Below are 72,089 nucleotides of genomic sequence, written 5' to 3'. Positions count from 1 at the left end.
TTTCGAAAAATGTTTTCAGCATTTGCGGGTGTTTGACAATACCTGAAATTTCGGTCAAACGGAAAATCAAAACCATTGACCGTAAAATAAACCCTCCCCACCCGTAAAATATTTTCCATGTTTATTTTACCTTCAAATAGAGTTTTTCGTTGGAAAACAGAGAAGGAGAGGGAGAGAGCAACGACCCACACCAGAAAAGAGAGAGAGAGAGCTGGAGGGAGATTGCCGAATCGATCAGATCACGCCGGTGAAGCCAAGATCACACCGTCCTCAACCCAAAGGCCCGCTGTCGAGCTCGCGCCGAGCGAGATCGAGGCGCGATCTCGCGCCGTCGAGCTCGCGCAGGGCGAGATTGAGGCGCAATCTCGCGCCGTCGAGCTCGCGCCGGGCGAGATCAACGCGCGTGATCGCGTCGGCGAGATTGGTAACCCATCGATCTCACTCTTCCTCCTCCCTGTCTCACCTCCCTCTCTCAGTTTGATTTGATTTGGCCATGGTGTTTTATTTGATTTTTGTTTGTTTAGAAGTTGATGGATTGTAATGTTCTATTATAAAATTTGTTTGGAATGTGAGAAAATGGTTGAGAAAATGTGAGAAATCAGTAAAAAATTTGCATTTTCAGAATGTTACCAAACACTTGAAAATATTTTCCAAAGTATTTTTTAAAATGCCACCAAACACCTAAAAATATTTTCCTTTTCCGAAAATATTTTCATCTGAAATTATTTTACACTCGGAAAATATTTTACACCCAACCAAACGCAACCTAAGTGTAATTTCTAGGAAATTACATTTAATGCAACAGCCTCTAGATTGAGAGTTGAAAAAAGCAACTTTCAATCTCAACATTTGAATTAAAAAAATTAAAGAGAAATTAAAAGATTAAAGTTAAAAAGTGAGAATAGCAAAAAATTATGTGAGTAGGGCCTAATCATTCTAACCTTGCCTCCGAACCGAAATAATATGATCACTTTAGATATATGACCTCCAAGTCCCCAACCCCTAATCAAAACTAATAAGGAACATATCTGATCAAATACATGAACATTTTGTATGACCTGTGTTCTAAGACTAAAAAAGAAGGTATCATTTTGTCATGACATTACTTCTTATCTGACAATAGGCGTTATTATAAATCGATTACACAACCAAATGGGAGGATAATAGATAAATTATTAATTATTTACCTGCTTACATTGATAAATATATATATATTCAGGATTATTTATAATAAAATTTTTTTTTGCAACGGTTAAATAACATAAGGCGAATGGCTGAGAAAAATAGAGAAAAATACAATTAAAAAAAATACAGTTTACATTTATATTATGTCTAATATGATAGCTAAATTTCTATAATCTATATAACTATTTATTTATTTTGTTATTAATAATTACTATAGATTAATGGGGAATTAATGTTGCTTTTAATCTTACCCTCCCAAGACGAAGACCGGCATTATTAACACAAGTGTTTAGAATGGTAGGCAAAATAGTGCATTAAGGACAACACACGTCATATATATTTGCATTAGAACATGCGTTTAGCTGCTTTGGTTCAAGATTTTAAGTTTTATCATGTGAAACCTTAGCAGTCCAAATTTCAAAGAAGCAAATTTGGAATGTTATGTGATTATATTGGTCATGCCTAACATTAATTACTCACACACTTTACCTGAAGAAAGTCTCCAGCATTTATGATCAAACCTCCAGGCACTGGCTTAACGTTCACCCACTCATCACCATGCTTGACTTGCAACCCCGGTACATGATTCTGCAACAAAACTGTAATCACACCTGGATCTGTATGCGATGTAATCCCCACTGTTAGATCTGGCTGTGGACAATACGGATAACAATGACCCACAAGAACCCTAGCATCCAAAAACGTTAATTCCTTAAACTTTCCAGCCTCCAATCCCAACCCTTCACACAACAACTCCATTACAGTCTCTGCTACCTCTGTTGCACTCTTATCCCATGCAACCACCTCGTTCCTGCAAATCTCAGGTAAATCCGCCACCTGTGAAAAATTAAAACATACTTCTTGTCATTTTTGTTTAAGTGATTGATGGAAAAAAAGTCAATTTTAATTAGTACTGTATTAGAATTCTTCTAGCCAATAAGGCTATGACTCACATGTCACAAAAGAACAAAGAATATGGGTTTTTCTTATCAAAAGTTGTACTAAACCTTTCAAAGTGTGACATCTATTCAAACATATAGACTTTTAATAAGATAAGTTTTCATCTATTACTTTCATTATAATAATAAAAGAAAATAAAAGAAAGTATATAGTAATAATTAAATAATTAAAGCCGTCCAAGATTGAATATGCTAGAAATAGAGATAATCTTGCACCACCTTTAATGGCTCTGGTCCCATCCAAGCTTGTAACGAGTCATGCCACGCAGCCGATTTGGCTCGGTACAAGTCATTGTTGCTCGTGTACATAACACCTCCAAGCTCGTTTTCTCGCTTATAGTACTTGGCTTTCACCTCGTGAGGTTGGTCATGGAAAGCTTTGATGGCGTGGATGGTTTCGTCTATTACTGATATAGGCACACCATGGTTGATCACTTGGAAAAAACCCCATGTTTTTGCAGCTTCTTTGACTTGTTCAACGATTTTGAGACGGTGATCGTTGTCCTTGGAGTTTATAATACCGGAAAGATCGATGATGGGGATGTTGGTGCATGTGGAAGAAGAATTTTTGAAGTCAGAGAGAGTTTCAGGAGGGTGAACAAAGAAGCGAGGGATGGAAGTGATGCCTGAGTCAGAGAGACCCTTCACACCCATCTTGGACTCATCGAATTCTTTCAGCTCCTTCATGCGGTCATATCCAGAGGTTGCATCCATGGCTGCCATAGATGTTTCTTGATTTAGTGATTTGGGTTTCAGAGAATATATGGGGTTGTGCTAAGGGTTTGGTCAATTTGGACAAGATGTCAAGAAAATATATACAGATTAAGGAAATGTGAAGATTGAGAATCTTGCCATCTTGGGTTTAGCTTTAAACCTCCGTTTATCATGACTAAAAAAAAAAAAAAAGTAGATATTGTGGTGGGTGAGATCAAGTCGGTTGGACTTGTACGGCGTCGGCGCCTCAGTTTTGACTAGGGTTTTTTTTTTTTTAATAGTAAAAGTGACAACATAATTTGGTGTAACAAATATAAAAAAGAAGAAAAAAAAAATAGATAGAGAGTGTTAGATTTAGTTTTTATTTAATTTTTCTTGTATAGTTTTCCTTCTTTAAATACTGATAGTTGAATTGTATCTAAAAAAAGAAAAATGCTTTAAATAGTCTCGATGCTTCAAGACTATCTAAAATTATCTTTAATAAACAATTAATCATTCAAAAAGTGCATAATGAAAAAGAGTTTGGTTGGGCTTTTTGAAAAAGTGTATAATGAAAAAGTTGAGTTTTCAAAAAGTGCATAATGAAAAAGTGTTTTTTAAAAAGCTGAGTGGTTTGTAAAAACTATTAAAAAGTGCTTTTTTAAAAAGCTGAGTGTTTGGCTAGCGACTTATATAAGTTGCCGTTTAAAGGGTAAATTACCAAAAATGACAATGTAGATATAAGGGAGTTTATTTCATACTTAAATCAACTATTTCATATACTTAAATCAAATTTTCTCTTTCTAAAATTTTTTCTTTCATCAATATTAGCTAATAATAACCTACCACTTAAGATTTATTGTGAAAATATTGTGATAAAAATTAATACTGATTTTAATTTGAACATACTATTAAAATTATTTTTTTCTCTTTCTATAAAAATTATTGTTTTCTCACCAATATTAGCTAATAATAACTTACCACGTAAGGTTTATTGTGAAAATATTGTGATAAAAATTGATACTGATTTTAATTTGAACGTACTATTAAATTATTTTTTCTCTTTTTATAAAAATTATTTTTTTCTCATCAATATTATCTAATAATACCTTACCACTTAAGATTTATTGTGAAAATATTGTGAAAAAAATTTATATTGATTTTAATTTGAACGTACTATTAAAATTATTATTTTCTCTTTCTATAAAAATTATTGTTTTCTCACCAATATTAGCTAATAATAACTTACCACTTAAGGTTTATTGTGATAAAAATTGATACTAATTTTAATTTGAACGTACTATTAAAATTAATTTTTTCTCTTTTTATAAAAATTATTTTTTTCTCATCAATATTAGCTAATAATAACTTATCACTTAAGATTTATTGTGAAAATATTGTAATAAAAATTTATACTGATTTTAATTTGAATGTACGATTAAAATTATTTTTTTCTCTTTCTATAAAAATTATTGTTTTCTCACCAATATTAGCTAATAATAACTTACCACTTAAAGTTTATTGTGAAAATATTGCAATAAAAATTGATACTAATTTTAATTTGAACGTACTATTAAAATTATTTTTTCTCTTTCTATAAAAATTATTTTTTTTCTCAAAAATATTAGCCAATAATAACTTAACACTTAAAATTTATTGTGAAAATATTGCGATAGCATTTCCTTCTTCTTCATTTTTCCCTTTTTTTTCCTCTTTTTTTCTCCTCCACACATGTACTGCATTCCTTCTTTTTTCCTTTTTTTTTTCCACTCTTTTTTTCTCCTCCACCCACGTATTACACTTCTCCTTTTTTACTTCTTTCCTCTCTTTTTCCCAGCCATATCCTCCAGACACTTCACTTCGTCCATATCCTACAAAACAGAGCTCTACTTCTTCCTCTTTCTTTTCTTTTTTTTTTCCTCTCTGCAAGAACTCATTCGTCCACAGAGGTACCGCAAGAACTCATCCGTTCTCAAGAACTCATCCGTCCATAGAGCTATTGCATCTCTTTTTTAGTCTTTTTTCTTTATTTCCATATTTCATCTTTCCTTCTTTATTCTTTTTTTTTTTCACACTCCAGAGAAGATGATGATGAAGAAGATGAAAATGATTGAAACATAAGGATTTTGGGTGGATTTTGGGATTTTGGGTTTTTTTTTTTTTTTTTCCTGTGGATTTTGGGTTTGATTTTAAGTTGATTTTGTTTTTGGTTGATTTTGAGTTGGATTTGGGATGGGTTTTTCAATGGGGTTTGAGTTGATTTTAAGTTGTTTTGTGTTGATCAGATTAGACAAAAAATTTTTTTTAAAAAAATACAGAGGAAGAGATGAGAGGCGTGAGTGAGCTGAGAGGCGTTGAAGAAGACGAAGAAAGAAGAATGGACAGATTTTTGAAGGGTAATTTGGTAATTGCCCAAGATTGCCCAACGGATAACTTCAAAACGCCCATGAACTTTTTGTTTATGGACCTCCGAAGCTCCATAATTGGATTGGGCGTTTTATGCCTTGATCCAAAACGCAACTTTTACCCAAAAGTTGCATTTTTGCTGAACCAAACGCTCATTTTTGTCCAGTTTTTAAACAAAGCTGCGTTTCAGCCCCTAAAAGCTGAAACAAACGGGCACTAAGGAAATGTGAAGATTGAGAATCTTGCCATCTTGGGTTTAGCTTTAAACCTCCGTTTATCATGACTAAAAAAAAAAAAAAAAGTAGATATTGTGGTGGGTGAGATCAAGTCGGTTGGACTTGTACGGCGTCGGCGCCTGAGTTTTGACTAGGGTTTTTTTTTTTTTTAATAGTAAAAGTGACAACATAATTTGGTGTAACAAATATAAAAAAGAAGAAAAAAAAATAGATAGAGAGGGTTAGATTTAGTTTTTATTTAATTTTTCTTGTATAGTTTTCCTTCTTCAAATACTGATAGTTGAATTGTATCTAAAAAAAGAAAAATGCTTTAAATAGTCTCGATGCTTCAAGACTATCTAAAATTATCTTTAATAAACAATTAATCATTCAACTAAACTAGAGGAAATTCTTAGATAATTTCTATTTAAAGATTTTCCCTTAAACTATAAGATAAAACTCATCTATGGCCCCAATATTATTAATTATTTGCAAGTACACCAATGACCAAACCCATTGCCCACACAAATGCACTCACTCACACATCCACAACTGGCAAGCTTGGAAATATGAAAATAAAAGTATTGTTAATGGATGTTTTTAGAGTAATTATTAATAAATTATTTAGAAAAGTTTTGACAAAATTTTCATGAAAAATATAAAAATGTGTCCAAATAATTATTAAACCAATAACTTTAAGACATTCGTTAACATTTTCTTTAAATTAAAATGAATTCAACTCACTAAAATTACTATTGTTGATTTGTAACAACTAAAAAGAAAACAACAAAGTTATCCACACAAAAAAGTAAGAAAGAGAGAACATAGAGATAAAAAAAAATGTGGGAAAAGAGATGATACCCAAAAAAATGGGGCAGCAAGGAGAGCGAATTTAACACCAATGCAGGGACATAGGTGCCGACTCGACAATCGAGAGTGGCAGCGTGGCCTCTTAGACTCCAGACCAAACAAGTGTGCTTGACCTAATGTAATGTCTTTAGATTAAGGTAAAATAATGCTTAAAAACTATGGAAAGTGAATACATTAATTAATGTCACTCTTTTCGTCTCATATTATTTGTCCAACTTAGAAAATTTAATTCTTCGATTGGAAATCATTACATGCATCTTCTGTTAAAAAAAAAAAAATCAATTTCCTTTGTTACTAAGCCAAAGATTAGTAGCAAACTAGGAGTGCAGTTAGTCCACAAGGAAAATATGAAGGATTTGTCTACCTATTTTGTTACTTCGCGGCAGCTGGAGGTCCTCATGTACGGCTTTGACGTTGTTTTGGATGAGTTAAATTATTTCTCTAAATTACTACTTTGAAAGTATATATATATATATATTTGAATTTTTGTATAATGATGTTGTTGATTCTTTAGCGTATTTAAAAATCTCTAAAATAATGTCGATTTTAAAATATCAATGATACATCAATCAAGTATAGAAATTTTGTTAATATATAAGCCTATTTAATTTGATGTCCAAAACGTACAGTTGGTTAATTTGACAAGACCACTAATTTCCAACATAAAAGCATCAATCAGACAATCACTGCCATGGCCTAGTTTGACAAGACCACTGATTAGCTGGTTAAAACTTAAAACTACTGTAGTTTGACAGTACGTGATAAACTAAACATAAAAAGTTAGCTTTACCCAATCAAAATTTAAGAGGCACAATGTAAAATTGACGATTTAAATTTTTTAAAATGTCATTTTAATTCTTTAATTTTATTTTTATTTATTTTAATTTTTTAACTTTCAAGTTTTTTTAATTAAAGTTTTATTTTTTATTTTTGTTATATGTTGTAGTTAATTTTTCAATTTTATAAAATTTTCTTCAAAAGTTTTAAATTAAAAAAAAATTTTAATTAATGATCAAAAAATATTTTCCAGATTTTTATTTTCAAAAAGTTTTAACAAAAGTTAACAGAAATGCCTTAATTGAATAAATCTGAAACTTAGAGAACTGAAATGAAGAAAAGCAAAGTTCAAAAATTAAAATGAAATCTAAAGAAAGTTAAAACGTCAATTTTACATTTTAGCCTAAAAAAAATGACATAAAACAATTCGACACCTTACGTTCCCAGGAAGGAATAAATAAATAAAAATAAAAACTTTGCATACATGAATCAGGATAACATCAATCAAAGATTAAGTTTAGTGCCATTAATTTTTTCACAACTTTGTCATAACTAACAACTCATGAGTGGTGAAAATAAAATAATGGGTTTATGATTTTACCATCCACGAGTTACCACGTAGCAAAATTGTGATAAAGTTATAGAAAAGTTTATGACAGTAAACTTACTCCCAATCAAAATTCATACACCTACACTCAAAATCTCATGAGCTTCAAATTAACAAAGCTAAAACAAAACCTTGTCTTTTAACTCTAATGCTACACAAAATTTTTTCTTCTAAACTTCACATCAATATATATATATACAAGCAAAAATCTCATACGAGAATATATGAGATCCTGTCAAATGATGCTATAATTTTGCATTTAACATTTTTTAACCTTTTTCATTATGTTTTTTTTTTAATTGTTATCCAAAATTTCACATTAACTTATTTTATGGTTATCTCATTAATATCTCATTAATTGACTATGCTTACAACACATCTCTCTCTATTCTTCATGTCTTTTAGCATACCCACCGTTTTAGTATTTAAAAAGAAAAAAAGCAAATAATAATAATAATTAAAAGACTGAGACCAACAAAACATTTATAAGAGAGAGAAAAAAGAATCTAAGGGGTCACCACCTCAGTTATACAAGTCTCCCACTATCATCAGGATACTGAAACCCTTACGAGTATTTTTTTTTAAATTAAGGGCTTAAATATGATTTAGGTTTAGGTAATTTGGTTGGATAGTGTTTGTTTTGAGTATAAAAGTAGAGAAAATATTTGGTGCGCAATGTAAAACCATATTCTACAATGGTTTTATTTTAAATCATCTATAAGATACATGCATACACACTTGCCCACATTATATTTTAATGTCACACTATCGATGAGTAGAAGACAATAAGAGAGTTGGACATACTTTCATTTCATTGTATGAAATATGTGAACACAATACAAATTAGCTAATTTTCATGGTCCTGTTACTCTTTCGCATTTATCTTTGGTTTCATGATTTAAAAAAAAAAAAAATCTTACCTTGAGAATGCTACAAATATGTAGTGAAACTACTAAACTAATTTTTAATATCTTAAAATGTATGTGTTTCTTTACTCTATTTTAGTTTACTTTTTTTTTTTATAATATATGTACAACATTATCCAAAATCGTCTTACATAAAATATTAAAAAATTATTCGTGCATTGTACGGACAACTTACTAGCATATAATAAAAGCTACTCTAACACTCTTCTTATAATGATTATTACACCCCCCCTTATTATTATTATTTTAAATCAATGTGGATCTAATACTACTAATTAGAATTATATTATTGTAATCAATATATTGTTCCAAAAGCAACTAGACAATCTCTAAACAAACTCCTAAGCTAAATGTTATTAATATTTTTCCTTGATCGAGAATTCGATCATGACTTCTTCCTATCAAAATTTTTCTCACACAGCACACACTAACAGAAATTGATTTGGATTTCACTACAAATGACCTATCTTCAAAATAACTAATTAGCTCCTTTGACATTTTTGTCTCCAAGAGATTTGTTACCACCTGTTCTAATTTGTTATCATATAATACATCATATGAGAGTTTTTTTTTTTTTGATAAGAATCATATGAGAGTTGGGATGAAGTTAAAATCAATAAAGCTTGACCATCCTCGATTTTGGCCTCTACACTTAACAATTGAGTAGTCAAAATATTAAAATCTTTTAAATGATCAATAATATCAGTTCTTTCCTCCATGTACAGTCAACTGATACGACTTTTTTCTAGTACAAACAATGTAAGCAACTTCAACATATATCTCTTTCCTAACTATCTCCATAATTTTTGGAAAGAAATCTCATTTAACACACTATAATTTACATATTGGACGAGAGTCAAACAAATACTTCTAAATTCTAACAACCTTCATATCAAGCTATTCCCATTCATCATCAAACATAGTGGCCGATTTCTTCGACTTCCCATACAACATCTAAATCAAATCTTTTTAACTTTGACAATGCTGTAACAAAGACTTAACTTATTTTTTTCCCCTCAAATGGTTCAACCTTTGACATTGTGCTCAAAATCAATCTCAAGAAGCCACAGTCCCTAACCAATAGGTTTGATACTAATTTTTTGTGAAAAACATACAAAATAATAATAAATAAATAAAAAGCATGTACAAGAAAAAAAAAATTAAATGTGGTTTGTGAATTCTATGTTTACATCCAATATGGCAAAGCTAACTAAAATCCATAATATGACTTACAAGCATACTCAAACCTGATCTCTTAATTGTCACTAAGCAAAACTTGTCTTCTAAATCTCACAAACATAACACAAGCTACACTATCAGTCTATCAAACTATTTATATTCAATCCATATTAATGCAAAAGATATTATTCGATTTTTTATTATAAAGTGTTTATAAACATTGATTGTATTAGTGTCACACTAAAATCATAATAAATTATGAAAAAGTATGTTAATTACTAAATTTATACACAATATTATAATAATTTCGCTGCAATTTACACGCCAAAGATTTTGGCATATTACACACATAAACATCTTTCATATTACAACATTAATTGGAATGCCCAACCATCAACAACGTGATAGTGCTTATTTCAATGGTTTCTACCACGATAATTGAAATACTACTGGTTGATTAGATTTTCAGCAAATTAGACTGAAATAAGAAACTAAACTACTAGTTCATCTCTCCTTCAGTTCATTCGAGGACTATTCATGCTCCATGCATTGACATTCTCTATGGTAATACTCTCTGTCCCATTGTTAAATGCATACAAGTGAGCATCATTGAACACTGCGAGTGTAGGATAAACCCTTAATAAGATGCATGTTTTTCCTCCAGCTCCGAAACTTTCCACAACGGAATGATCAATCTGCAACAAAACATTTACAACTACTCAAACAGTCATAGAGAAAGAGAGAGAAACAAAGATTTTACTTAACCCTTATCATGTTTAAGAGAGGGCATACCAAACTCCTAAGAGAGCTTCCTGTCTATTAAATCCACTTCCACAAAGCCTGCAAATGATGGTTTATATAGTCCATCCTTCAAAGAGGAACTATACATGAAAAACAAATAGAAACCAAGTCAAAAGATGTAATAATTATTTTATGCGTCAGATATGTATAATCTCTCACGTAGTATATGAATCTCACAATTATCTTGAGCTTGTATCCTACGAGGAAATAATATATATATCTGATACATAACATACTTTTTTGTCTTAGAGGAAAACAGAAAATCTTATAGTAATCTAAAATGCAGCTAAACAATTAATCACACAAACCTTCTAGCATCAGAGCACATGAGAACTACAAGCTTCTTTGGAGCTTTGAAAACTCTAAAGAAGACAGGAGTGTATTCCTCTAGATGACTTGAAGCTAGTGTCAACAACCCAAATGGCCCAACCCCACCTTGAACTTTTGAACCCTTTAGACCAAAGAGATCTTGTGCGTTTACCCAACTAGCATCAAAGTCCTCGGCGTTGTCCAAACTCTTCGGCAACAAGAAGGTAACCTCAACATCGGCCTGTGGAAAAATCAATAACAATAATCACTATAAATGAACTGTGTTTGATGCTAAATAAAGTAATTAATTTGTACCGTAATAATGTAATGATTTTGTCATCATAGTTCATCAAAAAAAAAAAAAAATTTGTCATCATATAATCAAGAATGCCAAAGTGACAATTTTTTTCAAAATCTTCTCCACAACTAGTTAAACAACTTGTTGAGGTAATAAATTATGAAATAATATCACTTTTATATAATTTCATCATTTTTATGACTCAAAAAAAAATAACAAAAACCAAGTTAAATCAACAGTTATAAAAAAAAAAAATTGTCAAAATAAATTGACACCTTTTCATATACGAAGCATATGGAGTCTATAGAAAGGATCAAGTTATTGAATAAAAATACACTATAAGTAGCAAACTTGGGCAGCAGTTATTCCTTTAATTTCAACATGCTCTCACTTTTTGACCTGTTGATTGCTTATCTGAACTTTATTCCCTCTAAGAGTTTCTAGTTCTTCGACAGGCCATTGTAACACTTGTTTCCCACTATTGTCAAGCCACACCATTCTTGGAATAGCCTACAAAACATCATTTTTGTAAGTAACTTGCCCGCAATTGGACCTATATAAATGATGATTACTAAAAAACGACAAAACCATAATCCCAAAATATATAATGAAGTTACTAAAATTCAACATTATTATTACCTGAATTCCGGCCCATCCTTTTTTTTAGTTGAGTCGGACCCATTAGCCCAACCCCACAAAATCCTTCGCTTCTTCCCAGCATCAAAGAATGACTTTGAGGCATAAAAATTTCCATAGTCATATCGCAGCCCATCCCAACCATCAACCGAAGTATTATCTGGTACATACCTATCTATTTGAGTGTGGTATTTTCCATCGGTGTAGTAATCATACCTAGTAACATCAAGGCTCACCTTGAAAATATGCTTTAAATTTGGCCCAACCAAAGAAGTGTCCAACCCATTTTTACCAAACATTGACACATGGTAAAATTTTGTGGGGTGTTTGGGAGAGTAGCTTGAGATATATTGTTTGAGTGTTTTTGATATACATGTAGGTGAAAAAGTGTGAAAATATATATAATATTGTTTAAAATATGTTAAAACTATGCTGTCAAACAAGCCCTAAGCATTCCTACATACCAGTCTTAGCTTTTGAATGCAGAGTATGCTCGGCCTTGACCCAATTCACAAAACCCTTACTCCTATACAAATGGGCTATGCCTCTATTTCTCCTTCTGCTACCCACTAAAATCCTCCAATGCCCATCTTTTCCAAATCAAGCTGTTGTTGGGTCACGGAAAGCACTTCCATTGACACTCTCATCAGCCACCACTATTGGGTTGTTCTTGTTGGGCTTAACCCATTCACGGAGATACGTATCAGAGTAGTTTTTAGGGATGGCATAGTTTTGGACTTGTTGATTTTGGGTGTCAACGCCAGTGTAAAATATAATGGGCTTGTTGCCTGGGAGAATAGTGGCTGAACCAGACCAACAGCCATTGATATCAAAGGGCTTAGTGGGATAAATGATAGGTTCAAGTGCTTCCCAGTTGATCAATTCCTTTGATAATGAATGGGCCCAAACAATATTGCCCCACACTGCTCCTTTTGGGTTGTATTGGTAGAAGAAATAGTAAGAGTCCATTGAAATATATAGGTCCTGTTTGCATTTATACGAGAACAACACACGAAGCTATAAAAAAGTTAAGGAGAATACAAATTATTTAAAATGTGAGAAAAGAAAGTTCATTTGCAAAAATTCACCATTTGGATCTGTTGTTGGTTCATTGTTATGCGAATTTGAACACCCAAGAAAGAGAAAAGATAGGAAGTCAGTGAGTGTGATTAATTATAGTACTTAAAAAATAATTAACAACAGACTTAAGGATAAAACACTTGTGTTAATAACCAGGAAAATTGTTGTTAACTAGCTGATTAACAAAACATCAATGTCATGTGTAGAGTATGTATTGTAATCTGAGTTGGGATTGTGTTTAGTGCCCCAATGCACTAGAAACAAGTCGTGTCCTTGCAATCTATGCACAAAATATATAATAAATAAGTATCCATTTAAGAGAAAAGCATATGCTATGTAATACTCAATCCAACCTTTAAAAACTGAAAATATATATATATATATATTTCATTTGATGCACTATATTTTAAATCAAAAAATTATCGGATTCCAAAACTATCCTCTTAGTATAAACTCAAATAAAACAAATATAAAGTGAGTATTAACATCTCAAATAAAATAAATAGTAAGGTATGAAGTTAAAATTTCTATGTTATTGAATTTTGTAAGTAAAATATATTTTGGAATATATATCAAAATATAATGTAGGACAAACAAAAATTTTAAGTCTTTTCGTAACGAAATAAATGGTTCAGATTTTATCGTATCATAAACATTTATACAAACAATTAATGACACTACTTTATAAGATACGAAAAGGCAAAATTTGAAAGCTTTGTTTAATCATGATTTGAAACCATTTATAACAACAACAAAAATTATAAATAATTTTGAAAATAATTTTTAACATTTTTAAAATACTGACAAGTCATTTTTTAATGTCAAGTAAATTTTTTAATATTATTATAATGGCCACAGCTGCTTCATGTCTAGTAATGGTGCAATTTGTCTGTCACGTTGGTTATTTCCATTAGTGAGGTAGGGACTAAAATAAAACAATTTTTTAGTTTTGTGAACCAAAATAGGAAGAGAAAAGTACAGACCAAAATGAAAATAAGCCGAAAATGTATAAATCAATATGATATTTCAGCTTTTATTGTGAACAATTTTTTATTAACAATCTTGAAAATAATTTTTAGCATTTTTTGAACATTTTTTTAAAGTTTTTACCAAAAAGTTCCTGATATTTATTTTTTTGATCATTGGTAGCATGGTTAGGTTCAAATCTTGTGCTCAGACCAAAGAACCAGCTACCGATGATTTTTCTTTTGTTAGTTAGTGAATGATAATGGTGATTAGTGATATAGAAGTACATAATAATTTTCTATAGGCAGGATAAAGGTGTGTATTGTCTTGAGAGGTTGAGACCTCTTACATTCAACAAGTAGAACCACATACATATAGGTTTACACATGATTTTAAAGTGATATGTCATGAGACAATCTTATAAGATAATTTTTTTTTCACCTACCTACACAGGAAACATACAAGAAAACAATAAAAAAGAAAATAATAATCTAGTAACACAAAAAACTTCATAACCTTTTTTTGTATGTGCTAGGGGTGGCAAAATGTGATTGATGTCCAATAACAATGGTGTCAATAGTAGTAATTAAAATTACACAATAATCACAAGTTGTACTGTCTAAAAGCTCTAAATTTCTTATCATAAGCATTAGGGTGTAAAACCACCCAAATTGCTATTTTAGATCCTCACCCCCCGTAAAACCACAATTACCTTTGCTAATAAAATTTAGCAACTATGAACCATAAGTTCGTAAAAATGCAGGAATTATTGTATGTAACTTGATAGTAAAACTAAAATATCATATTTTATTGTTGGCTAGAAGAGAGAGAAATAGATTTTTTATACTATTTGATTGTGTAGTTTATATTATTTTATTGGATTGTATGTAAAAGTAAGAAATGAGATGCTGGGTCATGGATGTATTATAAATTGAGTTGATAATAAAATAGATAAAGTAGCTTTTTAGAATGTAAAATAAATATTGATGATGCACAGAAAATTAGTAGATTGAATAGTTAGAGTTTCAATGGGCTTGAGGTTGTCTAGAAGGCCTGAAAAGAAAGAAAGACAATATCAAAGGTGACCAGGGTGAATCGGCCAAGAACCCTTCAGTGCTAAGTTAGTTTTCTTTCTAGAACTCAAGAATTCCAACTTTAGGAGTGTGGAAAACTTGCCTTGAATTGATATGGTTGAGTCCTTTTATAGTAAGTTTTGGAGTAATTACTTGTTTGGTAACTTCCCCAACGTGGGTGGAAGCTAGAAGATTCAGACTTAACTTCTATAACTGCTCTAAGAAATGAAGAACTTAGTAAGGAATAAGGAATTCACCCCCACTTCAGAATAGTAGAATGTGGTCTGAATTATAAGTTTTGGGTAGAAATTCACTTTGAAAATCTATAAGTGTTGGGTGGTCGTCCAAGTCACGTTGTGAGCTGGACAACCCTTCTAGTCTTGGACGACCTCTTCAAAGGCACTTATAAACGAAACCTTCATTATGACCCTGGATGTACAATATTATGGGTGGATGATCCTTCTTTAGACGACTTGACTGATGTATGTTGGAGTAAGTGTGTTTCAAATTCTTAAACTATGCTTGTGTTCCACATTGGTTAGAGATGAGTTCTTATATAGGTTTATAAACCATTGCACCACTTAAGTGGTAGATTGAAAGATAATGGGCTAAGGGCTTGGGTTGGACTTAAACTTGTCTCTATCTCTCTTGGGCCTCATTCTTTTTCCTTCCTTTTGCCTTAGCCCAATTTGGTTATGCCTGTTGGGCATTAAACTTGCAGCCCGTTGGGGCATTTAATGTGCTGCCCGTTGGCATGCACAGTAACCATTGGTGCAGCCCATCAGCCTTCACATCAATTAGCTTATAAACCCTACAAATCACACTATTCAATACTCATACTTTCTCTCTTCTTCTCCAGCCGTATCTCTCTGTCTAGCTCTGTTTTTTTTTTTTTTTTTTGCTACACAGAAATTTCAGCTTTATTTTTTTTAAAGAAAGGAAAGGCAAGTAAGGTTGTTCCTAGTTCTTCTTACTTGAGTGTGTGATCAACTTGAAGAAATTACTATAGTTTAATCTTGGAGAGTTGTTCGGCCAAGAGAGTCATTCACACCGAGTTCTACTCCGGGTGGCACGAATCAACCTTTAAAGACAACGCATTTTGTGTGATTCTATAGTTTGTGAGATCTTTCTAACTCTATCTATTTATTTTTGTCAATGCTAAATTTTTAGGGTTTGTTTTGTTGAATCAAAACTTGTTTATTTAGCCATATTTTCCAACAATGAATTGGAGATAGGCTAGTTTTTTGTTCACTATCAAATATTTTTTTCTTAGAAAGAAAAATAACTAGAGACAAAAACCTCAATTTCTTCTTGTGTACATGTTATTTTGAAAAGGACAGGGCACACCTAAAATTTTAATAGGGTTCTCATTTCGATCATCAATAACCACTCAAAAGAGCCTGCATGGCGGTCCACGAATCCAAAAGATGTTCATTACATATACCATTGGAAAATTAGGGACCAGTGTACACATGCATCCAAGATGGGTACTGGTCCATCCAAATGAACCCAGCACTTGTTTACATGCTAGCTGATCAGGTATGGAATCATGCTCGAGGATCTCCAGTGGTGCTCCTCGATGATCAACATCAACATGTGATGAAAGACTCAGAAGGAGCTGAAGAAAACCTAAGTGCCCTACCCTACCACCCATAAAAAGACCTGCAGGACAGTGTCAGTAGAACTACTAAATTTCGATGTGGAACAGAGCAGGCATTAAAAACATGGGAGATGAAAAAGAATTGGGTCATATTGTTTTGAAAGAGAATGTAATATGCTGCGCATTTAAACAATGAAAAAGCTAAAATGGTGGTGACCCATCAATACAAAAGATAAAATAAAACAAAAAACAAAAGTGACATTTGTGGACGCCTATAGAATTAGAATTTAGTTGTAGTAACACATAAAATGTCTAAATTTTTGCTATTACTATTTTACGTATTAGGTTGTGACCATTACTTGTCACTTTTACATAAATCTACTATTTTTTTTCACCATTTACAGTCAACCACATATATAGTCTGCCACCATTTCACCATTTATGCAATCTTAAAATTTTTGTTTATGTTATTCGTTTGGACTTAATTAGGAGTTGTGTGGTAAACTCTCTCACAGACATATCTTACACTTATGTTTTACTCTAATTCCAGGAAATAACCTAACAGCAGAACGATAAAAGTGTTTTTAAAATCTCTTTTTTTTTTTCATACTTTTTAAAGCACAAGTATATTTTAGCAAACTTTCAATAAAAAAACCTAAAACTATTCCCAATTAGATACGAGTAGCTATTATAGAAGCCTCTAACAAAAACTGGTTAGACTATTACTATATTTGGATATTTCCCCTTGCATTTTGCTACATCAATACAATAATAATAATAATCATCATCTCTGCACCACCTTATGGCCAGGGTGGTCCATAAGGTGGTCTCAGGACCACCCTGACCTTAAAAAAAAAAATATATATATATATATATATATATATATATACATAATAATTTAAAATTTTATATTTATCTACCTTTAAAAAAAAATTGGGAACACCCTTAATTTTTTATATGCCAATAAAATTAAATTTTGGTCCATAATTATAGCAACTTAATAATATATTAGGGTCTTTCAAGCAAAAAGAACCACATGCTTTTATATTCTTTTAAGCCTATATTACGGCTTTACTTTTATTTTTTGTTTTACTTGACACACTGTCATTGTACGACTACTTTTTCTTAAAAACATTATAATATATATTATACAACTAATTGGCCAAAATCATGTAAATTTAGCTTTTTTTATTGTACAATTACTTTTCTTTTTTCATTTTCCAATAATTTTGATTAAAAGAAATAGTAGTTTTAGTTAATTAAGTGAATAAACTTAAAAAGTTACTCAATTTTTATATAACATCAATTAATTCAATATATATATAATAAACTTTTTAAAATTCTGATTATAATTAAACATGTGATTGTCCATTGTAAGGAAATTTGATTAAATTTACACGAAAAGTGTCACTAAATATTATGTATTTACATTTTGCTATCATATTATTAGTAATAAACTTTTTTTTATATAATTTAAAATTTTATTAATTATATTATTTATGACGTCACCGGTTCGACCATCGGTCGGGTCTCACTTACTCTCCCCAACTACCGCCGTCCATCCCTATTCAGCAACACTAACAATAACTAAAACTGAACTCCACAAGCTTTATTGTAAAACTTTATGTATTTGCAAGTTTTTTTATTGTTGTTGTTGTTGTTGTCAATATATAAAATTTTCTTTTTATTAAATTGTGTAATTTATGCTTGTTAAGGAACACTCTGGAAAAAATTTATGGGGTCACCATTGATAGTACCACATCATAGCAGGTGGGGCTACCTTTTTAACTTATATCTACCAGGTACATATTACATAGTGCCACATCATATTTTGTTTTATAAAAGATAAGAGCAATTGCATCAGTTGTACAAAATTTGTTGTCTATTTTAACATAAGAACCCACTTTTTTTATTTTACACAGTCACTTATCCAAAACTCTCACATCAATTTATCTATTATATACACTTTTTTTTAAATAATCATTTTATATTCCTTTTTTATTATTTCAACAACCTAGTCAAACCCACTTTCTCTCTTTTCTTTTCTCAACATTATTCTCTCTCTCTCTCTCTCTCTCTCACACACGATAAATTATAAGGTCCTCATGGTGGATAAGTGACATGGTCCACCATTCCACTAAAAAACTTCCACCTGTTTAAAATTGCTGAGATAGAAAAAAATTTTAAACAAAAACTGATTGCTGACTCAGCAATTTTAAACAAGTGGAAGTCTTTTAGTGGAATGGTGGAAAGTGACGTGGTCCACCAGAGGACTATATAATTTCTCCTCTCACCTGGTGAATTTTCTTTCTTTTTCTTCTTTCTCTCATCTTTCTTCACCGGTCAAGTTTTCTTCTTTCACCCATTTCTTCACCGGAAAACTCCATTAATAAACTAGAAAACTCCAAAAACAAACCAAAAAACTTCACTTCGACACAAACCCATGTCAATCTAAGTCCATTTGGGTTGGATCTGGTGATGGCAACAAGGCAACACGGTGGTAGCAGCAAGGTAGATCCAGCAGCAGCAACAATGGCAGATCTAACTGATTTTCGTTGGGTTTTTCATGTGGGTTTCTATTAGATTTTTCATATGGGTTTTTCGTTGGATTTAGTTTTTATTGATTTTGGTTTAGATTTGGAATGGGTTTTTCGGCGATTTTGGGTTGCAGAGATGATGGTTGGGTTGTGCTGAGTTGGTGGTTGGATATTTGTCTTTTTCTTCTTTGCTGAGTTGCTGTGACCGTTGGGAAAGAGAGGGAACCCGAATGGTGAGTGAGAAAAAAAAAAGAATAAATTATTGTGATGCACATCTACAGTAACCATGCAAATATGCACGGTTACTATAACAAGTGTGTAAATATGCATATCTTTACACTCACTGGTAGTTTTGGAGGAAAATTGTGGAGAACACTTTTTTGTATTTTAGATGCACTAATGTAGATGCTCTAAGATTCAAAAAACCACACAGTGTAAGATAAACATTACCCTTTAAAATTTAAATAACTGTAATGCGTGTTAAGGAAATTAAATAAACAAACAAACAAACAATAAAAGCACGCATTAGTCATCAAAAAAAGAAACAAACAATATTGTATGTCCATATTCTTGTGCATATATTTAAGTTTTTCTATTAAGAAACTTTTTTTTTTTAAAATGCTACATTCCAAAGAGTAATGATAGAGATAATAAATTTCACAATTTTTTGAGTTTTAAAATAATGATTGATAATGATATTGGCATTACTTATATTATATGCCAATCGAAACCTATCAATTCAAAAGTTGTTGGGGGGGGGGGGGGGGAGTTTATTGTGTAATTAAGTAGACTTAAAGCATATTTGGTATATTATACTGGTGATTATATGGTAATAGCTAGGAATGAGAAATGCTACATCCACGATATTTTCACAACAAATCCTAAGTGACAAATTGTTATTAATGAATACAAAATTAATGTCAATGGTGGGCCTAGTTTAAAACTAGCAACAACATGCTACTTAGGAATTAGTATTACAATAAATACAATAAGTTGGAATGAAATAAATATTTTTTTTTCTGTTGAGAAATCCGAGGAATAAATATTACTCTACAGTTTAGTATAGTAGCATAAGGTGGTGGGAACTACCACGCACCCTTGGCGCGATGATTACTCTATAATATAAGTGCTTATGGAGTGTGGAGGCAAGGGTCGGGATTCAAGTCTCTAACAAGGAGTTTCAGACATATATACACTTAGATTATGCTAGATTAGAATTTCTATTTTTATAAAAATAAATTTTAAAAAAAGACATAAGGTGGTGGGATGAAATTATATTTAGATCAAATTTTCTAAAACACCCTTATTAATGATTTTTTTTTTTATATACAAGATAGAATTTCTACTCTAGCCTAATCTAAGCGTACATGTATGTGAAGCTTCCTCCTGAAAACTTGAACCCCGGCTCTTGCCCCTCACACTCTACAAACACTTATACTTGTGGAGTGACCATCGCACCAAGAGTATACGGTGGTATTAATGAAATTATATTTAAACTTTTTGTTAATTAACATCTTTTTTTTCCCATTTTACAGGAGGTGGGAGAGTATCTTCTTTTTTTAGAAAAACGTGGGACAGTATCTAGCTTAACATTTTATTATTTTAAATTTTAAAATTTCAATAATTAATATATTCTTCAAAATTAATAACTTCATAAACGTTAAAAAAGAAAAAATTAAAAATGATGAAATCTTCTGTGAAAGAAAAGAAAGAAGAAAATTAAATAAAAAGAGAAAAGGCAAAACTTAACATGAAAAAGAACTCAACAACTCAATGGAATTTCAAATTCATCGATTAGTATAGAATATAGATGATGATATCGATCACAACAGCTATGGATTGAAATTGATAAATCGGTACTTGGTCTATTTAACGTGCAAAATAGAGCTCGGCAGGTCACGATCTCCAATTATAAATACGAGGTACAGTACTCACATTCTTTTTTTCTTTTTTCTTTTTAATAAAAGGGTAAAATTTTATTGAGAAAAATTACAAGTGTAATAGGACGGGCCTCGCAACAAAAGAACAATTAAATGATTCGGATAAAATCTAGCTGATCGCATTAAGTCTCCTAATGTAGAAAATTGTACAATGAAGAGATGGAACCCATAGTACCATGAAAAAAAAATTACATCATGTGAATCATGTGCATTAATTAAACACCAAAGGTTCTGCCATATTACATAAATAAACACCAGCATGCATCTACAATGTTAATTGGAATTTCCAACTATCATCAACGAGATAATTCTTATTCAATTGGCTTGTACAGATTTTTTTTTTGAGGTTCAAAATGATTATTTAAATACTACTAACAAACACTAAATTTTCAGCATTATTAAGAAACTACTAGTTCTTCTCTCTTTCAGCTAATTTGAGGTGTCTTCATGCTCCATGCATTGAGACTCTCTATGGTAATACTCTCTTTCCCGTAATTAAATGCGAACAAGCGAGCATCATTGAGGCTTGTGAATGTAGGATAAACCCTTGATGTGATGATTGTTTTTCCTCCAGCTCCGAAACTTTCCACAACAGAATGATCAATCTGCAGTAGAACATTTACAACTCAAACATTTAGAGAGAAAAACAAAGATTTAATCCTTACCATGTACTAAATAACACACCCTTAAAGTTCTAGATTGTTTTCATTTTAGTTCATAAAGTTTGATTGTGTATTCGAAATGTTCATTTTAACAAAATTAAAGGATCAAAAATGAAAACAACTTAAGGTTGAATTTAATCTTATGTTTTTGAGAGGGCTTACCAAACTCCTAAGAGAGAGCTTCCTATCTGTTAAATCCACATCTACAAAGCCTGCAAATGATGGTTTATATAGTCCACTCCTCACAGAGGAACTATATACAAGCAAACATATAGAAACCAAGTCAAAAGGGCGACAAGAGGAGATACAAAAAATTACTATACTACTCTAAAAGGCAGCTAAATTAACCAATAATCACACAATTACCTTCTTGCATCAGAGCACATGAGAACTACATGTTTCTGTGGAGCTTTGAAAATTCTAAAAAAGACAGGAGTGTATTCCTTTAGATTTTCTGAAGCTAATGTGAACAACCCAAATGGCCCAACCCCGCCTTCAACTTTTATGCCCTTTAGAGCACAGACATCTTGTGCATTTACCCAGCTAGGATCAAATTGCTCGGCGCTGTCCAAGCTCGACGGCAACAAGAAGGTAACATCAACATCAGCCTGTAAAAACATCAATTACAATGATCACTAAAATGAATCGTGTTCAGTGTTGATTGAAAGGAATTGATTTGTACCATAATAATGTAATGATTTGCTTGTAAAACAAAAATGCCGACTGTTTTTTTTACGATCTTCTCCGAAACTTGTTAAGGTAATAAATTATGAAACAACATCACTACTGTATGGCCCAATCAATAACATCACTTTTATAATATATCGATCACAATAAATTCAATCATCAGATGTAAAAATAAAAGTAAAAATAAAAGAAAGAAAAAAAGAAGACAAGAGAAAAATAGTGTCACGAGACTTATCGAACAAAAATACAATGTAAGTAGCAAACCTGGATAGCAGTTATTCCTTTAATTTTAATTTGCTCTCTCATTTTGAGCTTGTGATTTTTTATTTGAACTTTGTCCCCTCTAAGAGTTTCTACTTCTTCGATAGGCCATTGTATCAATTGTTTCCCACTACTGTCAAGCCACAACTCCCTCGGAATAAGCTGAAACAGTTCCAATAAAACATTACTTTTGTAAGCAACTTGTTAGCAACTGTGCCTATATATAAGTACTTGTCACATAACAACAACAAAGTATTAATCCCAAAATAATATTCAACATTAGTATTACCTGAATTCCGGCCCATCCTTTTGCAACATCATGTTTAGCTGTGTCGGACTCATTGGCCCAACCCCACAAAATCCTTCTGTTCTTGTCAACATCAAAGAATGTCTTTGAGGCATAAAAGTTTCCATAGTCATATCTCAGCCCACTCCAACCATCTACTGAAGTATTATCAGGTACATACCTATCTATACCTTGGTGATATTGTCCAACAGTGTAGTACTCATACCTTGTAAGGTCAAGGCTCACCTTCAAAACATACTTTATATCTGGCCCATCAAAGGAAGTGTCCACTCCATTTTTACCATTCAATGAAACTGGGAAAAAATCTGGGCATTCCCACATACCTGTTTTATCTTTTGAATGTAGAGGATGTTTGGCTTTAACCCAATGCACAAAATCCCTACTCCTGTACAAGTATGCTATTCCTCTATGTTTCCTTTTGCTACCCACTACAATTCTCCAAAGCCCATCTTTTCCATACCAAGCTGTTGTTGGGTCACGGAAAGCACTTGCATTGACACTTCTATCAGGATCAACTATGGGGTTGTCTTTGGGTTTAACCCATTCACGGAGATAAGGATCAGAGTAGTTTTTTGGGATAGCATAGTTTTGGACCTGGCGATTTTTGGGGTCAATTCCAGTGTAAAGAATAACAGGTTTGTTGCCTGGGAGAATTGTGGCTGACCCAGACCAACACCCATTTATATCAAAGTGATCAGTGGGATAGATGGCAGGCTCAAGTGGCTCCCAGTTGATCAAGTCCTTTGATACTGAATGGGCCCAAACAATGTTGCCCCACACTGCACCTTTTGGGTTGTATTGATAGAATAGATGGTAGAGTCCATTGTAATACATAGGCCCTGTTTGCATTCAAATGAAAAACATATAAAGCCAAGAAGAAGAAAAAAAAAAGTTAAAAAAGGGGGTGAATAAGAATACAAAATGATGTAAAGGAAAAAAGAAAGTTCATTACCAAAGACTCACCATTTGGATCTGTTATTGGTTCATTGTTATGTGAATTTGAATACCCAAGAAAAAGAAAAGAAGTCAGTGACTGTGAGTAATTATAATACTTAATAAACAATTAGAGACAGATTGATTTAAGGGTAAAACACTAGTTAATGGCCAGAAAAAAGCTATTAGTAACTAGCAGATTAACAGGACATCAATGTCATGGAGAATATGAATTGCAATCTATCACAAAATAACGATTAAGTTTCCACAATTATTGAAATCTACATAATATGATTAGATAAAGATCTTCATGATCAAGACCTAACACAAACTAAAGTAAAAATTATTGGTATGACCATTGTATCTTAAAAATTATTGTATCTTAATCATAGTTAATGCATTCTTTTTGGCCACCATAGCAGCAAAGTGATTAGAATATTCATGTAAAGAGCACGTACCAATATTACCTGTAAACAATTATATTAACATGCATTCAGACAAAGGAAGAATATTGCCTTTCGGATTCGAGCTAAGGCCACAAATTGTGTCAAAACTTTTAAAGGCTTCCACTACCTTATAGATGGGTTAAATTATACCCAAGCGTGCCCCAACCAAACCAAACCAAACCAAAGAGAATACTGTAGTACCAACTACTGTTGAATAGGTACAACACAGCAACAAAACAACAAAGTGACCCAGACCTTTAAATGTTATGGAAAGGTCCAAAATGAAAAGGAATCAAAAAAATAACATTGGTCGGTCCAATGAAGCCACTTTATTAAAGGGTTGTATTAAAGGGTACTGTAAAGTGCCCGTTAACAACTTTTTATACATTTTTTTTTTACTTTTTGTAGTTTTTTGTTCTTTTTTATAATTTTTTATCTTTTTTGGAAATTTTTTTAACAACTTTTTATCCTTTTTATTAACACAACCCATTAAGAGAAATCTTAACCGTGCTTGTTAATATTTTCCTTATTAAAAATATAGAATGACATTGGACCGTGCTTCACCCTTCAAGAACGTACATGTGGAAGGGCAAGTTTGAACTTAGATTCTCTTGAGGAAGGGAGCTACTTTGAACCATTAGGTTATTCACAAATGCAATGCATGTTAAGTTTTTCCATCAAAATATGCTCTAAAATTTTAAAAAGCTGTATATAAAAAGTAAAAACTAAAAACTTAACAAGAAAATTGGTCTCAATCACACTCTAAATTAGAGAAATATATAAATCTCTTCATTCCATATTCGTATATAAATTCAAATGTTTCAATCAAAAACTTTTAACCATATTCATATATAAATTCAAATGTTTTTATCAATTTAGAAAAAAAAGATTGTAAAATTTATTGTATAATTAAGTAAGAGACTTGCGTTGTATTCCAAACGTTGCATGATAAAAATATAAAACCAATTCAAAAAAATTCTAGACTAATAATTGAAATTATGCTTAGTTGAGCTGGGCTAATCTAATGTAATATAAGCATAAAAACATAGGCATTAGCCCGACCGATATAATATAAGCATAAACACATAAGCATTAAGACCGAATACAAGTTAATTAAAATTCACTATTAACATTATTTTTATTGTATACCTATCAAAACCTCTCAACTCAATTAAAAAAAATTGTAAAATTTATTGTATAATTAAGTAGAGACTTGTGTTGTATTCCAAATGTTGCATGATAAAAATATAAAACACCAATTCAAAAAATTCTAGACTAAACACATAGGCATTAGCCCAATGTAATATAAGCATAAACACGTACATGCATGATGAAACGACATATAAAATGACTTCTCAAAAATACTTCCCCTCTTATATTTTGGGTAATAAAAAATATGAATTTAAATGATCTAATTATTTTTATACCACAATAGCATGCATATTCTAGAAATATATAAGTAAATCTTGTTAATAAAATTCTTCTTTATTTTTTAGAAAATTAGAGAAACTGTTAGGGAAAAAAAAAAAGGTTAAATGTGGTTTGTTATAGGTAAGAAAATAGCATTGTTTAAATTATGTAACAAATATGTGTATAAAGGTTATTCTTTGGATTTAATTTTTTTTGTATATATATTTATTTTGACCCTTAAAGAAATTTTCTGGCTCTTGCCATTCCAGCACAATTATACAAACGTAAGACAAACAAAGTGGTAAAACAAAACAAAACCATTCTTCGGGAATTCAGAAACTGAAACACTTGGCATGCAAACAAAGAAACCGAGACAGAAAAAAAAAGGAATCGAAAGTTGAAACCATAAACAAAAAACCATACCAAAAGGTTTGTACTTTCTTTCTAGAATATGAAAAGAGAGTACATACCGTTAATCCAGTTCTTAGGAGGCTGAAAGTGGTACCCAGTTCTCTGAATTAGATTCAGAGTCTCAATACTTTGACTCGTTTTCTCAGAATGCAGAGACTGAAACTCTGGATAAACCTTGTGCGATGCTTGAACAGCAACACAAAGAGAGAAAAGGAATAGCAAAACTGGTAGGAACTTCGCCATGTTCATTATCAAAGGAAACAGAGAGAATAGAGACGCTTGAAAGGTGACTAATACTATATATATACATAGATAGAAGAGAGAGAAAGAGAGAGATAAGGTGGTGGTAGATTTTGAAAATAACAAGGATTGGTTTTGGTTTATTGTTGGGATAAACACTTCTAATTAGCCTAGCGGTTATTTTAGTCCTAGTACTACTAGGAAAAAACTTCTTCTCCTGTTTATATGGGATTTTTATCTTGTTGGTTTTCCACGTACCTAAAACAAAAAAATCTACAATAATAGTTGTAATAGGAAACTAGACTTTCTAATCTTTTCACAATAAGATTCTAGGTAACAACTTGTTATAGGTTTTTAATTTGAATCTACAACTGAAATTGCTTTCTTATCCACTAATAATAATAAATAACAACTCGTTGTCTAAGATTTAAGAAGAATGTGTTGTAAAAATATTATGGACATAGTATTTTTCCAACAATGATAACATTAACAATATATCAAAAAAATAAGATAATATCTACAACATTTTCACAATACTTTCGCAACAAACCCTAAATAGTAAATTGTTACCGATTCTAATATAAACTTACTACTAAAATTACTTCTTCTTTTTTCACCCGTAACAATCAATAATAATTTGCTATTTATGATGGTTGTGTACGTCATGTTTCTCACAATAAAATAATAACAGTGAAAACTTTTCTAAAAGAAATTAGTGACAACTAGTGCATCGCTATTAAAAAAAGTCACGAAATAATGAGGATTTTTTAAGGTAAAATATAAAATGAAGAGAAAATTATTTTGATTTGTGGGATTTACTATCTTTGGGATTATCGGGGAGATATTATTGACGGAATCTATCTGTAGTATTATAAGATTTAAGGTTGACGTATTCAAGGTCGGAGTCAAATGACAAATATCATAATTCAGATACACGTAGAATTGGGAACAATTAAATTATCTTGTGTTTATAATTTAGGGAGTGTTTATTACTGTTGTTTAAAGAATAGTTTTCAATATTTAAAGAACAGTTTTCAGTGTTTAAATAAGATTTTTTCACCTACACGTATTTTCACAAAACAATAACAACATTATTAAAAATCTCTTATCAAACGGGCCCTAAATCTATTGGGACTTTTTTACGATAAGCATATTGGATTATCTTTTTATAATTTTGATAATTACAATACAGATAGGAAATTTGGGATTGAGATTAAGTTCAAACGTAATAGCCCTGCATGACTGAGACTAAAAGTTATAAAAAAAAAAAAAACTTTCATTCTCAAATTATAAAAAAAAAAAAAGAGTAAGAAAAAGTTAAAATTAAAAAGTAAAAGTAGCAAAAATATTTTTTGAGTGGAGATAGGTAATTACACTAAGTGCAATATCTTAAACACTAAAATGTCTAGAAAATATCAAGATATATGTGCTAATCAAAGTACAAGGTTCTTAACGGTATATACTTGCTTTCTCAAAAAAAAAAAAAAATTCTTAGAAGTATATAAGATTTTTATTTGGGCCCAATATTGATATTTTCTTTTTGTTCACTGATAACAATTTGCCACCTAAAATTTATTATAAAAATAATAGAGTAATGCTACAGTCACAAACTATTTATAAATGTTGATGTGACAAACCTCTTATTGGTTTTCATTTAGACCCACTATTAATATCACTTTTTCATTTACCAATAATCATTCACTACATCAGTAGTTTGTAAAAAAATTTGTAAAATAGTTTGTATCTCTAGCATTATTCAAAATAATATAGAGATAGCATTACTAGTGAATAATAGTAGTTATTATAGTAATTATTAATATTTAATTGGTATATATTATGTTTGTACTTATATATAAAAACTATCTATTCTACCGTTTAATGAACATATAATGTGATTTAAGAAATAATAAGCTATAACAAACCAAAAAAACCACATAATTAGCTACTTTAATTAAAAAACTTAAGATACAAACCCAAATAATTGGACCAAAATTTTACCCTATACTACTCAAATGCTAGATTCCTTAAAATCTACCCTCAGGTCAAGTCAAAGCCCTATAGGATTAGAAACGCAGACCAAGACAAACAAGTTTGCTCACCCAACCAAAACCAAAACTCAAAAATGAAAACATACCTGACATATGTGAAGTCCAGAACCAACATTTGATATTATGTTAAGCATAGACTACAGTACTTGCCTGACACATATATATTCAATCGATGTAGGATTCCCAAACTGAGACTAGCATTTAATGCACCATTTTGTTTTGATCAGTAGCAAAATCTGGTACAAAGCTAGGCATGCAAGGGCAAGAATTAAAGTATGAGCCCTAATCTTTTTGTTATAATGATTAATGAGACATATATGAGACATGACTACATAGGTCGACTAGTCTAAGGCTTTTGCAAACGGTGCCACCCAACACAATTGTGGAATTGAATGACAAGTCAGATGATGTTGGGTAAGGTAGTTTCAAGTTTGTATTTTTTACCACATTTCAAGACTTACACTGAAAAAATTCATCACATGAACAAAGACAGGACTGAGGAGTAATTGTATGTAGTAATAGATTTCATTGATTTTACCATGCACTATGTCTATGGATCAGTGATACTATTTTCTATTAATGGCTATGATGGCAGTGAAGAAGATCATAAATGACACTTCTGCAAAGTTCAGTTTTAACAGATTTACCATACATTCAATACACTAAAATAAGTCTATAACATCAAATATTAATACAATAAAATTATTCAGTAGTATTAGACAGAATATCGTCTACAAGTTAAAAGTCATTGTCATAGTAACTTAAAAGTGGTAAATTATTATATTAATAATAAGTAGTTGCAAAAACTTATAATTTTATGTTGCAATAGTGGCTTTAATACAAAATTTCACTAGGAAAATTTGTTGCAATAACCTAAATTAAAGAAATTGTTGCAATAACTTGATACCAATTATTTTTGTAATCTATTACAATGAAAATTTCAAAGTGATAGCTAATTGCAATGAAAACATCTTTGCAATAGCTAAATATCAATTATTTTACAATCTATTGTAATGACAAACATGACAATGAAAATATTATTACAATAATTTGATATGAATTATTTTATAATTTATTGCAATGACAAACATGCAACAATTATCCATTACAACAAAGATATCATTGAAATAACAATTGGCTCAAATTATTTTTGTCAATTATTCGCATTTTATTACAATAAAATTCATGAATTATTAGCCTATTGTTACAAGATATTCAAAACAGTTTATTGCAAGAAAAAATATCTAAAGTTTATTGCAATGGAATTCTTTATTGCACAAACCTATTACCTCAAATTTTATTACAACACCTTGCACCAACTATTGTAATGACTTTATTGCAACAAAATTCTTTGTTGCACAAACCTATTACCTCAAATTTTATTGCAACAACTTGCATCAACTATGGTAATAACTCTGATATTATTGCAATGATTTTTTTTTTTATAATAAACATTTTTTCTTGTAGTGATGTCAACTTTGCTTTAGATGGCAAGTTGTCATTAGTGCAATATTTTTATATATATATATATATTTTTTAAATTATAATTTTTTTACCCTTAAAAAAGTTTGTGACCACCCTAAATTTTTTTTAGGCCTAGCATAACTAAAATTTGGATAAAATTTAGCACAAACTTAGTTGTAGAATAAGTCTACAACTTTACTTGATATTTTTTTTATTAGATGTGAATTTTGACAAATCCACCATTGTATTTTATTATTTTCTTATATCCGTCATGCTTGTAAAACTTCAAGAAGATCAAAAATTAATAGCTATGTCATCAATCAAATGTTTAAATTTCAAATTTTTTTTAGTCTAAAATTATACATAAAAAATAAGGTTATGGATCGAATAGTAAATAACATTTGATTAACATGAAATTAGACATGTGTTTTAAGAACATAAATAACATGCAATTCAACGGTTAGATTTTTAAAATATGTAATCATGTTAATTTATTTAGTAAGAGTTATAGTCTTAGGTCATAACTAAGTTTATAGTCAAAACTTTGTCCTTCAACATTGGTCCTCTTAACAATATATTAGGCCATTATAAACAAAAATAAAAATCCAAGAAAAATTTTATTTAACTAAAATTTTGAAAGAAATGTAGCTTGTAGTATTGATAATGAGATTATCATAAAACAATTTCAAAATAAGAAAACTCTGTAAAAGAAAATGCTGTAGTCAACACTTTTGTTTCATTCTACTATGCATGTTCTTTCACATGGCTAGCACAAGGGGGTTCACGTACATAATATGATATACCCAAAATAGAAGATGCCCATTTTTTTGTGATTGGTTGAAAATATTGTAAAACAAAAAACTTTGTTTGGTAGTTTGATTAGCTTTTTGATATGATTGATAACTAACTACCTTATTTGATCCGAAGCTGATTTCTTTCTAATTTGAGTTGAAAAACTACATAGAATATGTACTGCAAGATTTACCAATAATTGACATTATGGTTAGCAAAGCTCTTACATATGACACTTAATCCAATCAATATGTATATATGACACATAACTCTTATCTTATGGTCCTACTCCTACTCTTCCTATATTTATGTGGCTCTACCATAAAGGATCGTATCATTCCTTCTTATCTTAACGAAGGCCAAGAAACTTATTCTCTAAAAAAAAGATGTGAGAGAGAGAGATTCAACCAAAAACAAAACAGTAACACCAAACTAAAAGGGAGAGGAAAGAGGAAAGAAAATTTGGGGGGGGGGGGGGGGTGTTGGAATGGGAATTCACTAACAAAGAAGCATACCAAACAAAACCAACTTAAACATGCTCAAACAAAGGTATCTTTTTTTTTCATGTTCAGTGAATTAGAACCCAACTTCCCCTACTCATCAGCAAAATGTATGGAAGAGACATTGAACCAGTTTGGCTCCTCAATAATTGCTTGTATTACAATTCCCAAAAGGACAAAAAGGGTATACCAAGCCCATACTACATTCAGCAAAATAATCTTCCTTTAACAAAATATGAGAACTGTAGCTCAAAAGTTGGACCTGAATAGAGTTTTTTTTTTTGAGAAGGAACCTGAATAGAGTTAGGTTGCTTATAGCTCCAAATACTACTCAAAAGTCATGATGAATGCATATTACATAAATGACAAAATTCATGATAAATGCATATTACTTAAATGCCCTATGTCAATTAGATGATGATAAATCAATAATCTCAAATCAGTAAATTTCACTTATTACAAATACAAATTAAAATCTGATCCAAAAACAGTGTTAAAATTGGTTGAAAAACAGCCACTCTAGCTTTGCTTCAATGGTGCAAAAGATAGCAGATCCAATGTTAAATTCTTTATGCAAGAGCAAGACCAACTGATCTTCATGACAGTGGCCACATCATTCTTGAATAATTAAGTGCCAAGAATGGCTACACCGATATCAGAGCTGAAAACCATTATGGCAGTTGACACTGTTCTGCAATTGGCACAAACAATGCAGAATTGCTGTCCCTTGCCAATATGAACCAAGATTTCCTTGGAAGTGACAAGCCCCTTGGGAATATAAACAAGTCTCCATCCTTTTGGTTTGTTACCACAACAACAACAACCAAACCTTAACCACAAATTTTTGGGTTCTACTATGGATACATCCTTTGGTTTGTTACTGTATCGTATATTATTTGTGTTCACAGTGAAGATAACCTTCAGAGGAGAGGAGAAGCTAAATGGCCAACATGGCAGCCAAATAAATGATTACTTCTAGTCTTCTTACAAACAAGAGCTGGAGGTTTCAATTTGGTCGCTGTGTTTTTTTTTTTTTTTTTATTATTATTTTTGAATTCTTTGATTTTTTTTTATACAATGAAATCCAATCAATATATATATAAAAGCAGAGACCTCATTGAGCGAGAGTCTAAGCTTTTGCCAAGTGACACTTCTTATGAAGTTTCTCTACAATCATCCAACTCTCCCATTAATTGACTGAGTTTACACAACTCTCTCTCTTCTTCATGTCTTTTAATGTACCAAATGTTTCAATCTTCTTTTTTTTTTTTTTTTTTTTTAAAGGATACTAATAACTAATGAGATTGAGATAGATAATCTTCTATAACTAAAAGATATGGTATTAGAGAACTAAATAATTTTTATGAGGATATTTTAGTATGCAAATAATGAAACCCAAATAGGGGATTCTGTTATTAATAGTGTAAGTGGACAAATCCTAGAAGCCCAAGCCCACAGAAAATAGTGAGGCCTTGGCTTTGGAGTTAAGCCCAAAACAAACTAATTTGTATAAAGAGTGGGAAAGAAATACTATTGGGGGTTTAATTAAGACTGGGTTTAGAGCCGAAGAGCCCAACAGGGATAGAGAAGAGTATTTTGAAGAGCAATTAGTATTAAACCTATTCTCGGATCAGTCCGAGAATGTGTTCTTACACAGGGATTTTATACCAGTCCTACATTGTGTTACCTACTACTGTTGCCTAAATTACACAAATCTATATCTTTTATTTACTATAATCATTATTATTTTATTTTATTCTATAGGAATCCTTTTTATTTTATGGTGATGAATTTACATACAAACATTTCATAAACAAAGTCTCCTACAGTCTTTTTTCTTTTTTGATACAGCAAATTTTTACGTTAGTTATATAAAAAGTTTCTACTTTTATGATTGTGTAGATGCATTAATCATAGCTTGCCTCCAAAATGATGTTTTGGTTTTCGCCTTTTTGTTTTCAGATTATGTACATTATCAATACTCTGCTATATGATTAATGTAGGATTTTCTAAACCTATGACTCCCCAACTTCTCTCTCACGCTATGCCTTACCCTCTTAACTTTGACTATATGCATCAATTCTCTTTCTTTCTCTCTTAAAAAAACTCTCTCCATACTTACAATTTTTTAAAACAGCAGGCCAATGGAAGAAACCTATTGCTCTTGTGATCTTTTGTTGTACCAGTGGCTATCCATTGCACATTAAGTGGCCTTGACATGTATGAGTTCAAGCTATCTTTTGTTATTTTCAAAAATTCATTTCTTCACTTACAATCGGTAGGGTTAAGATCATGAGATTCTGTATTTTGTTATTTTCTTTTATAGGTTGTGTTATTGTGTATATCGATTTCCAAAAGATGCTTGAAGTCTAGAACTGAGAAGTCAATAATTGTTTATTTAGTGTAAAAGTCTCATTGTCATTGTCATTTCAAGATTGTTTAATCTTAGCATATGGCTTGAGTAGACTGGTCTTTTCAAAATAAACAAACGCTAAACCTACTGTAAATCATAAATTGGATTATAGGGATCAAGCAGTAATCATCTAGGGTGGAGGTTTTTTTTATATTTTTTATTTATAAATATAAGATAGAAATTCTACTTTAGCCAAATCTAAGTGTATATGTGTGTGAAACTTTCTCTTGGAGACTTGAACCTCGGTCCTTGCCCCCCATACCTCATGCCCCACAAGTACCTATAATTGTAGAGTGCCATCACACCAAGGGTGTACAGTGGTAGGGTGGAAAGGATTTAGTCAATGGCAATTGAATTTGCAGAGGAAAAACAACACGACTATTTAATCCGCATTCTTTAGACTCCAAAACTTCTTTCTCGAGTAAGTCTCTTGATATTTCAATAAAGAAATACATATTGAATTTTTTCCTACAATAAATTGAGTTTTGGGTTAATGGTTTTTTTTTTTTTTGAGTTTTGGTTTAATGATGATTGTATAATGATCTATATGTTGTGTGTGCTTTCTTTTCTATGAATTTCAATAATGTATCAATCGAGGATTTTAGCATTTGGTTCATTAAGGTTTTTTTTTTAAATTTTAAATTTCATCTTTATTTCATTATTTTGTTTTGTTTTTGTCACTTTTTATAATGAACTCATAACTAACAAAGTTCTATGACAATTATGGTATAATATATATACAACATTCTCCGAATTTATCTTACATAAAACATTACAATATTATCCGTGTATCGCACGGGCAACTTACTAGTTGCTAGACAAGAGTCCAATTAAGATCGTGAGATTTCCCCACTTGGAACTTTTTTCTGATGTAGCAAACTCACCAGTAAATGTGATATTAACGGAAGGCTGACGTGGAAATGCATTTGTAGGGAAAAAAAAAAAAAAAAAAGCCATGTGCTGCGATCTAGAGTCATGTCAGCCTCTCGCTAATGGATTGACTAGTAAGTGAGCCACATCATGTAGGAAAGTTTTGTAACCTCCAATGAAGAAATTTAAAAATAGGGTCCAAAAGCATATTTGAACCACCTTTTCCCAGTAATTTATATTTTCAATAAAACAAGAATAGCATCAGAAGCCATGTCAAGAGAACAGTTCAATTGATCTAAGATAAAACTAATCAAGATAAATTTATCTTTGATCACAGGCTTATTTTGAATCATATAACTCATTTGAATTACTCTCATCAATCTCAGTAGTCAGCTAATCACTAGGTGTGTGGAGCAGCAGAGAAGACCATAAGGCTAGGTCCTCATAGGATACAAGCGAATCGTTATTATCTGCCAAAATTATGATGTGACACTACCGCAGAATCAACAGGTAATATTTTCACTACAAGTCCCTGATGGTCTCTAATGCATTAAGTAATAGTTCAAAATTAAGTGGCGGACAATCTCATTCCATAAATTTGAGATTAAATGAATTAACTAACTATACAATGCATGCTTTGGCTGTATATGGCAAGAGAGGAAAACTAAGATTACCAGTATCAACAAGCCAACTACCAATAGTCCCCACATGAGCACACCCCCCTCCTTGAAGAGGTGAAACCGATTGGAATCTCGGACAGTGATCTCCCTCTTAGTAATGGCTGACACCAACTTAATGAATGTGTGGCAGTCACCACAAACCCTAAGATTTTTTGTAATCCTAATTGGAGTTCCCTTAGGTGTTGCAATAAGGCCAAATGAAATTGCCAACTTCTCACTATGTGTGTACAAAATTCCTAGCTTAACTTCCTCATCAACATCATGCAACACAAAATTTGTACAAGGAAAATGACTAGCCAACTCCAACTTCTTCCTCAAACTTTTCAGCATGCCATAGATCTCCTTTGACCGAACATGAGTCTTATCACCAACACTAAATTGATATATTTTTTCATCCACCTCAATCCAAGTCCAACCAGGAACCTTTTTTAATCTTCTTTGCATCATCAGATCCCTGATATTTGCCACATCTTTCCCCTTACCTGCTTTTGAATAAATATTTGAAAGCAATACAAAGTGCCTTGGGTTCTGAGGCTGGAGCTCAAGAAGTAATTTTGCAGCCTTTTCGGCCAGGTCTAGACGCCCAAGAATTGTACATGCCCCTAGCAAAGCTCTCCAAAGCCCTTCATGTTTCTCAACTGTAATATTTTCAATCAGTTTCAGGGCCTCATCAAGTCTCCCAGCACGGCCTAAGAGATCAACCATACAAGTATAATGTTTCACATCCGGTCTCACAGCATAATCATCCCGCATCAACGAGACTAATTGAAGACCCTCTTCAACCAAACCTGCATGACTACAAGCACATAATAGTGAAACAAAAGTGATCCTATTTGGCAATATCCCACAGCCCAACATCATAGGAAATATAGCAAAAGCTTTCCAGCCTTGCCCATGATACCCATAAGCTGCAATCATGGCACTCCATGAAATAACATTCTTTTCTTGCATTCTATCATAGATTTCCCTTGCAGAATCAACATTCCCACACTTAACATATGTATCAATCATCGCAGTACCCAAGACAACATCCAAGGAAAACTTATCCCCCACATATATAGTCATGAATAACTCTAGCCTTATGCATAGCCCCGAATTTTGCACAGGCATAAACAACAGTCACCACAGCAACTTTATCTAGTACAACGCCTTCCTCTTCCATCCAATCAAACAAAACCAGTGACTCATTAGCATTCCCACACACAGCATACGCGCCAATCAACACCATCCACGTCACAAGGTCCCTTTGTTGCATTTTATCAAACAACTGACAAGCATCCTCAATTACCCTACATTTTGCATACATAGTGCAGCACAAACAAAATTATTCAGCTCCAACCCACATTTCAATCCAACTTCATGAACATTATATCCCTACAAACCCTTATCACAATGGGCAATGTATAATTATCCAGCCGCACCCCACATGGAATAACCTCCCTAAATGTCCCAAAACAACTCACAAAATCACCAACTTTAGCAAACCCACTAACCATTACACTATAACTAACTGGGTCTCTCTCTCTCTCTCTCTCTCTCTCTCATCCAACCAAACAAGGCATAAGCATCACCCAGAACCTTAAACTGGGCATATATGTAAAGGACTTTGTTAGCAACAACAAGGATTTGGAGCATCCCATTCATAGCAGCTTGTGCATGAACTTGTCTAATCTGAGACATGGTTTTATTTCAATTCTCATTAAGGGTAATTCCGTCAATTAACTCCTCAGCTACCACAAGTTTCATGGAGTACCTTGAGATAGTTAGTTCACCAAGTTGTGACTCGAACACTGCTCGCAACTAATTCTGTTATCTAAAATAATAAACTACCCGCCAGTCCAACAGAATCCAAGTCAATCTTTTACCGTCCAAAATTTCTGATTAACTACATCAAAAGGATCAACGGCCTAGATTAAAAAGAACCCGCGAAACGAACAGTATATAAGCAAGCAATACTAACGGCTTTTCCCTCCTAAATATTCAAGCTCTTCAAAATCTTTCTCTCTTACACAGAATCACAGAGAATCCATGGCTGGTAGAGAAACAAGTTTGTTGGTTCTGATACTGGTTGCTCTTCCAGCTCTGGTATTCGCAATTCAAATTCTGAGAACTGAGCCTTCAAGGAAGGCGATTACATTCCTATCTTCGCAAACACAGCTTATTCTGATCGAGGAGGTCCATGGTAATTTCCTCATTTCTCTTTGAAATCTCATCTTTTCAACGTTTTCTTACGATCTTCTATGTGAACTTGAGCTTGGAATTTGAATTTTTTTTTTTAATTCTTTTGATTTGGTTCTATGCAAGCTTGCACAGTTTGAAAGCATGTGGTGCATTTAGCACTATGTTTACTGCCTTCATTTCTGTCATCGCACTAACTGTGTTGATGGGAATCATCTGTACATGCTATCAGCTTTACAAGCAAGATCACCAATGGTGGAGGTAATTCTCTCACAACAATGTTATATAAATTTCACAACTTATTCACATTTGAGGTGCAAGAATGTGATTAGCGCAACATGAATTTCACATAGAACCACTATTGACATTACTTTTATTATACACCAAATCACAATCTACAACCTAGTAGTTGTGAAAAAAGAAAATACGTGAAATTTGTTGTGCATTTAGACTTATTGAATCTCTTAACCAATTATAGGAACAACCATCATGATGGAGTCCACCAATTTCAAGGGTACTTTCATTTATTAATTCTAGGGAAATAAAATTATGTTTAAATTCTTCAAGAAGAGAGATTGCAACATTTGGAAGTACAGTTTGAAGCCGAAATTATGTCTATGGCTGTGTTTGGATAGGGATTATTGTGTCTGCGTTTTCACATTTTAGCTTCTTTTTTTTTTTTCTTTGCCGCATTTCAAATTGAGGGGACAAAACACAGTGCGCGCACTGTCCATCACTGTTTCAGCTAATTTTTTGTTAAAAATGAGACCTGCAATATTATTCACACATTTAAAAATTATTTTGCTACAGTATTTTCAATTTTCAGTTATATCCAAACGGACCCTATATTCATTCTGTTTTAAGCTCGAATCATGCTTCTCAAGATTTTTTTTCTAATTTGATGAAAAAACAAATCTTTTATTTCCATGAAGCAATATACTAATGTCTTCTCATCCAATATCTATCTATCTATCTGTCTATTGATCTAAGTCTATCTACAATGCAGATCTGTCTTTCGCGGGGGATCAATAGCCATTTTCATGTATGCGTATGGCCTCTATTTCTATGCTAGAGCAGATTCCATAATTTCAATGAACCTGCTAGAGTTCCTGGTAGATAGTCAGAAATTTTACCTAGTGCTTGAATTTTTGTCAAGATCTCTAACTATTAGAGGATGTTTGGTACATTTACTTTAAAACTAAAAACATGTGTTTAAAACGTGTAGAAATATGTGAGTAAAAAAATGTGTAAAAATACATGTAATGTTATTTAAAAACTGAAAACATGTGTTTGAATAAGTGTACCAAACGGTACCTTACAAGGTTGAATTAGTGTAGGACTTGCTCCTATCAAGGTTGGCTACTAGATCAAGCTGCTTCAGCAAATAAAGAAAATCAACAAAATTACCTCATTTAAACTTGTACTTAGACAAAATTGTTTACATTCAAGAAGAGAAAGGAAAAACAAGTGGATAATAAAGATTCAATTTTCACTATCAAATAAACAAAAATGGTCTTACATTACACAGCAAATTGCTGAGCAGTACGGTACCTTGGGAATAAATTCTAATCATGTACCGAGTTTTGCATCAATATACATTCCTTTTTTTTTTGGAGCTACAAGTTGCTAAATCCCAAGATAGGACTTACTCTTACTCTTTACTGGACTTGGCCATTACACTCTCCTACCACCCTCTGCTGATTGCTTCATTCTTACAATTATCATATTCATACGAGAACGATGTGTACAAGAATAATACAAATACATATTTCATTCCATAACGCATACAAATGAGCTGAAACTGCACCATTTTTAATTCAGTTGGGTAAGGGGTGAGCGTGGTATAAGCGAAGGTTTCAATTCCTTCACGTCAATTGAGTCATATGAATGGTTTTCCCTGAATTCCTCAAGAAGGATTTCCATTGGCATGGCTCGAAGTGACTCAATGGTTACCTTACTTGGAACATCTGACTCACTTCTTATTGGTGTTGTGCCACTAGGTTCATAGTCCTGCACATTATTTAAACATCATTAGTACACTGTATCTTGTAGAGGCCAACAACTAATTTACGTCTATCACATCAGTTTTAAAATAATGATTTGTGGACATTCACGAGGCAATTTCAATACTCTCAACAGAGAGAAACAAAGCCAATAACAGCACATCAAGATTCTTTAACATAATAACTTATGAAACATGCCGAACGTATGGCAGAAATACAATTCAACATCCCCGGCAGTGAAATATTAATCAACCTACCATATATCGCTGCTGGAAAGTCTCCTGAGCCTTCTCTTCAATAGATACCGCTTGGCCAGAGTGATCCTCCCTAAAACTTTGAAGGCTATTTGTGTGGGCTTTCACAATCTCAAAGATTCCAGATATAGATCCTTGCTCCTGCTCAGAAACACCTGTAGCAACATCCATGAAGAAAACATCAATTTCTAGTCTCAAGACAAAATATAACAGCAATAATAATTACAATAGCCACCAAGAATTACCGATGCTTAATCTATAAGAAAATCTGCACACAAATAACCTAAGCCAATTCAAACATGCTGAAAATTAACTATATGTTGTGAAAAAGAACACCATAAAATACATAATATAACATTAAATCAATAACTATGAAACATTGAAGAAAGTGCAACTCATTCAATTTATCCACTTGTCTCAACCAGATTCAAACTATATTGATGGAGTGCAAAATATTTTGCTGAGTGAATTTCTCACATTTATTCATACGATTTAACAGGAAATCCTACACGAATTGCATATGTGTGTGTGTCTATATAAAGCTTCACTCAAACCAATTTAAAGCACTTCAAAATGATTCAGTGGACATGTAGGACCAGAAGTGTCATAATTAAGTTTTGAGTGCATAATACTCACTATTGAGATGCTGAAGAAGATCCTCGCTATTCTTTGACACATCTTGCTCAGCTGCAACCCGTGCAGAACTAATCTCGACATCATGCTGCTCATTGCTATCAGAAGCATTCCTGTATTGAAGCATTATAAATTAAATTCATAAAGTAGAAAATGAGATAGTTCAAAGTTATAATACCACAAAATGCAACCATTTGATTTAGTTAGAAATAGTTGTCAAAAATAAACATTAATAAAGTAATATATCAGAAGGAAATGCTTTTCTTTCCCATGATCCCATTAATATACAAGGGAGAAAAGGGTGTTCAATAAAACTTATTAACCACTGACCTGATAATTGATGCCATGGTTGAAACATGTTCATTGCCCATCTTATTCACAGACTCGTGCGTCCTTTTTAAGTGCTTGAAAGCCGATTCAGCAGTATTTACACTAAGCCAAATAGAGAATGACAAAATCAAAGAACGGATACATAAGATTAATCAAGAGTAAGAGTAACAAATTGATCCAAACTTACCATTGCTGAATGAGTTCCTCCATATGGCAATGTTTTGCAGCAGAGTAATCAGCACTATCTTTGGCATCACTTTCCGCTTGTGTAGAAAATGCCTGCCATTTCCTTTTTGCATCTGTTGTAATGCCTTCCATCGATGAAACATGTCCATCCAAGAATGCCTTGTTTGCCATAGCACTTTCTCTAAGATCAACCAGTCTTGTGTCAACCTGTCAGCTCGACTATTAATAAAATTTTGAAAACTTACATAAAAACAGATATGTCAATTAAAAATTAGAAAAAAAAAGTGTGCACATGTGCACAAAACAGACCAGCTCTTTCTGACGACGAATGTGATCGGAGACTAAATTGGTTACATCAGCTATAAGCTTCTCTGCATCAGATTTTGACTGCTCCTGCAAAATATCAGTTCAACATGTCAGATAATTGCACAAAAAAACTACATATCTGTGCAATAAAATCTTTTTCATACCTCATAAGCCTTCTGAAACTCAGCAATGGTCTTCATTTGAACTTCATCAGCTTGCAGTGCATAATTTTCAAGCCTTGTTGATTCTTCCACAAGTTTTTGCAGAACTCCTTGAGTGTAATTAGAAATTTCCGTTGTTTGCTCAATACTAACATTAAATCTCTTTTCAATTCAAAATCAACAAAAGAAAAGAATATATTAAGTAAACAAGTTGAATAATTCAATCCAAAATTAGAAGAGGAATAATAAAACAGTTCCAATTTATCCATTAATCAAAAACCTGAAACAAGATTCAAAAGCAAAACACTTAAATTAAATTACTACTTGTCACAAAGGTTAAGCTATTAGAAAATTGTGAATTTAATAATTTAACCATTATTCTAACAAAGCGCCAATGAACTCAAGTTCAAATGGCACTTCCTAACCTTGTAAGTGCAAAGCAAAGGGTGAGGTCATGGGGCTGGGTGCATGTATAACTTAAAATTTTAAAAAATTATATGTAAAAAAAAAATAAAAAAAGATACATCATAGACTGTAAATATCAAGGGACAAACCTGCCGCAGTTCCCTAGCAAAAAGTGCCAATTCTCCCTGGTTATTTGATAGAGTACTCTGAACATCATTGAATATCGAATCTGCTTTACCAGACTCTGATGCTAGAAACTGATAAAAAACAGAAAAATTCAGCAAAACCCATAATATAAAAATTAAAAAGAGTAAAAGCCACACACACACACACAAGAGACTAAACTAATATAAAAACCCACAAATGAGGTAGAATAGTGGATAATAAAACACAAGGAAACTCAATTTTTTGCTACCTACTTGTTCAATAGAATGTGCATTAGAAGCAGTCAGAGATGAAATTTCCTCTAATCCAGCATTAGAGCTTGCCTTGTGCAAACGCACAACATTTTGCAACGCCTCAATATGAGATATATACAAAGTCCTTAAACCTGTAACTTTCTTCCTGACATCCATAAAACCCTGAAGGCAAGGACAAGGTGACTAAATCAAAGATGAAAGGAACTCAATAATGTGACTAGCCAATACTACCATACTTTAAAAAAAAAACATAATTTTAAAAACAGAGAAAAAATCAGGTAAAAACAATAAAATTTAATGATGATGCATTTATCATTCAATACCTTATCATGTGTTCCTGTAAAAGAATGACAAAGCTTCTCAACACAATGAAGGTGTTCTTGCTGCTTAGACGTTGAAGTTGCCACCAATTCGCAAAGAGAACCAATTTTTTGGGCAAGCTCGGCTTGGAAATTGGTCACCACCAGTCTGTTATCAGCATTCAGTCTGTCTTCTCTTCCTATATAGTAAGTATCACATCAGAAAGCAGGGTTCAGTTGCAAAAAATACAATTCAAAGCTTATAACTAACTTTGGACTCCATACCAATTTTTGAAAACAATGAAGCATTATCCTCAAGAGCTTTCTCCAAGTCAGATCTTAAGACACAAGCTTGATGAGCCAGTGCATTTTCTGTTTCACACATCAAGCAACAATATGAATACACAAGATATAATCAAAACACTACAAAGAGATAAATTTGAGAATACCTGCTTTTCTCTGTTCAGAGATAATAAAATCCTTCTCCCTCAGAGTATACCGACATTTCTTTAGTTCTTCCTCAGTGTTGGCAAGCAATGTGCTGGTTTGATTCAAGGTTTTCTGTGTGGTTTTTTACTCATCATAATAAAATCAATTCAAAAATTCAAAAGCATCTACAACAACATAAGAAGACAACTGACCTCAGTGGCATTAAGTTTATTGCTCAAATCAGAGCATTGCCGAATTTGGACATTATATTTTTCTTGCAAGTCCTCAAGTTGCTGTTTGTGACATGACAAATATGTAATATGTGAATAGAAACATCACAAAATATGTAAACATACTCTAGAAAAAATTGTCACACGAACAAACCTTTTGATGGGTTTCTAGCATAACCCCCATTTGTTCAATCTGATCTGCCATAGCCTAAGCACAATGAAAAGAACACATTAATGAAAGGCAACACAAGAGACCCATTGGCATTGGGAAATTCATAAAAAGATAATAAATAAGGTGAACATCTTAAACAGTATTTGTATCCGTGCTTGCTTCAGAGGTCAAATATGGACAATCAATCTCAACCCCCCCCCCTCCACCGCACAATCTAAATGAATACCACTTTCAAAAAGTGGAATCAAAAGCCAAATGATGCATAGGAATCTTAAGTAAAAGCACAAAGAAAAAAAAATTGGGGGGGAATACTATACCTTCTTTTCACTCTCCTCCTGATAGTATCGTTCCTTTGGAATATAGACACCATTTTTTTCACGGGTTGCATAGACCTCTGAATAAAAATCAAATGTTGAAAACAGGAAGCATACAAGCCACCATAGATTTCACACGGCACATGTAAGTGCCTGCAAATACGCTATTTCACCAACTAAAAACATCCAAACTATCTCACCTGCCTTCAGGCGTTCAATTTCACCATAAAGATCCTTGATTAGAGTTGACTTCATCATCTTTTGATTAATCTGAAAGTAACAAAAACAAAGAATGAACGCCCTATACAGATTGACTGCACTGCAAAAGGGAGGGGGAAATAAACCCCACAAAGAAAAGAATACATGCACTAAATATCCTAACCAAACACTAAAAAGACATCTAATTCATGAAAATCAGAAGAAAAAAAAATCATGAAATTCTAAACCATCCCAAAAAGGCATCTTAACTTGTCAACGGTCAAAAAACTAAAAACCAATAACTAACCTCAGGCTTGTTTTTAATATTTTTTGCCCTATGTGCATAATCCAGTGTACTTAATGTTTCCTCCAGACAATGGACAGCAGGTGAAACTGTGGCTATAATGCACGTCTTGGTTCTTCCTCCCAGTGAATCACGAAGTAAACGTGTAAGCTTGCTATCCCTAAATTCCAGTTCAAAATGTAACAAGAATTCGTCAGAAATGAGATAGGGGCATTGGTTATATAACTTTTAAAATGATAATAATAAAGAGCAAACCTGTATGGGATATGGCCAAGATGCTCTACTAGAGCATTAATGACTCTTCCCAAAGTCAGTAAACTTTTGTTGATTTCTCCAGCTTCTCTAGCACGACCCTGATAAATTATGACAACAAATAAAATTTTAAAAATGTCAGAAGAAAAATTAATTAGGTAACCCCAAAGGTGAATACAAAAGCAGCAAATAAAATGGTGTCATAAATCTAAGTGTGCCTACCTCCCGAGCACCAGATCGAGATATATTTTCTGACCCTGCTAAATCAACCAAGTTCAGCTTGCCACATTTAATTAGTTCTTCACCTTCCGGTGTTGCTTCCTTGATGTGTATAGTGATTGAAAACAAAGAATGTGACCGACTGAAATTAAAAACAGATGTTGAATTACAAGGGGAAACTTCAAAACCATTCTAAGCATGAAAATTACCATTTAAAAAGAAAAATTACCTTGACTGCTTGTTTAGTAATGTTTCTGCAGTGCGACGTTTTGCAGACCCTCTTTCTAGAAGAGTGAAAATCTCACTCGCACTAGTCACAATTTCCTCCTCCAAACCTCTTACAAGAACTCCACCTTTCCCATCCTCCATCAGAGGCAACTGCTTTTTTTGCTTTTCCTCCAAAACAACTCTTGAAAGTTCCTCGGGGGCAAGCAAATCAGTGATCTCCTCATTGTACAGTTCCAAAAAAGTAACTTTTACACTGTATTCTGCATTCTGGCCCTCAAGAGTATCAAATATCTGCTTAACAGCCCTAGGTATAACTCCAGCTTCTGGAGGCAATTCTCCTTTCGGTCCACTCTGTCACAATGTAACATGACATCATCAGATTCTTGTTTTCTAAATTATGCATGAACAGATATACAAACATCAACACAAACCCTAATAATTTAGTACCACAAGTATTATACCTTTGACCTCTTGCATTCACCTTCCATCGTGTATGTTTTCCCAGTACCAGTTTGACCATACGCAAATATGGTACAATTGAAGCCTTCTAAAACTTCATGTACTATCGGAATCACTGCTTGATCATAAAGATCTCTTTGCTGAGCTGAAGGACCAAAAACCTACATATTGCCACAAACAAAATCTTAACATCAACCACCAAATATGAAACTAGATTCACAAAAATAACATTGTTTAGTATTTTTTACATATATTTCCAAGTTTTTTTTTTTTTTTGCTAACATTAAGTGAGGGAGGGAGATTCAAACTCAAGCTCTCCTCTATAGAGAACTGGACAATGTGGCAATGCCGCTAAGCTACAAGGCTCTTGGTGACGTACATATTCATGTCCATTCAAATTATAGGACTCCCTTCTCCATTCCATTTCAGTGTTCAGATGTAAAGGTGTACACGGTGGCACATCATTTAAAATTCCATTCCAACTACGCCAAGGAATGAATACTTATTTTAGATGACGATACACCGTACACACCATTAAATTCCTAAAAACTAAATTTTGACCAAGAAATGGACATTTTCCATTTCAAATACAAATGAAGAGGACCCTTTTCCTTGAAAAAAAAAAAAGTACTTAACAAGAACATACCACTTTACCTACTCATTTCACCCTAATCTATTGAAGTTTTATGCATATAGCCCTTACATTAGATTACCTTGATATAATGTGAAACCAAAGAATCCCCTATTAACAACTAATTAATCTTTGAACCTTAATTCTTAAAAGTAACAACCAAACAATTATAAGTAAATACTGAACCACACTTTGAAACAAACACCCAAATATGCCAAAACATCAAAGTCTAAGTAAAACCCAATACCCCATTTATGAAAATCTACTCATTACACTTTAACCCTCCTCAAAAGAGTTCATACAATTCTCACCAATCTAAAAAATCCAACATATATTAAAGAAAAAAAATGAAAGTAGTACCTTATCGAAAGTGAAAATCCTATCGATGTGTTTGCCGGCAATGTTTTGAGACACGGACACTTCTCTACTGTACTCATTGCAACTAACAACCTGCGGCGCATTACTCCGTAACTCTTCGTCGCTAAACGGCCTGTCACAAATCAAACAAACAAACGAAAAAATCAAAATCCTAATCCTGATTCAATGGATTCAGAAATAAACAAAAATTTAAAATAAATAAAATAAAAACACACAAGCCCTAGTACCTGCAACGAAGAAGGACTTGAACGTTAACGCCTTTCTCTTTCTCGTGGCGACCGGACATTTTTGGATCCGTGACGAGAAAGTTGAGCGAGAGATAGAAAGAAGAGAGATCGGACAGTGAAAATCACAGAGATGCGAAATGGTTCTTCGCTATTGTCTCTTTGGGTTCTTTATTAATTTATTTATTTTAATTTTTTTGAATGTATTTGTGTGTGTGTGTGTCTCTCTCTCTCTCTGTGTCTTTGTTTCACTCGCTCTCTGTGAAATATTTGGGGAATAGATTAGAGCGGGCTTGACAACTTTTGAGATTTGAATTTTCGCGAGCCGCTCTCTCTCTGTGTTTGGTGAATATCGACGGCTGTACGTTTAGGATTGCGGATCTGGACGGTCTCGATACTGTTTAAATGTTTTTACTACATTACCCCTGTGTGATTGCTTTGATATGGGCTGTGAAACTGGGCTGGGGTCGTTTTAAATATGTTTGATAGAAACCCAATCTACTAATCGACCCAGCTTTAAAATAGACCCAAACCCTCACGAGTCACCACCCAAGTTTTTTTTTTTTTTTTTGGAAAGTTTTAATCTATGACATCCATCCTATTATCATATCAAGATACCAATCAATTTTTGATGTACGTAGGAATTAAACTCTAGGTCTCTATTCACCAATCAATTTTTCTTGATTTTTAAAATATTGCTTAATCAATAATCATAGCCTAAGTCCTAACCACAAGGTGAAAAATTATCTATTAGAACAAATGTAAGTCTCAATCAGCTTTTTGATTCCCGCCTCGACCAAAAAATCAATTGGTATATTGGTCTGATAATAAAAGATAATCATTAGGAGTAGACACCATACATTAAAATTATCTTTAATTATATAATTTTATATAATTATATATATATATATATAACACAACAAATGTATTCCTCCGGGTTTGCTATGTACGTTAACCTACCAACGGTTAACTATGATACGTACATATTTGTAAAATTGATACCTTCTCTTTCACAGAATACATTCAAATATGATAGTCAAATTCATCAATTCTGTATGATTGTCTAATGAACAATTAAAATGCCTTGATCTTTGATCTGTCATAACTTGGTGAAGGCAAAAAATTCTAGACAAAGAGAGAGAGAAGGAAAGACACATATCATTGCTTGAATCAAAACAAGATAATCGCATAATTAAGCAAAAGGATATTTTAGTTTAACTTTTATTTGCAAATCTTGTATGTAAAAGGCAGTTTTTTTTTTTTCGTTGGGGAGAAGAGAAAGGCAGTGATATCGCTTCTGATCTGAGAGCATAATAGTTTGGAATTACTTCGAAATTTAATTAGATCAAACCTTTTCTTTTAAGTGGAATATCCAGTATGGTTTAATACATGTTATTTTGTTTTTCTTAGTACAGTTTGTTGTAGTTATCTAACTTTTTTATGGTCAGTTTGAGCATGTCCAATTTATGATCAACAATTTGTGGGTTCACCTTTTTCCTTTTCTAATCCTTAAAAGGCTTTGTGTGTCTAGCTTATTGGTGGGAATTAATAATATTAATATTATATTTTTTTCCAATTAACTTAACTAGTAAAATTTGTGTCTTAGTCTAAAAATAGTAATGAAATTATCATTAAACAAGTGTCATAGGCTCAAATTTATCATATCAATATATAATACTTTTCAGTTTTCACACAATTTATAAGTTTTAAGGGACTTAAAAAAAATTATATCTTTAAAAAGTTAAAATTACAAACATTTTATGTACGTAGTTTGAATGAATTGGGATTCTATCGTAAATCTTACATAAAATGTTAGGGTTTTTAAAATTTCTCTCTATTATTTTAATTAGCCTAATTTGTAGATCTTTTTTATAGTTTCTTTGTAAGGTTATTTTGGACCTCTAAAAACAATCTGACGCTAAATGCATGAGGTGAAGCCCATTTCTAATATGCCAAAGGCTTTGTAGTTAAATTAACACATTCTCATGCACAAAGTGCTTGGGGGTCTAGGGAGAAAGGGTTCGAGTTTCTAATATTATTTTTATACATTTAGAAATAGAATCACTCTTTTTTTTCCATTAAAAAAAAGTTTTACTTCATTGTTTGAGATAGAAAAATCCCAAAAGAAAAAAATGATATCATGATCTAGCATTTAATTACTTCACAACCAACCAACCACACAAGGTAGGTATATGCATCGATCAAAGTTGTGATAGACCAAATATGGTTCTCATCATGATTGGGATGAATATTTTGTTCACTTGTGAAAAATTGCTACCTAGTGCATAATTCAGGAAATACCATTTACAGTGCGAGTCATTATTTACTTTATCAGGAAGCCATGAACTAAATAGCACATGGTGCACACAGGCTGCGTTCGATTAATTTAGTCAGAATGGGTCAATGTTCAAACTGTGAAACTATATACTATATAGTAGCCCGTGGATTGTGACATAACTCCATTTTTATTGCACAACTCTGGAATATAGAGTACCACATGTAGTGATGATCGTATATTTCAAAGAGAAGAATCTATTATACACACTTGCATATATAATATATACACTCTTCAAAAGCAAGGAAAATTAACTTCAAGTCACGGTTTTGAACTTCAAAGAAATCACAGTTTTCTTTCTTTTTTGAGCATATGTGCATTAAGGGATGTGCACTAGGCATTTCCCTATTTAAAAGGACACAATTAATTGTAGAGATTAGAGAAAGACCCCGATATTTCTTTCATTGCCTCATTCAAGGTCCTGTTTATATATTTGTTTTGTTTTCTCTTGACACCATCAATTGTATTTAAGAAGAAATCAAAATAGACTCAGTACTTCTCTTTATTATTAAGATGAACAGATGTATCAATGTCAAATATGAGGTCTCACTGAAAAAACATAGAAATAAACAAAAGAAACTTTAATGGCATGAAAGACATCATTTTTTATCATCTCTAGGAACAAACTTTATGAGGGCAGTTGAAAAGTTGGAAAATAAATGAGTGTGTAACACAGAGTCACATTTTCAGGAAAAGAAAAAAGAACTAAGAGTGTGTCACAGAAATGGGCTGTCTACTGTCACAATGCCGCATCTTTATTGTATAAACTATAGTTTTTTGGCAAGTAATTGTATAAACTATAGTTTAAAACTTGATGTTGGTAGGAAGTTTCATTTTTTTGGAGTAATCAACAATAAATAGGCTATATACACTAATAAAATGGGAATCAGAGTCATTCAATGCATGTCAATATCTCTTCCCAAAAATAGATAGATGGAAGGAAACACAGAACTCATTATTGCCACAAGGCCATGTATCATGGCTGTGTAGCTTTTTGACATTTTATAAATCTATAATAATCAGACTGGTGTTAGGGACACAATATTTTTTACAATAGTTATATGTTGACATGATTTATTGTGTTTGGAAACAACACCACTTTTACTAGTATCAACTACACCGTTTTTATTTATGAACCATCGCAACAAACTAAATTAGTAATTGTGAGAAAAGTTTGTAAAAAATGTTGTATCCTTGAGCTTGTTATAACCTCTGCAATTGCCTATATATTCCACTTGGAGAGGCAACACACAGACTTAACTAGCTGACACTTATTTTTCCCTGCTAACATGCCTATTGAGAGGCTCAACACACAAAGTGTCGAGCCCAAGGGCAGACCAGTTGGTGGCACCGAGTATAGTTGGTGCCAAGCGGTGCCTGGTAGCACAGGCATAGCCGTACTTGCTATCCTTTCCTCCAAAGCCCCAAACATTTCACATCTCCAAACTGCAATCAACAAACTCCAAAACTCACACCCAATTCTCAAGTCTAGACTCAATTCCAACACTACTACAAACACAATCTCTTTCATCACATCTCCTACTCCATTTGTTCAAGTAAAATCATTCACTATCCCATCAACCTTAAGTATCATAGGAAGCCTTTCCATTCCTACCAACCGCTCTATCTCACCCTTCCATTTAATCCTAGAACATGAACTTAACCAAAACACTTGGTCTAGTACTAGTAGTCCTAATAACCATACATGTACTAACACTAATGACATGTTCTTTGCAACCACATATGCTCTTCCGAGTACAAAGTATGTTGTGGTGTTCAGGCTTCACGCTTCAGCTTGTGACCGCACCACCGCGGTGTCACTGCTGAGAGAGTTGCTGGAGTTGGTGAGTGAAAAAGTTGGAGGAGGGTTAGTCAATGAAATGGGAAATAATAAAGGGGAGGTCAGTTTGAAAATTGAGGATCTTATTCCTAATGGGAAGGCTAAGAAGCCTTTGTGGTCACGTGGGGTGGACATGCTTAGTTACTCTGTTAGTTCTCTAAGGCTCACAAATCTGATATTAAAGATACAAGGTCACCTAGATCGTCTCAGGTGGTAAGGCTACAAATGAACCAAAATGAGACCGAGAAAATTCTTGCAGTAATTTGATTTATGAATGCATAACTCTTTGACACTTTGTGCATTAACTTGCCCCTTTATATTGGGTGACAATTTAAAACTTGAACTAGATGAACAAAATGTATTGCTATTATTAGATAAGTAATAAGACTACTGGACCATTTATTTAAAAGAAGGGCTTAATCACTTAGATGGGATTATTAATCTTGGTAATTAAAATAGGGCTAAAATTATTTTTTGCAGGGATGCAAATCAAGAGGGATCAAGCTATGTGGGGCATTGGTAGCGGCTGGATTGATTGCTGCATATAGCTCTAAACGCCGACTTGATAATCAACGAAAGAAGTATGGGGTGGTGACTCTCACTGATTGTCGTTCCATTCTTGATCCAGCTCTTTCCAGTCACCATTTTGGTAAGACCCCAACATAATTCAGTCAATATCTACAAATCTAGCGTGTGTATATATTACCTATTCCTTATTCAAACTGCAAAAGTAGTCATTAGTTTGATGGTTTAGTGGCATTGAGTCCTTTATATTTGGACAAAAACTCATTTAGAATTTTTTGCTTCTAAATCCATCATCCAATAGCCTATATCCGGATGATAGACAATGAATTTGCTATAATGTGGTTCTAGATGGCCAAATTGACCATTAATTTCCTTGATGTAAATTGAGATGTTATTATATTGAGTTCTAATTCTTGGAAAAAAGATCGTTTCAATTTCAAATGAATCAACTTTATGATTCAAATTAAATATTATAAATGTCAATATGTATTTGGTACTATGTTACTTAAGAAAATTTCCTGTAAAATTGGATCTCCCCACTTTCATTTGAAATGGCTAGCATCCAAATCCCCCTGAATATGATTTATGATCTGTGTATGTTGGACATAACTAGTAGAATAACCATTAAATTTCCAGGATTCTACCACTCTGCCATCCTCAACACCCATCTCATTAAAGGAGGAGAAAAGCTATGGGAGCTGGCTCAAAAAACCTATATGGCATTTGCAAACTCTAAGAACAGAAACAAACACTTCTCAGACATGGCTGACCTCAACTTCCTCATGTGCAAGGCCATTGAGAACCCTAGCTTGACAGCATCATCTTCATTGAGAACATCCTTCATGCCGGTGTTTGAGGACCCTGTGATTGATCAATCCAATGACATGCAACATGAGGTTGGACTAGAGGACTACATGGGGTGTGCCTCGGTTCATGGTGTTGGTCCATCCATTGCCATGTTTGACACAGTTAGGGATGGAAAATTGGATTGTGTGTGCGTGTATCCGGCACCATTGCATTCAAGAGAACAAATGCAAGAGCTAATTGATAATATGAAGGCTGTTCTTGTGAATGGTATTGTTGCTAACCATGTGGGGTGAGAGATACTTGCATGACTTGGTTTCGGATGAAACATATATAATTTGATGAACTATTAAGAAATGGTTAACAATTTTTAATTATCATTTGTAATATTTAATTCAAACTATGAAATATGTTTATTTTGAATGAAAGGGGATATTTTTCATTCAATATTCAATTATTAGGTTTTTTATGATTTGTATCTCCTTCATGATTTTATTTTGAATTATCATTTGTAATATTTAATTCGAACTATGAAATATGTTTATTCTGGATGAAAGGGGATTTTTTTTTTTCATTCAATATTCAAATTAATAGTGTTTTATGATTTATATCTCCGCCCACTGCTATACTTTAGCTTTCAAATAGACGTGAATATTACTTTTCATTTGGAAACTGAGCGGCAAACGCAAGTTTCTTTCCAAACTACGTACGTATGACGGTACGAGTACTATACGCGTTATTACTGAGGTTGTAATTGAATATTGGGTAAAGAATTATGTATGCAATGTTACACTGAAACTGGATTTTGATGATAAAATTTTATAACAGGGTTTGAGTCTATCTCTCTTTTGTAGCATCTTGAATGGGCTTAATTTGTGCCGTTGTTTTTGTTTCCCTTCTTTTGTTTTGGCGCGTTATATACTAATTTAGTTTTACTTGCTCTATAGAAATCATGGCAGACGATGTTCCCAATGATGTAAAGGACAAAGTGGCAGCTGTAAGTTTATTCTTTACTTCTACATGGCCATACCTTCTGCCCCTTAAGTTCTGAGATGTAGGAATTAGACTATTAGTTAAACCAAAGTGTTTGAGGTGATTAAATTGTTGTCTGGGTAGATTTTGGCATTAGATTTTCTTCTCTTGTATACTTCCCGTGTTGTAACTTATAAGGATTGCGTCCTTGTGCCTCTTTTTAAAGAGAATTTAATTACTTACCAAAAATGTTAAAGGTGGTGTTTGGTCACTGAAACTTATAGAATCTACATCTGATGGGTTATGTCAATGCAGCATTTAGCTGAGGTCAAGTTTAGTAAATAGTCGTTTTTTCTTATATTCAGATGTCTAAAAAGATATACATATATGGATAAACCTTATATTGGCAGCATCTTGATGCATTTATTGACATTTAGGACTACCTGAGATGTTTTCTTGACTACAGCGTCACATTATATTTCTTTACTGTTAATTTTTCAATGTTGTTTCTTTAATTTTATGTGAGTTCGCTATTACATACGTTACGTAGCTAGAGGCTTAATTCTTTCCTTGCACTTTCTGAAAAAGAAGAAGAAGAAACCAGTACGCAGTCTTGATAGAAATAGTGAACAAATGTGTCTTTCTGTGTTTTGTATATTGCCAGCAGCGGTAACTTCAGATGCTTGGTATCTTTGTAGGTGGAAGCCAGTTCCTTGAATGATGAGAGTGGGGATGCAGGGGAAGATTTGGATGGTAATATGTTGTTGTTGTTGTTGGTTTTTTTTTTTTTTTAATGTAATTTTTTTATAATTTTTTAATATGATTTTTTATAATTTTCCTTGGTTAGATGGTTAGAAATCAACACTAACTCTCGTCTTTAGAAATTTATAAAGTTTCACTCAAATTTGCTTCTCTCCGGAATTCTCTAGAAACTTCTAGAACTTCTCACACAATCTCTCTCTCTAGAAATTTCTCTCTAATTCCGGACATTTCTCTCTTGCTCTCTTTCCGGAATTCTCTCTAAGATATTTTTCTAGAAGCTTCCTTACACTAGTGAATTTCAGCCACAAATTTATAAGGTGTTTAGAAGGTTGAAGAATGACATTAATTTAATACCAATAAAAAGGAAGAAGCTAGAAGCTTCAAGTCGGTTTCCTAGTTGACATACATCTAGTGAGTGTATGTCATAAAGCACCAAGTGAGAGATGTGTGAAGTTGTATGAGGTGAAGTGTGTGTCATAGGTAGCGAGTGTGTAGAGTAAAATAGATTCAAGAGCTAGTGTGTGTAGGTGTCTAGAAGTGAGGTGTGTGCAAGTGTATTTGGTGAGTAAGTGCGGTGTTTGTAGTGCACTAGTGTCAGTGTATGGGAGTCAAGTATTATTGCTTGTAAAGTGTTGTAATTCAAAGAGTCAAGTTTTAAATAAAAGCTCATTGTTCAGTCTTTTGTTCAACAGTCTAGTATCAGAACTTTCACTAACTCAACATAGATCATGTCGGTGACCATGAAGAAGGAGAAGGAATTGAACTACATGCACGTTATCCTTGGGAAGGAACTGACCATGATTATGAATACGAGGAGGTATACTATTTATTTTTATGTTGCTGGAGTTCCCTCTCGAAGTAAATATTATCATAGTTATGTTTTCTGAGTTTTATATTCTGTGGATGATTGATTTACCTTATTTGTAACTTCTTCATTTTTATTCATTGACTCTTTGGATGCCTGATATACGACCATTTGTACCCAATCACATTTTGTTAATCATTGTTAGTTTTTGAGGTTTGCACTTGTGGTTTTAAGAGACCTCTCCTTTGAATATATACCTTAGAAAGCTTACTTTAGAATATGAGTAATTTTTCCCCTAGTGCCTTTGAGAATATGGCAGCATGCACATGATTGAAACTCAAGGAGTTGTGTGTCTTTTAGGCTTTTGACTTTAACGTGATTGCCTATTTGTTTGGTAGAGAGCGTGGTGTAAGGAGCTCTCTATCCTCTTAGCTTTTGTTGACCCGCACAGCAGGGCCACTGGTTTATGGATCCTTTGAGGTGTCACTGATGGTGTTGGGATAGCTGTATCTCGATGGTTCCCTTTTTTTTTGGGGGGGGGGGGGGGGGTTGTGTTGTTAGTATAGTACCTGAGTTTTGTTGTGGGTTGTTCTTGAATTTTACCAAAATGGCTAGTTTCATGCATGCCTTTTAATTGCTGCCCTTCGATTTACCCCACTGTCAGTGATTAGGACTCATCTTCTTGAAACTAAAAGTCTTCGCTATATTTTTTCTTTCTCCCCTGTGGGTCGCTAACAGGGCGAGGTGTCACCAATTCTTGGGTCTTCTATCTATTTGCTCCAATGAAACGTGCTTAGAACTTACCACAACTATGGTTGGCGTGACCTACTGACCCCTACATAATGAGAAATTATATGGTCTTCATGATGGACCACGTCATTTGTCCACCATTCCAGTAAAAAACTTCCATCTATTTAAAATTGCTGAGTTAGTATTCAGTTTTTGTTTAAAACTCCACAATTTTAAACAAATGGGAGTCTTTTACTGGAATAGTGAACCACATCACTTGTCCACCATGAGGACCTCATAATTTCTCCTACATAATTGACCTAGATTATGTGCCTAACCTAATAACATTTATCATATTAGGTTATCTGATGATGAGAGCATTGGCGGAGCCAGAGGGGGCGAGGGGAGGCACCTGCCCCCTGACTCCTAATTTTTTTTTTGTATTAGTAGTCACATGGAGGAAAAATAAAAAAAAGACTTCCACTTGTTGAAACTTGTAAGTGATCAAACCACCTATTTCACTATTTTTTTTAATTTTATATCATTATTTACACAATTTTTACTATTTATGATACTTTTCACAGCATTTTATCTTTGAATGATGCTAGAGATATTACAAATTTTACTACTTATGTCTTACAAATTAGCATGTTATCAATCACAAAAAATAATTTCAAACATTTATTCATTATATTTTTTAAGTAACACTAATCATATTTTTACTCCATCAGTTTGTAAATTTTTTAGTAGCTATGAATTGGTTATTTTTGTTTATTTATTTTAATAATATGAAATATATTCATATTTGCTTACAATCGTTTATTTATTTTGTTATTATTGTTAATTAATATTTTTTAGATAAATTTCACTTTTAATATCGTCTTTTAATTTTGCCCCCTCTAGACTAAAATCCTAACTCTGCCACTTGATGAGAGGGTCAGTTTAGCAGGTGTATTGTGTGAATCAATAATTGATCTCAGGTGATTTGGAAAAGGATAATGAGGTTTGCAGATGATCTTGAGCCTACGGTTTGTATTATCATGTGTTGTTAGCAATGGGGTTTTTCTCTGATATTGTATACAGCTTCTTGGTAGAGTGTTTAACATTCTTCGGAAGAACAATCCAGATCGAGCTGGCAGGAGATAGGCGTAGGACAGTTATGAGGCCTCCACAAGTCTTCGTGAAGGCACGAAGAAAACTGTTTTTGTGAATTTCACGGATCTCTGCAGGACTTGTGTTTGATTTCTTTTGCATTCTACACTCCCTATATTGTGAACTCTTAATTATTTGTGGTTACTATTTTCTTGCATTTTGTTGTATTACAGGCATGCTTCTTGTTGATTGCATTTGAACCTTTTCCTTATACATCCTCCTAACAATCTGTTTCATTCATTCTGTTTTCATTGATTTTTATGTTTTTCTGCCTGGTGTATATGAAGCTCATGTTCTTGGAAAGAGCTTATTGTAATTTTCTGCCTGGCCCAACAAAAAAAAAAAAAAAAATAGTAGGTAAATTTTCAGTAAAAAAAAATTATACTTGGGCCCTTACTTTGTAGCTTGGCCCCTCCAAAATCATGAACCATTAACCCGGTGAAAATAGCCAAATATTACGTTTTGGTAAAATTTGTGGCAAACTAGCACTATTTCGAAAATAATTAGCAATTTACCACTTTATTAATACTCGAGTTTCACAAAATCGAGTTCTAAATCGTACTCGAGTTCAGTGAGCTCAATTTCCTAGGTGAGTGACCAACGTAGCACTACTGACTTGAAATCTGAGAAATTAATAAAGTAATGTGGTACTCGATATTACGAAAATCTAGTACTTCTTTATAGTACTCGAGTTTACCAAAGTCGAGTACCTTGTTTTTCTTTTTCTTTTTTTCTTTTTTTTTCTACTTTTTGTTTTGTACAAAACTTTTACTTATTTCATTTTCAACTGTTTGTGATCGTTGTGTCCACCAAATGGCCGAATGGCCACTCCTTTTATTTCTTCACCTTTTTCTTTTTTTCTTCCTTTCACACTCTTCACATCAAGTCACAATAAATACAAGCCAACTTGTCTTGACTTTTGTACATAAAGATGACTTCAATTCTTCTCATTGGAAATTGCTTCTCCAGCAAGTTCAATTTGCTTTGCTGGCAAGAAAGGCAATTTTTCAACAAGCTCATTTAATGAGCTAAAGACAAAGTGTGTGCTGGACCATGGTGCAGTGCACTCAACACAAGCAGTTGTGTACGAAACAAAAAGTAGAAAAAAGAAAAATAAGGTACACGACTTTGTTAAGCTCGAGTACTATAAAGAAGTATTTGATTTTCATAATATCGAGTACCATGTTAACTTTTTTTAATTATACAAATTTTAGGTAAGCAGTGTCACGTTGGCGACTCATCTAAGAACTTGAGTTCGCGTACTATTTAAAATTCGATTTTGTGAAACTCGAGTACTAAAAAAGTATATATTGCTAAGTATTTCCGAAACAGTACTAGTGGTATTTGGCCATTTTCGCCCCATTAACCCTATATGTGAATCTTTAAAAAAAATGCAAATCCAAATTTTATTAAGAAAAAACAAAACAAAAAAAGCAATGAAAAAAGAAAAAGAAAAATAGAGAGTAGTTGAGACAGAGAAACTAAATTAATTCCTACAAGATAGACCGAGAGGCACTCACGCCCACACAGCCACGCGAGACCCATCTTCCTACCTATTGCTCGATTTGCCCAGTCCAGCTTCATTGCTTCAGCCTTCACAGTCACACCGCCACGCGAGACCCATTCCGGCCCATTTCGTCTGTTCCGGTCAATTTCTTCATTTTTCGCCCGTAATGAGATTTTGCCTTCTTGAACGAGTCGAAACTTGGGCAAACTTACTATTTACTTATGGCAATCTTTGATCTTTGTCTTAATGTAGCACGGAGGACGTGAAAAAGAAGATGCTGAGAACGAGAAGAGAGGAGTACTCTGATTCACAGTCAAATGATGAAGACTAATAGTATCAAAGAATATTTGAGTAAAGAATTAATTTGAGATCCTAGCATTGCTTCCTTGGTGACATTAAGGAAACTTCCTACTTAAAGAATAATTTTATATTCTTATTTATTTACAAGATTGCCATAAGTAAATAGTAAGTATAAAATCTTATATAAAATGTGAATAAGATTATAAATAAATATATATTTTAAATCCCACCTTATTTAAGATTTCTAAAAAAATAAATTAAATTCATTATTTTATGTAAAAGTAATAATTTTATATATATATATTAAGAACCCCGAAACACCCTGAAACGGGCCATAATAGAGACAAGTAATAGAAAGAGGAATACTGATTCAACTTTCAAGGAATAAAAATGGTAAAGTTAGGAAAAGTGCTTGTTGGTAGTACATAATAAATTTATAGTGTTGAGTTCCATTTTCATAGATAATGTATTAAGAAATAATAGTGTTTTGTGTCTTTTGTTTTTGTTGATAGATGATTGCAGCTTAATAATATATGGATGTGCATTTGAAGGTTTTTTTTTTTTTTTTTTTGCTCATCTCCAGCCTCCCTAACTTGAAATCCTGGCTCCGTCCCTACTTTCTTGTTGGTTGAACTAGGGACAAGTGGATCAACTGATGGGCAGAACAGATTAGTTGTGAAGGGAAGATTTGCACCTAAGAATTTTGAAGTAATATGTCAGCGAGTATCTATCTCATTCACTTTTGCTGGGATGAACCACTGTTTTTAGACTTGGACCGGACTGGGAGGTCAGACCGTGAAAACGGGAACTGGGATGAAAATCGATTTTTTAAGCATAAAGAACTAGATTTTTTGTTAATTCTGTGAACTCCTAAAACCGAGGTTGGACCGCTTGAACTGGTGGCAAGAACCATGCGGTCCAACCCCTTAGCAATTTTTTTTTTATACAAACATCTTAATACAATTTTAGTCTACTTAATTAAATTATCCATCTCTTACAATGAATAAAAAAAAATTATAATTAAAATCCTTCAAAGATATTCAACTTTACTTCAAAAATTAATCATAAATTTTAATGTTTTCATGGTTATTATTTTACTTTATTTTATTAACTTTTTATTTAATTATTAAATATATGCTTGAAAATCATTAAATTTCCCTCATATATATAGATATATTAGTCTATTTTTCTAGTTTTATAAATTTAATATCTATATTTAGGCTTTAATTAATTATTAAAGACATCATCACGATTCGATCCCGGTTCAATATCGGTTCGACCTCAAAAACCTTGAACTTCTTCCTTTTATAGTTCAATGAATGGTCCGGGTTTTAAAATCATGTAATGAACCGTTGATACCACAGTTGGTTGAACCTAGATAGTATTTCTTTCTAAGCTGGTATATATACAGACTACATTGACTGAGTCCAAAAAATTTATTTGGAACAATCTGTCCTCTATGCATCTGCTTCTTGTGTTTCATTTTAGTCTTGTTGCTCAAATGTCACTGCACCCCTGCCACCCCTTTCCTCTCTCTCTCTCAAAAAAAAAAAAAAAAAAAAGACAATGGAAGTGCTTGAAATGTTAACTAGGAGCCTAACACAACCCATATCTTTTGTTTAATGATAATCAGATTGGTCTAGTTGTCGAACATTTTTGGCTGTGTGTCTCTTGTTTTGCTTCCATTACCAATTGTTGTATATTATAGCTTCTTGAACTATTGTTGATTACTACTTTGTTTTCAGATGAGTATGTCATTTGTCTTGGGTGCAAAAGTCCAGATACTATACTTTCAAAGGAGAATCGTCTCTTCTTTCTTCGATGTGAGAAGGTAATAGTCTAATTTGTTTGTTTCTTCTAATTATAAGCATAGTAGGTGATAGACCAGGCTTGGGTTTCACTAATGTCATTAATATAATTATTTCATCAACTATTGTTGTCACTGTTTTTTAGCTTTAAGGTTATTTTCATAGAAGTCAAGAAGATTTTTTCCCCCTTGGCAAGTGCACTTTGTGATGAGACCTTTCTGAAGAATTGCCTACATTGTCAGATTGTCTTATACATGATTGACTATGGAACACTGGATTATCCTTGTGACCTGGTGTTATTAAGTTTGGGTCCAACTTTCAGGAATTTTTTTTAATTGCAAATGTGCAACATTTATTAAATATCCTGTCTTATTGGCTGTTGGGAAAATCCTGTCTTTAACCGGATCACCATAATCATTTGATCTGATTTTTTTTATTCTGGGTATTACTTTTAATACTTTATTATTCTCCTTTTTAGCTTATTCTTTTGATATTTTGAGGGTGTTGGTACGGTTGTTTAAATAAAAGTTTTCAGTGTTTAATCAACAATACACGTATTTCTAAACACTTTTTCACCCATATTTCTACAAAACAACAATAACGTTAATAAAAATTTCTTTGCAAACGGTTATTTCTGCAGTGCAGTTCTAATAGATCAGTTGCTCCAATCAAAACTGGTTTTGTAGCTCTTGTTGGCCGTAGGAATGCAGGGACATGATCTGGCCTGTTGCCCATATCCTAGTTTGAGACTCATAGTTCAGCGGGTCATGAACCTTAGAGAGTTTTATTACTGTTTAGTGCTTACTAATCTATACTTAGTGTTAACCTTAGGAAAGACCTGTTGCCCTTATCCTAGTTTAGTGTTTACTGTTTTGTCACTTATCTCATTTGATTCTATTGCTTGAACTCCTTTGGAGGCATTAAAAGGAATATTGTACTCCAACCCAACGGCCTTTCCTTTTTTGTCCACATGATAGTTTGTAAAGGTTAGATGCTTCAAATGAATCTTTGGCTGCGTTCTTACCTAGTTTCCCTTGGAATAGATCCCAAAATTTTATTTTTGTTTTGATAATTCGATTGCTAGAAAAGGAAGGAATGAAGGATTAAAATCTTAAATGTTTCATTTGAAAATATTAAGAGATGTCAATCAGTTAAGTTACAACACTAGCGGCTCTACGTAGAGTTCAGGGTGGTCATAGGACCACCTTGACTTGGGAAAAAAAAATTATTCTATGTAAATTATTAAAAAATTTATGACCACCTTGACTTGGAAAAAAAAATTATTATATGTAAATATTAAAAAATTTATGATTTTTTATCCTTAAAAAATATTTCGGATCACCTTAAATTTTTTTAGGCTCAACATAATTACACTTTGGACAAAATTTAGCAACAAATTTACTTGTAGATTAAGACTACAACTCCACTCAACACTTTTTTATTGAATGTGAATTTTGGCAAATCCGTTATTGAATTACATTTTTTTCTTTAATCCTCCATATTTGCAAAATTTCAAAAAGATCAAATACCTATAACTATGTCATCACTCAAATCTCTAACATTATACATAAAAAATAAGTTTATAGATTAAATAGTTGATAATTTATGATTGACATGAAATTTGACAAATGTTTTAAGAACATAAAAAATATTCAATTTAACATTTAAATTTTTAAAATACGTAACTGTATTAATTTGTTTCGTGAGAGTTGTCGCCTTAGGTTGTAACTTAGTTTGTATTCAAACTTTTCTTTAAACTTTGATCATCTTAACAATATATTAAGTCTTTACAAACAAAAAGAAAAAGCCCAAGAATATTTTTATGGAACTAAAATTTTGAAAAAGATGTAATTTGCGGCATTAATAATTAGACTATCGTGCAAAGATTTCAAAATAAGAAAATTCAAAAAGGAAATTGTAAGACTTTAAGTCTTTGTGTGTGTGTATATGTGTTTTTTTTTTTGTATGGTCAATATATGAAGTTTTATTTTTATTAAATTTTGTATAATTTAAGTTTTTTAATGATCACCTTGAAAAATATTCTTGGAGCCGCCACTGAGTTACAAGCTCTTGGCAAAATGGATCCCAATTGATGTGCAATTGGTTTAGGACTTTCATGATTATGTTTTTTTTTACGCCAATTGCACATCAATAGATGGGTAGTTCATTCAAGAATTTGGGAGAAAGAGATGGGTAGTTCATTTATAAATGTGACAGTAATATTCTATTCTTTTTGGTAATACTAGTGTGGGTTGCACGTTCAAGGCACGTGTTAGCTCTTTAGTGAGAGAATTAATATAGATTTTTTGTTGTTGAAAAAGTATGAAGTCATGTACTTAAATTTAAAATAGCTATTTGAATATCTATGTACTATGACAATTTCTTAGAACTTATTTACTAAATGTAACATCTACTCACCAAAAAATGCTACAAAGAATGATAATGAATGTCATCATCTTTCTACTATATTTAAATTTTCGCATTGAATGATAATATATGCTACAATTTCTTTTGAAAATCTTTATTAAATTAAATATTTGCAATCATCTACAATGAAGATTTTGTTATTTATATTTCATTCTTTATTATCTTATTTTATGAGTTTAACTACGATATTTAGCTTACTTATTTTTAATGAATACCCTTTTAAGTAGGAAAATAAATTAAAATAACAACAAAATAACAAAAGACATGTATAATCAAAGTTTCTATTAGATAAAATTATAAGTGTAGAAGATTTAAACCTAATAAGTTCGTGTTCTCTAGGTAACAAATAGAATACCATATATCATCATTCTAACTTTCTAAGCATGACTACCAGTTTATCACATAAAATTCAAAATACACAAAGAAATTTTTAGGAATTATAAGATTTTGTTAGGGTTTAACTATGAGAGAAACAATAAGGGGTATATGCTCATTTACAAAATATAAATAATGAAATTATTCAACTTTACTTTAGGGGGGAATGCAACTACCCCGAACATAAAGGAGGAAAGTGTTACTTCGTCAATTTGTGTGTGTGTGTGTGTGTGTGTGTGTGTGTTATATGTGTGTAAAACAACATGTGTGTGTGTGTGTGTGTGTGTGTTTTTAAAAAAAAAAAAAAAAAAACTTAAAACAATGTGTAAAAAATAATCAACCTAAAAAAATTATGCATTAAACAATGAATTTTAGTTCAACAAATTGAATAAACCAAAAAAGAAGTCTAGAAACACAACAAAAAGTCACGATACTTTTACAATACCTTTATTTTTAGCTATGGTGGGTCATAGTCTGATATTTTATTATTTTATTTTAAAGTAATGTCACGTCTATAATATTTTCATAATAAATCTTAGGTGGTAAATTGCTACTAATTTTAAATTAGGCTAATCACTTTTGACCGTGCATTTAAAAATAAAATAAATAGCCAATTGAAGAAAATTGTGCCTAAAACAATGGGTTTTGGCTTACTAAATTTGACTAAACAAAAAAAGAAGCCTAAGAACACAACAAAATGTAACACAAAAAAGAAGTTTAGGAATATAACAAAACGTCACAACATTTTCAAAATATTTTTTATTTCCAGCTATGGTAGGTCCCAGTTTAATATTTTATTATTTAATTTTTACGTCCACAGCATTTTCACAACGAATCTTAGGTAAAAAATTATTACTGCCTTTAAAATTATGCATTAAAAAAAAGTAAAAAGCTGATACAAGAAAATTGTGCGTAAAACGTACAGTGAATTTTGGCTCACCCAATTTGACTATATAGACTAAAAAAGAAGTCTAAGAATATAACAAAATATTAAACATTTTCATAATAGTTTTATTTTAAGGATTTGAATAGATATATTTTTATTTATTTGAGAGAAATACTACATCCATAACATTTTTAAAACAAATTATAAATGACAAGTTGTTATTGGTTTTAAATTGAACCCACTACTAATATCACTTTTTTATCCTTCAAAAATACCTTGCCACATAAAATTTGTTACAAAATTATTGTGAAAATGTTGTGGATGAAACATTTCTTTTTTTTATTTTTTATTTTATTTTGATCTATAAGAAACTGAGATCCCGCAATTGTGAAAATATTGTGACAAGAAGAAGATGTTATGTTGGTGCAAACACAACGATAATGGAAATAATACAAAGAGAAACTGAATATTACTTCTGGATTTTATAAATTTAAAGAGAGAAATTACACAACATTATTTGGACTGAGGCACAACACTCGCTCTCTTTAAGGAGATTCAAGTCCTTGGTTGGCTAAACTTTGTAACTGGTGCAGACTGTCTCTGACTTATCTCCCCCATAATACAACAGCCCAACAAGTGTCGTATGGCTAGAACAACCTCTGCACAAAGTGTTCAAGCCCAAAGTTCCTTCAGAAAGAACACCCATCCTTGTCAAGACTGTCAAGTAGAAGGATTCAAGAGGCTGATTCATTTCCATTTTTGATACCTCTACCCTTCATCTCCCCTTTGAGCACGTATCTAGCCCAATATCTGAGACAATTCATGTTAGCCCATTAATCACCACAATTAAAAAGAACAAAATAGTCTATCTCCTTTTCAATGTGGGATTAAACATTTTCACTAACTCTTCATCTTCCATATTCACTGCTACATCTTTACATTTATGTTATAACATTTATTAATTTTAATTATTTAATATTAAAATACTCCAACATGTTATAACATTTTCATAATACATTTATTTTTAGTTGTGATTGTTCTCAGTCTCTTATTTTATTATTTTATTTTGACATTTAAAAAATTGACACCTCAATAATTATGAAAATATTGTAAAAATTTGTTGCGTCAGTGTAATTGTGTATGCACATATAATATTTAAAAGCACAAGCAAAACCAGCGTATTGTGAAAAAAAAAAAAGGGCCAATGAACAGTGCAAATCGTCAATAATTGTGAAAATATTGTAAGAATTTGTTAAGTTAGTGTAACCGTACATACACATATAAATATTTTAAAGAAAAGACAAAAATAGCACAACCAAAACCGGCGTACTGTGGTTTGTGGGGAAAAAAAAAGTCTAATGAACAATGTTGTGAAAAATATTATGAATGTAGCACTTCTTTTTTTCATGATACCTTTAGTTTTAGTTGTGGATGATTCTAGTATGATATTTTATTTTAACCTATAAGGAATTAACATATCAACAATTGCAAAAATATTGTGACAATTTATTGTGTTAACTAACAGTTTTATATATAAGAAAAAAAAAAGTGAACAGGATATTACCCCCAAAAAAACAGAGAAAAAAGAAAAGAAAAGAAAGCAGTGGGGAAAAAAAAAGCACCAACTGTTCAAAACTTAAAAAAAAGAAAGCAAAAAAAGAAAAAGAGAAAGGGACTTAATAAACCAAAACACTGTAGCCAAAGCACTGTAGTGTCATTGACACTTTTTATATAGTTAGTAGAAAGCAACCTCATTCTTTTTGGTAATAAAGTAATAATAATTAAAGGCATGACAGTGGTTAAGATGTATTTAATGTACTTTAAAAAAAAATAAAGTCAAATTGGTAAATATATATGTAAATGGATAAAAATGAGATACAGTAATTTATGTGCTGTTCTTTAGATTCTCCTCTTAAAATTTAGACATATAGTTACTTAATCAAAAAAATTATATTTCCATCTTATGAAAAAAATTCCACATGGCAGAGTTTTAAGAGGGAAACCCAAAGAAAAGTATCTAAGTACTGTACCTAAATCTTGCCTTATTTAAATAATACATATAATCACAATAAATTTGTGCGTGTAAACTAATAAATTATTAATATGCGTATTATATTTTTAAAAAAATTTCATTATATTTCATAATTAAACAATTTTTAATTTTTAATTTGTGTAACGAGACTCCTAATTTTCTATTCACAAGCATATTGGTACATATCCGGGCCCAATTCCCATGAGATTGGCCCTTGAGTCTCTGACTTTCTTGGTAAAGTTTCATGCAATAGATGCACGTACACTCCCCATAAGGTAATACAAACTTAGCATGGTAAGAAAAAAAAAAAAGCTCTAATTAAGTAATTATGAACATCTGAGGTGGGAGTCCAATCTGGAAAGAAAAAAAAATTTTAAAAGGTAAAACATAAAAAAGTTTAATGTTCCATTTCACCTTAAATCTTAGGAGGTAAAAGGCAAACTTCTTTTTGATCTGAATCCAAGTAAAACATATAGCCGTGTAAAGAGTAATTTTTCTAATGATTGCAACACGATTATAATGCAGATTGCAATTATAACGTTTTTGGTTTAATTGAAGAAAACACAAACAATTATCACGGAATGATGTCATAGACAATTATCACAAGTGCCGATTAGGTTTAGGTAGTGGACAATGCTTCAACAAATGTGTCATCTTCACAATTATTTATTAACATCACATGATATGAGTTTACAAGTTAACATAAGAGATTCAAGGAAAGAGCTATTTTCAGGGGTTTAATCTCTACCTACACTAAAAATTGATTTGTGTCTTGATCTGATAATAAAGAATTACCAATTAGAGCGGATATTGAAACTTTCAACAAAAAAAAACTCTAAAAAAAAAAGAAAAAAGAAAAAGAAAAGGAGATTCGAGGAAAGAAGGAAAAAAAAAAAAACATTATATATATTTGTATATTATATTCATAATTAAAAAAATTCTTATAAACTTATCGAATATTCCACTATAGTAAAAACTCTATTACCATTTCTCTGTCACTCTAAGCATATAAATAAAGATCTGATATCATTGTGTGAGTGTGTCGCCAATCCAACATGTCTGATCACGACATCCCAAACCCAGAACCACCGGAGCCAAAGTGTCGAGCCGTGGGCGGCACCGAGTACAGCTGGTGCAAAGCAGTGCCAATTGGCACCGGCGTCACAGTCCTAGGCCTCCTCCTCTCAAAGCCGCCGGACATCCCACTTCTCCAAAATGCCCTCTACAATCTCCAAAATTCCCACCCTATCCTCCGCTCGAAGCTCCACTACGACCCAACCACCACCACCTTCTCATTCCTCATTCCCACAGATCCCCAACCCCTCCTCCAAATCCAGCCGTTCGATCTCCAATCGACGTCCCGGATCCTCCAAACCCACCCGAACCAATCGGGCTCGGTCTCCCCCTTCCGCCTCATCGTCGAGCACGAGATCAACAACAACACCACGTGGCGCAATCCTGAGCACCCGTTGTATGCCGACAAGGACGTCATGTACGCCAGCGTGTACACTCTGAGCGAAGCCCAGTGGGCCGTCACTCTGAGACTGCACACGTCAGCATGCGACCGTACGGCGGCGGTGTCGCTGTTGAGGGAGTTGTTGGAGACTGTGACTGCGATGAGTGGAAATGGAGAAGGGGTAGAAAGGGAAATTGGGGATAATGTGGAGGTTAATTTGGGGATTGAGCAAATGATTCCTGCTGGGAAAGCTAACAAGCCGTTTTGGGCGCGTGGGATTGACATGCTTGGTTACTCTTTGAATTCGTTTCGGCTCGCTAATCTGGATTTCATTGACGTCGATTCGCCTAGGCGTTCTCAGCTTGCGAGGCTTCAGATGACTCCACTCGATACTCAGAAACTTCTTGCAGTAAGTATTTTTTTTACTATGCCTTCTTACTTTACTTTCTTTGCTTTTTACCGTGACTTAGGGTTCGTTTGGTAAGAGAATTTGATTAATGTTGTTTGGGTGTTTTTGATATACGTGTGGGTGAAAAATGTGTTGAAATGTGTATAAAATTGTTTAAAATGTGAAAATATGTGTTAGAACTTGCTCACTAAACAGGGCCTTAGTGCTTCATAAATATCATAACTTGTCACGTGATAAGACCTAATCATAGCAATACCCTAATCATATCATAACTTGTCACGCAACAAGGCATACTCATAGTAATATCCTAATTGCATTTGGGTAAATCCTGCCTTGTATTACAAAGAGTAACAACAAGTTGCTCGTGCGGAAGGAAAACTTGGACCAACAAGATTTTTAATAATGTTGTTTAAATTTTGTGAAAGTGTGTTGGTAAAAAAAAAAAATGTAAAAATACGTGTTATGATGTTTAAATAATAGCTGTTACCAAACATGACCTTATTTTTGGTGGTTGAAACAGCCTTCTTGATACCTATTCACATGGTTACTAGTATTTGGTTGGTGCAATATCACCTCATAGATGCCACCTCAATAGCTTATTTTACCATTTTATAATGAGTATCAGTAAGTCTAAATTATGGAAGTGGTAAGTCCTAATTAGTGTACGATAAAAATGATGCAAGTGAAAGTAATGTTGAACTAATCATAGTATATCATCCTATTAGATGTTGTCAAAAAAAAAAAAAAATTATATAGTCTACTGTATCTCAACCTGTCAACCTGTCTTTTTAACTCCGTGACAATATCTTTCAAATCGTGTAATTATTTATCTACATCACCATATGGAAAAGTTAAATACAATATTTTATTTCATTTAAAAAAATGATAATAATATAGGTTTTAGCGCATTAATTTAAATTTAGTTCACCTCCTCCTCAAGGACCTCAACTTCCTTTTCACTTCACCTCCTCAACTCAAGAGGGTTGTTGTTATCAATATCAACTAATTTATGTTTAATAAATATTCACCACTTAACTACTGAGATAGACTCTCTGGCCATGTCGGGATAAACAAAACGAACCCTATAAAAAATGATGTCTCAGAATATGATGTCGGAAGTAATTTTAATTTTCACAACGACAATACCTAGGCCTTGACCGGTTGACCCGAAAGTCCAAGTTTCACTTAATAGTTAATAAGGTATAGTAGATTTTTGGCTATGTGAAAACTCACACACCCATGTTATTGCACTAGTGGGATTTGATTAGATTGAACCTGTTACGTGCCCATTGGCACTTAAGAGATTATAAGATGTTCTTGAAAAGGTGTTATAGACTATTAGCTGCCTAAATAAATACATGTTCATGACCTAACCCGACTTGGACCTAAATAAAGAATTTTTTTTTTTGATTTATGAAAAGGAATAAAGATTTCAACCTAAATTTTTAGTGTAGGTTAAATTTATTCTTGTATAACTTGTTTCCAATGTATTTAACTTATGTACTATTCCCATAAAATTAAAAATAAAAAAAAAACTTACGTACTATTTGACTCCAAAAAAATACCTTATGTACTATTTTTTAAAAGTTTTTTTTTTTCCTGTGTCATGTGTCACTATTAGTGCACTGGAGCCAGTTCATTAAAAAAAAATAGTGCACTGGACTCGATCTTTACGCTGCTAAACTTTGTAAACTCTACTTTTATTTTTATAATTACAATGGGAAATGAGGATTTGAATCTTGTATTTGAATCATGTGACTTAAAGTTGAGGATTTAACAAACATGTAAAGTATGAAATTTCTTTTCCCAGTGAGTCATGCTTTGTCATTTTCTCAAAAGAAAAAAAAAGTCATGCTTTGTGTTTGTAAGATTATTATCAATTAGGCCCAAATTGCGTATTAAAGGTAAAGCTAGCCCGGAATGGTCGGTGGCCCTTATCCCTGAGCAAGAGACACTGACTCTTTTGTCTTGGCTCAATTCCGTGACTCTTCCCATTCGCAGCAAGGATAGGTGTGGGCCTAAGTAAGGCCTATGGCTCTGCCTTTTGTCAATTATTGAACTCAAAAGCTCCGAAATAATCCTTTAGAAACGTGGTCCACGTTCAATATTCAATCTGGCTTGATATGGACATATGACCCAACCCTCTCCTTTTTTTCCATTGTGAATTTTTCTGTGAACGGACAAAAAATTAGCTAAGGATTTCATCCAACTCACTTCGTGGTGATTTATAAAACTATCTTTATGTATTATTTGCACTAAAATTATATGTGAATGGTTTCTTTAATCGCCATATAATAGGTTGGAGGAAGATAATTCTACCACAGTTTAGAGCTACACTTTTTTTTGGAGTATGTGAGAATAATTGAGAGGGGCTCCAACTTACAATATATAATTTATGTTGGGCTAAATTGTATATATGATCCTCAACCCTACACTTTTGTTAAATCAACCTCATTCTTTTCGTCAGGTCAATATTTTGCACTACCTTTTCTGAAACAATTAAAATGGCAGGGACTAAAGTGAATATTTTATGTATAAATACCATTTTGAAACAAAATTTAAAAGTTGAGTATCAAATATGCAACTTGATGATGTCGAAAATCATTAGTAAGTCGCACAGCGCTTACGTGCTCTAGACAAAAACCTACGCAACACAAAAAGAAGAAGACCTTACAGAGAGTACCGGTGTGGTACTGGCCAAATACCCTCCGAAGATTAAGTTAGAGAATTCTCACAACTCTAGAGTGCCAGAGTTAGGGTAAATTATGTGTACCTTAGTTTGTGAGGGTTTGAAGATTTTTATAGTAGCATAAAGTGACATTTATTTCTTGGTAGGGAGGGTCTTTTCTTGTAGGGAAGATCCTCATTAATACTTGTATATTGCGAGATCCTTTCCTTATAGGGATTCCCTTAATTAGGGTTAATTGTGGGGTACAATATATTTCCTTGTATAAATATTTGTGGAGATCAAGCAAGGCCACGCTGGACTCGTCATGCTCTTCATCCCATCGGCTTCTCTACTCTAGTCATCCTTTTTTACTCCCGCCGTCTCATATAGATGTCATTGGGTATTGAGGTGATGTCGTCAGCTTATGGCGTTGTCAAATTCGTGCTACTTCACACGTATATGAAGCTGATGGGCTCAATGGACTCGTCGACTTCTTTGTATGCAACGAGTTTAGTTCCCTTTGAAAAGACCCTTCTCACAACTTAACCTTCTCGTTTTAGGGCATGAAAAAAAAGTCTCAAACTCTCCTTGCAAGTTACAATGTTAATTACTTTTGAATTTTGTGTTTCTTATAGTGCTGCTTTAAGGCTGGCTAGATCTGAAACTTTTTTTTTGATTTTGAGTTATTGAGATATGAATCATAACCTTATCATAGTTATGGTAATAGAGTAGTTCATGAAGTATTAAGCCTAATTGGTTGAATGGGATAGTCATAGATGACACTGGTCCTTCTCATGCTATTTGAATTTTTACACACCTAGATGCTTGATATATGCTCTTCAGTTTTGGAATACATTTGTGACATGATATCTTACATTACCTATGTGAATTTGTTAAAAAGCAACAGCAATAGACAATTAGAAATTACTACTTTTTATTACTCAGGCCAAAAGTTTTAGAGTTAAGTTGGTAAGTTATATGTTTGAGTTCCAAGTAATCCATTGTTGATCGATGACCCACCATTTTGACTCTAATTTTGAAGGGCTGCAAGTCAAGAGGAATTAAACTATGTGCAGCCTTGGCAGCAGCTGGATTGATTGCAGCTTATTCCTCTAAACAACATCCTGAGCATCAGAGAGAGAAGTATGCTGTCGTAACTCTTATAGACTGCCGTTCAGTTCTTGATCCAGTACTTTCCAGTCACCATATAGGTAAATCTTGTTTCCTAAGCATCTAAATCCCATGCGCTTTACATATCTATGAGGGGTTATTATCTGGTTTTTGTGCTTTTCAAGTCTTGGCTCAACCTGAATATGTATATATTGAAGCGGAAAAAGGGAAGAGACAATTCAAGTTCAGTCTTAGACGTCCACAGTGGAAAGCCCCTAGAAATTACATCTTTACTATAAAACTCTTTGTGTTACTCTCTTACTCAACATGTGTACAATGATAATCTTATTTGTAACATACAGGATTCTACCACTCTGCCATCATGAATACACATGATATATCTTCAGAAGAACAGTTATGGGAGCTGGCAAATAGATGCTACACGTCCTTTGCAAATGCTAAGAACTCCAACAAGCATTTTTCTGACATGTCTGACCTGAACTTCCTCATGTGTAAGGCCATTGAGAATCCCACTTTGACCCCATCATCATCCATGAGAACTGCCCTCGTCTCGGTGTTTGAGGACCCCATTGATGATTTTAGTAAAATCCATCAACAGCTCGGTATTGAGGATTATGTGGGATGTGCTTCAGCTCATGGTGTAGGTCCATCCATCGCCATATTCGACACAATACGAAATGGTGGTTTGGATTGTACATGTGTGTATCCATCTCCCCTGCATTCAAGGGAGCAGATGCAAGGGCTAATTGAAAATATGAGGAGAATTCTTGTGG

At 32.7% G+C, this 72,089-nt stretch overlaps 6 protein-coding genes and 2 pseudogenes across 6 annotated transcripts in view; 3 read left to right on the top strand and 5 right to left on the bottom strand.

Annotated features, from left to right (window-relative positions):
• Positions 1 to 2,996, bottom strand: part of LOC142611066 (1-aminocyclopropane-1-carboxylate oxidase homolog 4-like) — a 4,445-nt gene extending 1,449 nt beyond the window's left edge. Inside the window, exons 1-2 of the mRNA XM_075783092.1 lie at positions 2,364 to 2,996; positions 1,675 to 2,022 (exon numbers count right to left, since the gene is read on the bottom strand). Of these exons, the coding sequence (XP_075639207.1) occupies positions 1,675 to 2,022; positions 2,364 to 2,867 (852 nt within the window). The 5' untranslated portion in view covers positions 2,868 to 2,996. The remainder of the gene's footprint in view (positions 1 to 1,674; positions 2,023 to 2,363) is intronic.
• A 7,336-nt stretch (positions 2,997 to 10,332) lies between these two features.
• On the bottom strand, positions 10,333 to 12,855 carry LOC142608736 (beta-fructofuranosidase, insoluble isoenzyme 1-like; annotated as a pseudogene).
• Positions 12,856 to 21,294: 8,439 nt separating this feature from the next.
• LOC142609929 (beta-fructofuranosidase, insoluble isoenzyme 1-like) lies at positions 21,295 to 23,808 on the bottom strand. Its single transcript, XM_075781656.1, has 5 exons — positions 22,957 to 23,808; positions 22,671 to 22,829; positions 22,086 to 22,327; positions 21,882 to 21,972; positions 21,295 to 21,662 (listed from the first exon to the last, which is right to left on the bottom strand). The coding sequence occupies exons 1-5, from the start codon at positions 23,806 to 23,808 to the stop codon at positions 21,483 to 21,485; spliced, it is 1,524 nt and encodes a 507-aa protein (XP_075637771.1). The 3' UTR covers positions 21,295 to 21,482.
• Positions 23,809 to 31,845: 8,037 nt separating this feature from the next.
• On the bottom strand, positions 31,846 to 36,192 carry LOC142608734 (putative pentatricopeptide repeat-containing protein At3g49142). The gene is made up of 2 exons (XM_075780421.1): positions 35,176 to 36,192; positions 31,846 to 32,136 (listed from the first exon to the last, which is right to left on the bottom strand). Exons 1-2 carry the CDS (start codon positions 36,190 to 36,192, stop codon positions 31,846 to 31,848), a joined length of 1,308 nt encoding a protein of 435 aa, XP_075636536.1.
• Positions 36,193 to 38,828: 2,636 nt separating this feature from the next.
• On the bottom strand, positions 38,829 to 46,627 carry LOC142608591 (kinesin-like protein KIN-5C). The gene is made up of 23 exons (XM_075780281.1): positions 46,397 to 46,627; positions 46,152 to 46,281; positions 45,163 to 45,321; positions 44,703 to 45,052; positions 44,477 to 44,615; positions 44,258 to 44,355; positions 44,006 to 44,162; positions 43,701 to 43,770; positions 43,504 to 43,580; positions 43,169 to 43,222; positions 42,997 to 43,077; positions 42,805 to 42,916; positions 42,641 to 42,727; positions 42,380 to 42,555; positions 42,057 to 42,218; positions 41,787 to 41,894; positions 41,236 to 41,394; positions 41,075 to 41,158; positions 40,767 to 40,972; positions 40,580 to 40,681; positions 40,253 to 40,362; positions 39,620 to 39,771; positions 38,829 to 39,369 (listed from the first exon to the last, which is right to left on the bottom strand). Exons 1-23 carry the CDS (start codon positions 46,453 to 46,455, stop codon positions 39,172 to 39,174), a joined length of 3,030 nt encoding a protein of 1,009 aa, XP_075636396.1. The 5' UTR covers positions 46,456 to 46,627; the 3' UTR covers positions 38,829 to 39,171.
• Positions 46,628 to 50,017: 3,390 nt separating this feature from the next.
• On the top strand, positions 50,018 to 50,785 carry LOC142608733 (uncharacterized). The gene has a single exon (XM_075780420.1). The coding sequence runs from the start codon at positions 50,018 to 50,020 to the stop codon at positions 50,783 to 50,785; it is 768 nt and encodes a 255-aa protein (XP_075636535.1).
• A 1,069-nt stretch (positions 50,786 to 51,854) lies between these two features.
• Positions 51,855 to 60,650, top strand: LOC142608732 (eukaryotic translation initiation factor 2 subunit beta-like; annotated as a pseudogene).
• Positions 60,651 to 66,571: 5,921 nt separating this feature from the next.
• LOC142610687 (uncharacterized) overlaps positions 66,572 to 72,089 on the top strand; it is a 5,777-nt gene continuing 259 nt past the window's right edge. Inside the window, exons 1-3 of the mRNA XM_075782587.1 lie at positions 66,572 to 67,517; positions 71,228 to 71,396; positions 71,658 to 72,089. The exon at positions 71,658 to 72,089 is cut by the window's right edge and continues 259 nt beyond it. Of these exons, the coding sequence (XP_075638702.1) occupies positions 66,708 to 67,517; positions 71,228 to 71,396; positions 71,658 to 72,089 (1,411 nt within the window). The 5' untranslated portion in view covers positions 66,572 to 66,707. The remainder of the gene's footprint in view (positions 67,518 to 71,227; positions 71,397 to 71,657) is intronic.

Source organism: Castanea sativa, chromosome 9, assembly GCF_040712315.1.
Source record: "Castanea sativa cultivar Marrone di Chiusa Pesio chromosome 9, ASM4071231v1".
NCBI lineage: Eukaryota > Viridiplantae > Streptophyta > Magnoliopsida > Fagales > Fagaceae > Castanea > Castanea sativa.
This window is presented reverse-complemented; position numbering and strand designations above follow the sequence as displayed.

Excerpts from the sequence above, each read along its gene's own strand:
- LOC142609929 (XM_075781656.1), bottom strand. The coding sequence starts at position 23,808 with ATGTATTACAATGGACTCTACCATCTATTCTATCAATACAACCCAAAA. Across the intron at positions 22,328-22,670 it reads AAGGAATAACTGCTATCCAG|GCTGATGTTGATGTTACCTT; the intron begins GTTTGCTACTTA and ends ATGTTTTTACAG. Across the intron at positions 21,973-22,085 it reads ATGTGCTCTGATGCAAGAAG|TTCCTCTGTGAGGAGTGGAC; the intron begins GTAATTGTGTGA and ends GCTTGTATATAG.
- LOC142608734 (XM_075780421.1), bottom strand. The coding sequence starts at position 36,192 with ATGATTGATACATATGTTAAGTGTGGGAATGTTGATTCTGCAAGGGAA. Across the intron at positions 32,137-35,175 it reads TAGTTGGCTTGTTGATACTG|GTTATCTTCACTGTGAACAC; the intron begins GTAATCTTAGTT and ends TCTCCTCTGAAG.
- LOC142608591 (XM_075780281.1), bottom strand. The coding sequence starts at position 46,455 with ATGTCCGGTCGCCACGAGAAAGAGAAAGGCGTTAACGTTCAAGTCCTT. Across the intron at positions 44,616-44,702 it reads TTACTAAACAAGCAGTCAAG|TCGGTCACATTCTTTGTTTT; the intron begins GTAATTTTTCTT and ends TTTTAATTTCAG. Across the intron at positions 42,219-42,379 it reads TTACAGGAACACATGATAAG|GGTTTTATGGATGTCAGGAA; the intron begins GTATTGAATGAT and ends CCTTGCCTTCAG.
- LOC142608733 (XM_075780420.1), top strand. The coding sequence starts at position 50,018 with ATGCCTATTGAGAGGCTCAACACACAAAGTGTCGAGCCCAAGGGCAGA.